The sequence below is a fragment of the Euphorbia lathyris genome, chromosome 9 (assembly GCF_963576675.1).
Source record: "Euphorbia lathyris chromosome 9, ddEupLath1.1, whole genome shotgun sequence".
Classification (NCBI taxonomy): Eukaryota; Viridiplantae; Streptophyta; class Magnoliopsida; order Malpighiales; family Euphorbiaceae; genus Euphorbia; species Euphorbia lathyris.
Genome location: NC_088918.1, coordinates 42,027,845 through 42,099,933, shown reverse-complemented (window position 1 = coordinate 42,099,933; position 72,089 = coordinate 42,027,845). Strand labels below are relative to the sequence as shown.

Below are 72,089 nucleotides of genomic sequence, written 5' to 3'. Positions count from 1 at the left end.
TCCCATATTCTTTGTCTATTGCATTTCTGTTACTTGTGTGTTTACTTCTAGAAGTAGTGCTTTCTAGTAAAGCTATTGTGGACTCTCATTTAGTTTAGTCATTTTGAATAAATGCAAAGTAATATCCCAATAATTTTACGTGATAGATAATAACCCATATATAAAAATGTTCACACCTCACATATCTCTCTAAACCTTTTTAATTTACTGTTCCAGTATAGTTCTCAGTTGTCACTAGTTGTTAGGAAGTAGGTGAACATTCAATGTGATAAATGGTTTTTTTTTCTTTCCCATTTATCTTGCAGTAACATTTAGCCGTATGGATCCAGAAGGAAAACTTATTATGGGTTTCAGGAAAGCATCAAACTCCATGTCAATGCAGGTAAAATTTGGAGTTAGTTTCTATTTAGTAGAATTGACAGTACGATATTGATACATAAATGATAAAAAAAACAGGAAATGCAACCATCTTCCCTTGCTAATGGTGTTCATTCAAGTGAAAGTTTCTTTTCGGGTGCTTTTGAGAACCTACCAATAATAAGTGGTTACTCTGGCCTGCTTCAGTCACTGAAGGGAAGCGCTGATGCACATTTAAGTCCACTATCCAAACATGTGGATCCAGCAACTGGTGATATCAGCTGGCATAAATCCGAGAAGCATGAGGAGAGGATGAGGGAGAACTTGCTTTTACCATCCTTGCTTATTCCAGAGAGAAAAAAAGCACGAAATATTGGGTCAAAAAGTAAGAGGCTTTTAATTGATAGCCTAGATGCCTTGGAGCTTAAATTGACATGGGAAGAGGCACAGGATCTGCTTCGCCCACCACCTAGCATCAAGCCTAGCATTGTCACTATTGAGGAGCATGATTTTGAAGAATATGAAGTGAGTAATCCTGTAGGCGTTTTAATTGTCTTGCATTTATACATGTTGATATTGAGATGTAAACATATCATAAATATATCATATAATGCTGGTATTGCGTGAGGTATCTGAGTCCTGGTTCTGATAAAAAAAAAGTGTCAACAGATCTTAAATATATTATGCTTTATGCTTTATGAGAGAAACATGTACCAATATCAGGAATTGCATGGAATATCAATCTAGTACATCATCATTCATTCATTCAATCCATTTGAAGGGTTTCAGAATGAAATATCGACAATGCTTGATGTATAAATCATTGATTGACTCTCTTTTTCCAGCAATACAATCTCACACCAAGATGATGCATTTAGAAACCCTGTCAGGATGGTTAATTCCAAGACTGATCTCTTGAAACGTTTTAAAAGCTAATATTATTATTTAAGGAAGCTAACATTTGTATACATTTTCTCTCATGTAGGAACCTCCAGTTTTTGGGAAGAGAAGTATATTCTTGGTTCGTTCAGCTGGGTAAGAATAATCGATTTGCAGATTTTTTAAATTTTTTATGTTCATAATTTTACTGACGAAAATGCTATAAACTTAGAAAGTTATGCAACTGTCCTTGTACAAGAATCTGGCTCCCTGGATTATAATGTATGTACTGAGAACTAAGTTGATGCAAGAAAACCACCCTTCTTTTATAATTTCCTTAAAATAATATTTTTTTACCTAACATTCTTTATTTTGTCTTAGATTTTTCTTTTAGGGATGCATTTTTCATGTTCTTCCTATGCTTTTGCTGCTTGGTATGTATTGGACACATTGGTAATATAAAGAAAGGGGGAACAAAAGATCAGAAGCTAAATTCAAGCGATAAGATAACGCCTTAGACGAAATAATAATGATAGTATTTGTGAAAGAAATCTTGAACTTTGTCTTCTTGCAGTCTGCTAGTAACAGTTGCTTAAGTTTCTTGATGAAATTGATCTTGTAAGCGCATATTTTCCCAATGACAAATGCCAACAGGATCAACAAAGTAGATACTTGTTTATATCGATCTAGTGCTACTTAAATGCTAGTATGTATAATAAAAATGCAGATGAAATACTGCTTTTTTTTTTTTTTTTGCAGATGTCAGATTTCTTCTTATTAGTGCTGGAGTGAATATGTAGTCATTCCGCTGAGAGTTTATAATTATTCAATATTAATTTGCTAACTTATCATCAGGGGACAAGAGCAATGGGCTCAATGTGATATCTGTTCTAAGTGGAGACGGCTGCCAGTTGATGTTCTTCTTCCACCAAAATGGACATGTGCAGACAATGCTTGGGATCGGACCAGGCAAGTAACATTAGTTAACCTTCCAACTTCATTTCAGTGTGTTCTTATTATGAGAAACTCGAACAGCCCCAAATCTATCCAGTAACATAATTTTGTATCTTCAGGTCTTCATGTTCTGCTCCTGATGAATTGAACCCAATCGAATTGGAAACTCTCCTCAGACTTGATAGGGGTATGAATTATGATACACTATGTATTCAGATGGAAGATTGTGTTGCCATTGCGATGTAGGCTTGTATAATAAAGGGCATTACTTACTAAATAAAGCTCTTTTACCTGCATGAGCAGCTACAATTAAAAGAATCCAATTTTAGACTGCATGCCCTATTGTGGCTGTCAAGAATTATGATTGTCAGAAGAGGTCGCAAATTAGTGCAAAAAAAGTTGATGCCCAAGGGAAAAAATCTGAATGTCTTCAAGTTGGATTTGTGCAATTTGGCCTTTTTAAATGTTACATTTTTCTGCTACTTGTGGCCTCTTGTATGCTTCAATATAAACAATACTGCAATATGCGGTACTTTGTTATGGTTGTTCAATCTGGCTGGCAGTTCATTTTTGTTTATCTGATAGTAGATGCATATGCATGATCAATATGTGGTGTAATTAATATAAAACAAGAGAGTAAGCATATTTTGATGATTGTGCGAGGATATTTGTTATATCTCATATTTGTTGTTCTTTTAGGCTGTATTCAAGGCTATTTTTTTATGTTTCCTCTTTCTAACACCATGGTGGCCTTTGTGATAGATTTCAAAAAGCGGAGAATAAGTATCCATAGGCCAGCCTTGGAGAATGAATCTTCTGGCCTTGATGCATTGGCTAATGCTGCAATCCTTGGAGATGAAAGCGATCCAGCAGTTGCCACCACAACCAAACACCCGAGGCATCGTCCTGGTTGCTCCTGCATCGTGTGCATTCAGCCCCCAAGCGGTAAGGGGAAGCATAACCCTACATGCACATGTAATGTCTGCATGACGGTCAAACGTCGGTTTAAGACCCTGATGATGCGCAAGAAGAAGCGACAATCAGAGAGAGAAGCAGAGATTGCCCAGAGGAATCAGCACATGTCAGGTCCAAGAGAGGAAACCGAAGTAGAGAGTAGCTCTAAGCATATATCAACACCTCAGGATCCTTTAGAAAATGAAGCCAGGGCAGTAAATGAATTAGAATCCAAGAGCCAAAGCAATAATCTGTCAAACAAAATGGTTGATACGGGGAAGGGCCACATAGACTTAAATTGTCAGCCGGACCGCGAAGAAGAATCGCAAGTGAGGTTATCCCATATGAGCATGATGAGTCTTGTGCAAGCAGCAAGCCAACCATTGGAAACGTATTTAAAGCAGAATGGACTTAGCAGCTTGGTAACGGAGCAGCAAGGAAGTTCGGGGACAGATGTGGGAGCCCAAGGTGGAGAGAATGAAGGACGAGCAACTGAGGATTGTCAATTAGTTTCAGGTGTTGAAGAAGATGATAGTGGAGGGGAAGAAAAATATGAAGCTGGAGCAGAGCAAAGCCAAAATGATCCTGCATGAGGTCTGCATTTATTTTCAATCATGTTTGCTGTTTGTGTATAGTTAGTTTACAAAGATCAAGGTCTTTTTCCAGTGGGGATGGGGCTGCATTTTTGTTTCTTTTTCTAGTTTGAGCTGAGTGCATGTCTTTATTCATTTTATAGTGTGAATAATAATACAAACATGAATATTTAGCTCAAGGGGAAATTCCCGTGGATACATCATATCATATATATATGTAAGGAAATATTTCGACTGTAGAGAACAACACTGAAAAAACGTTACCTAAGTCGATTTGGTGTCTTTAAATTTATACTTGAGTGAAAAACCATCTGGTATGGACACTTATTGCTACCCCTTTTATTCTTTTCACTAAAGATTAAGAAGTATTAATTAGTTCTGAATTCAAATTTGCCTTGTTTTGGAATTTGAAAATTTCACGGCATTAATAATTATAGAATGAAAACTTCTCAAAAAAAAAAAAAAAAGGAAATAATGGAAAACAAAAGTAAAATTGGAAAATAATAAAAATAATAATAAATGTTAATGGAAATCTAAAACGGCTCATAACAGAATAACAAATTAAGGGTCAGTTTGGTATTGTTGTGGCCAACATAACACTATTATGAAAGAAAGTGCCATGGGAAACGTATTGCATGGTAAAAGTTTTAAAAGTAAATATATATTATATTATATATTGAAAGTTATGACTATTTTTGTACTAATTTTTTTTTTTTAATATCGGTGTTCTTGATAAGTTGTAAAAGCTACCTAGAAATTGTAGCTTTTCGTGAAAGCAACTTTATGAGGAAAAACCTTTTTGCATTTATTAAACACGACTTTTAGCTGAGAAAGCTAATTTTAGAGTTTAGAAAAACCATATCAAACGCGCCATTAGAAAGAAGAGAGTAACCCGTACAAGGCTCTGCGGACTGACGGGTATCAAGCTGATTTTTATCAGAAACTTTGGAGCCACTTGCACCATTAGTTCACCTCAGACATTCTTTTAGCTCTCCGTGCTAGTTTGGTTGGTAGTAGATGAAACGATACCTTAATCATGCTCATCCCTAAAGTTTCAAATCTTGAGCAAATCACCAAATTAAGGCCAATTAGTCTTGCAATGTGCTCTACAAAGTTGTCACCAAGTGTGTAGTGAAGTTTGAAGCCGTTCCTTGATACTATCATCAGTCCGGCTCAAAGCAGCTTTATCCTGTGCCTCCAAATTTCTGACAATGTTATTATTATGCATGAAATGAAGGAAAAGCAAGGGCGTAAAGGTTTAATGGCTATTAAACTTGATCTGGAAAAGACTTATGATCGTCTCAGTTGGAGCTTCCTTTAGGACACTCTCTGTTTGTTTGGACGGGATGCTCAATTGGTAAATCTGATTATGAATTGTGTTTTTGCATCTTCCATGTCTCTGCTCTAGAACGGGGAAAAGCTTCCTTATTTTAAAGCCATTTTGAAGGATTTGTCAGGGGGATCCCCTCTCCCCAACCTCTTTGTTCTTTGCCTTGAGAGGCTCAGTCATCTTATTGAGGATGCCGTTCGAGGTGAGCAGTGGAAACCTATTCGACTCTCAAGAAATGGCCCTCACCTTTCTCATATATTTTTTTTTTTTTTTTTTTTGCGGATGATATCGTTTTAACGGGGGAGGTGAATGTGACTCCAGCTCGGTCATTAAGCAAGTGTTGGATAGTTTTTATGCTAGCTCGGGTCAACGTGTTAGTGAAGCAAGATGTTGCTTAATGTTGATTCTCATTGGGTTAATATTTTGAAAGCAAAGTACTGTCAAGGGCGGAATAATATTGATATGTTCGATATGATGAATGCAAGTTCACACACTTGGAAGAGCATCATTTATGGGGATGATACTTGGTTCTATTATAATTTTCTTCCCACCTTTTCTCTTTTTAGTCTCGCTTCTATTATAATTTTCCCTAACGTGATTGAGGCTGATACTTGGTTCTGGCCCGAGTCTCTTAATGGGGATTATACGATCAATTCTGGGTACTAGTTGTAGCAAAATGGGCTGATTACAGTAGAGATGAATGCAGCTCATTTTTGGGGTGCTGTTTGGAGGATTACAATGCCAGAAAGAGTGCATTGTTTTGTTTGGTTAACTGCGCATGATGCCGTTATGTGCAATAATTCAATGGACGAGAACTGTGACCTTTGCAACAACACCTCTGTGATTGCTCAGCTGCCCGTGAGATTCGGCGGGAGCTGGTTCCTTTCAAATTTCATCAGGTTTTTTTTAACTATGAGTTTCTCTAATTGGTGTGCGGCTATTTTGTTGGCTCGTTTTTGTCATCCTATTTGTGATTGAAATGTCATCTTTGCTATTTGTATTTGGTGACTTTGAAAATGGGGTTTTTAATAACATCTTTAAGGGGCGAAGTAAGATGTCTCTTATTCTTCACCGTGCGTCTCAATGTGTTAAAAAAATTCATGATCCTAATTTGAGCACTGGTTCATTGTCCACGGTCTAGGTGAATTGGAAACCTCCCGATGAGGGATGAATAAAACTTGATACTGATGGGACCTTTAAGGGAAACCCAAGGTTCTCCTTATCCGGGGGCATTCTCCATAACTCTAATGGTGGGCAGGGCCGGCCCTAGGGCCCATGATCGGAGGGGGCCCAAAAAAAATTAGAATTATAAATAAATACCTTATTTTTTAAGTATGATAAATAAATTCAAAGTAGCATAATGATATTACCTTATTCTCTAACTAAAGAGGGCATGTGTATGATTCCCACCTTTGTAATTTTTTTAATATATAAACAGTTAAGTGTAAGAAGACAAGTTTCATTTTATTACCTCATTTAAAAAAAAAAAAATTCATTTTATTACCTTAATTTGATTAAATTTGAAACTTAAAAATTAATTTATGTAATGGCATTAATAAAAATCAATTTAATATTTAATATTTCTTACCGGAGCCCTAAATTGTAAATTTTTTAAAGGGACCCTTACTGTTTATTTTGCCTAGGGCCCCTAAATTATCAGGATCGGCCCTGATGGTGGGTATTGTGTGTTAGTGTACGCCCTATTTCCAAGATGTTGTAATCTGATTATTATTAATATAATGACATTAATATTTCGTTTACATTTTAGCTTCTGTAGTGTATTAATTGAAAGAGTATCTGAGTATAGTGATATGCACATGTTTGGAGGGTCGAGGACCTGGACAAGTGAAACCATATGGAAACAAGATACTATACAAGAGCATCCCTTGTCTGTTGTCATCGTGAGAACGATGATAAACAAAAGGCTAGTATGTGTCTTGGTAGTGATGGTGTTTCACTGGTCACAGAGATGGAGTGTCAAACCAAGAACACATAAGCTTACAGGATGGTAAGCACTGGATTGATCCGCTTATGAGAACATCACATGGTCAAGTGTCATAGATGATTCTCATGTAACGCTTATAGTGGATTCCTTAGACTTGAAATCACTGTGGAACCTAGATGAGACACAGTATACTTTTGTCATCGCTTGACGGGCCAGTAACTTGGTGCCAAGTATGGGTTAGCCAGGTATATTATAAATCATACTAAGGGACCATGACTGGAGTTAACGGATTACTACTCTCCTAACCCGAGAGAGGATATCACAAGCCACTTGATAGGTGAGACTGAGAAGTGTAAGGCCGTACCCAAATGAGACAGTTTGGTAACTGTTCAGTTGAAGCTTATCGGTTTAGTAGGATCAATGACCGTATTAGCATATAAAGAGGGTGACAAGGATCGTGCCTCTTGCTAATTAGATATCCATTAGTAAAGGAACACAATAAGGTTGCTATTAGGTTCTCGTAACCAAACGAGTAGGGGCAGCAACATGGAGGAGATTATCCGAAAACCATGGGTATCTGAACCGATGAGAATGGGGAATAACCGAAAAAGATGGGGATGTGGATAGGGACGGGGGGCATTTTTTCCCCGAAGCCTAAATGGGAATGGGGATGAGAATTGCTATGTCCGTCCCATAGGGATTCCAACCCCGTCCCTATATAAATCTCTGTGGGGATCCTTGAATAAACTTCTTAATTTTAAAATAAAAAAAAATTATAGGTATACATATACCATATATATTTTAAAATAAAAAAGTTTGATTATTAATATTAAACATATGCTTACTTGCACATGAATACATTGTAAAAAAAATTTACAACATTGAAAACTAAGTGGAATGTTTAGATGAACATATATTCAGATAATTAAAAATCAACAGCTCAAATATTAAGAAAATGTATTTTCTAAAAAAGTAAATAAGTGGAAAAACGGAGGCTATGGAGTATATATGTTTATACATTGTGTTGAAGCAACACATGCTCAGAAAATTGCTGAAATAAAACTGGTGGTTAACCTGGTAATTAAACAATTTTATCAAATAGAGAGGGATGCGAACCTACTTCTATAAAAAAAAAAAAAAAAAAAAGAGGAAGAGCAAAATTTATACTACATGATGTTGAAGCTTACATCCCGTTACATGTGGGGATCCGTGGTGAAAAAAATCCCTGAATTATTTAATGAAAATTTCCCGAAAATCCCTATAAACATTGGGGACAGAGTGAGAAATACATTTCCATCTCCGTCCCGCACTTTTGCCACCCCTACAAACGAGTTATACTATTTAATCCCTGGACGATCCAAATGATTGGCTAATGCATTTTGATTTATGGGACGCTAGATGGAATTGGACCCATTACCAGTTTTGAATAGATCTACAAGATCACACACTAAAGGAAATAAGATTGAATCAATACAGGAAGTTCGGAAGTAAATAAAACAGTTATATTTATTCTGAATATAAATAAATATAAATTTCTGCAATAGGTTATGGCTAATTTAATTGAATTAAAGTGTCAGGCCAAACCCGTTCCAATTGGACTGGATTAAAGGATCGCACAATCGATGTAAATTAATATTAAATATTACTTCATAAATTAATTTTAGCACATAGTTTTATATATGTAAGGTTAATTTTTTTTATTATTATGTTAATTTAATTTTGTATTATGAATATACAATTAGGGTAAATTACACCATTGGTGCCTCAACTATACCCTAGTTCACATTTTGGTACCTGGATTACATTTTGTTCCAAAACTATATCCCATACTTGGACGACTGGACACTTATGTGCGTGCGACCGGGAAGTGACCGGTCAACGCTTCTTTGACCCATGTGACAATTATAAATGGGTCCCTTATCACATGAAAAGACAAAAATACCCTTAAAAATATTCTCTCCCTAAAAAACCAAATTAATTCTAATTAAATCCTTATGTCTCTCTCTCTCTCTCTCCTTAAACTAGTTGGTTTCTCTCTCTAAATGTTGCGTTTCTCTGGTCTCTTTCTCTCTTTCGCCATTTTTGTCTAAAAGCAACCCCAGAATCCGCAGAACCCTAATTCTTAGAAGAACATTAAAGATGGCTGTAGGTGCCGCGGCCTCGCCCGGGCGGACCGGGGGTGGACACCGTTGACGACAGATGCTGTGATTGGCGCCAAAAACAACCAATCGCGGAATCAAGCTGCTCGGTAGGACCGGAGCCTCGAGTATGGAAGCGTCGCCACCCATGAATGGGAAAATGAACACCGATCCCTTGCGGGAGACCAGTGAGGGTTCATGAAACTTAGGTACGAGCCGAGAAGGCTAGCTCCTTTCCGGAGAAAGGCTACTAGGCACCCCGACATCGCCCGGTTATGAACCACCGGCCTCCTACTTAGCGTGTTAAGCGATAACGGACTAATCACATATTTCTTTAAGTTTAAAATTCATTTGAAACCTTTTCTTTCTCGCTTTGAAAACCGTTTTAAGCATGTTATTAAAAGCCATTTTAGTAAAGAATCACCCATTTTGCATAAATTTAAAATACATATAGGAGAGAGAGGGGGAGAAGAAAGAATTGATTTATTCACAGTGTGATTTTATGCTTTAGACTATACGCTAACTCTAAGATAATCTCATTCCCCAAAAACGAGTTTATTTACATGGTTCGTACCTTAATCGCCGTTGGAGCGATTTAGGTACGTTTCAAAACCCCGTTAATTAATATGATATCGACTCGAATCGCCGTTGGAACGATTCGAGTGTTTGAAAGTGTGATATAAAAAGCTTTAACAAGAAAACGTGATTAAGCATACAAGTCCATTTATTTTTGTACAAGATCATTTAAATAGGAAAACGATTCAAAACTCTATTATTTACAATTTAGGAAACGGTTTTAATTACAAGGTTCGCTTAATCCGCCGTTGGGACAACACGTGATATTTTTGGAAACGGTTTAAAAATGATAAAAACAAAAACATTATTTACACTTTAGGAATATCTAGAAAAGCTTTAATTTAAACAAACAACTTGAAATCTCTTTTTGTGGTTTATTTCTTTTTCACTCAATTAGCCCTTACTTGAACATAATTACAATAATTAACAAATCAAGACCAAATTTACCCAACCAAATATATTTGAAATATATACATATATGCAAAAATAGAATAAAAATACATATATATACATAGTTTTTTTTTCTAAAAATAAGGATATATCTATAAATAAAAACAAGTATGAAATACTATATGATATAATAGAGAAAATGAAAAGAATACTAAATATAATACCTTTTTATTCTAATTCAAAATATGTGAAAACAATGAACAAAGTTCATAAATGTAAAGAATAACATTTAGTTCTAAATAGTTTTAAGAATTAAATATATAGAACATAACTTTCACTCTAAATAAGAGCTAATATAACTTAAATGTGCCAAAACTATATATATATACAAATATAATACTTTACAAAACTAAGTCAAAACGAATTAAGTTCTAAATATGAAATAAATAGCTATATAATACATAATTAATAGTTATAGGGCCCAAAAATAATTTTTATAAATATATTACATAGTTATATACATATATATACAAGTAGAAATATAAAAAAGTTGAGAAAAGAGGGTTAAAAGGGGGATTTTCGGATTCCAGCAGATTACCGACAGAAAATCCGTCACTAATGTTACTGACAGAAAAGGCAGAATTACAGAATTAGTCCCCCCAGTTTCCAGATTTATTCAAAAGCTTTAGATTAGGTCTATTCTATCATTTTAGGTCTCCGAACTACCAAAATTGGATCATAGTCTATAACGGAGACTCCTAAAACGATGTTTTATTTCAAAACGTTATTTAGAAATATTTTCAAAACTTATAATTACAACGTTTTTTAATCCTGAACTACCTTTGAATCGGATCATGGTTCGTATTGGGATGTTAAAACGAGGTTTTTATTTCAAAACAAAACCAAACGTTTATTTGGGGCATGACGGAATTTAAATAAATACGGGAAAATAAATAAATGTGATAAATAAATAACTAACTAAATAAATAAAACTATCACCTAAATAAATAGAATAAATAAATAAAATGAATAAATAAAGGAAATAAATAAAACGAGTCTAGTCCTCGAATAATACCTCAAGATCGGTATTGACAGCTGAAGTCGGTTGATTCCACGAATCGTGATTTTTCGGTGTTTTTGGTAAAATATTTAACTTTGGAAAATTTGGATTTTTTAGGAAAAAAATATTTTTCCCAAAAAATTCACTTTCTCTCTCTAAAAATTTCCTTAGAGTGAGAAGCTCTCCCAAAAAAAGTCATCCCCTTTGCATGGGCATCCGTGCCTTTTATAGGCACGGATCCCAAAATATTTTGGGCGTAGCCCGACGGGTGTCGGGCTACGCCCAAAAAATTTTGGGCTACGCCCAAAATGGTTGGGCGAACGCCCAACTTTTGTTGGGCGTAGGCCCAACTTCTGTTGGGCGTTCGCCCAGCGCCGTTGGGCGCACGCGCCCAGCTGCCGCGGGGCGTGCGCCCCGCGCTGCTGGGCGCGCGTCCAACTGCCGTCGGACGCGCGTCGGCTGCCGCTAGGCGCTCGCTCCATGTCGCTGAGCGCTCGCAACCCCTACAGACCCCCTCGTGATTTTATTTTATTATTATTTTTTTTAAACTATCGGAACCAGCCGTTTCAACCGTCTTGTTATGGGTTTTCGTCACAGGTCCTCCGACTCGGTGTCTACAATGGCGGTGTCATATAGCTTTAGAAGTTTGATTTGCCATTGTGGATCACAAGCACCTTGTATAACTTCCTGGAGCAATGCGAACCCTGGATGGAGGTATTTCAATTGTAGAAATTTCGGGGTAAGAGTTTTGCGATATATTTCTCTATCTCTCTTTCCTTCTCTTTCTCTATCTTTCTATCTCTGTACAAAAGTCTAATTTTAATTTCACGTTCGCCTTTTATTTTGAACTACTTTTGAAGAAACCGAACGCCTGTAACTTCTTTGAGTGGCTTGACCCTCCAATGAACGAAAGAGAAAAGTCGATTATCCTTGGGCTTCTGAGAAAGCTGAATCGAATTGAAAGATAATGTGAGACATTGGAATCAATGCAGATGGTACGTGACAAGGAAAGGGAGCGAGAAAGAGAATGTGAAAGGGAAATGCAGAAGTTGCTGGGGAATGAAAGAACAAGGGTTAATGATAGAAGATGCAAATGTATTTGCAAGTTTATTGTTTGCCTTGAGTTGGTTTTATGGGTTGTGTATCTGTTGTCTTAATTTTCATGTATTTTGGTTTTATGGGTTGTTTTAATTTGTTGTTATGTAGTGAAAATAGATTGTTTATTTATGTATGAAGTTATGTAGTTGGTTAATTTGTTGTTGCGTATGAATTTGGTTTTGATTAATTTGATGAAATGAAGTAACTTCTGATATTATTCCTTATTTGTTGTTGTAAATGCTTCACGTTTTTTGTGCAAATTGTGCAAAAGTGAACACATATTCACACAAAACAGGGCAAACTGACCTAATTCATTAGAAGACAGGGCAAGCTGACCAAACTTGAATACGTTTTTACCTAATGTATATGCACCAATCTCGAATAAATCATGTGACAAAAAATGTTTAACTTACAGTTTTGCATATAACCAAAAAAATTGACCAAACACAGGGCAAACAGAGCAAAAAATTGAATAACATCTGCTTCAAACTATAACAAAAAAATGGAACAAATTCTGCATATATTTTTGCATTTTACAGATTCAAAAACTTGTGCAATTTACAGATTCACACAATCTAGCACAGATTCACATAATATCCAAAAAAATAAATAACAAAATGTGCACTTCTCACATGTATTCCAAAAAAACACATTAAATCAATTCATCTCCATGGTTGGCTTTGACTTGTTGCTGCATCACTTTTAGTATAAGGTCTTTTAGTTGCATTTGATATAGAAATCCTAGTCTGAGGTCTGTTGGGTGCATTCTGTCTTGGTGCAACATATGGTGTAGAACTATTGGCTTGACTAGGATGGTCTGATCGTTGAGTAACATTTCTGGGTGCATTCTGTGTTGGTGCACCAGATTGGCTTGAACCCTGGATGAATATAGTATGTTATATTAGTATATGCAATTACATCCACCATCCAACATAACGTATAAATGTAAGCCTAACTTACATCCATCATCCAATGCACGGTTTGCGGAGGAGCAAGTGGCACATATGCATTTGTTGTTGTAGATCGAGTAGTTTCTGTTTGTGTAGTTCTCTTCCTCTTCAATTGCACAGTGAATAAAATGAAATAAGCAATTATGTAATTTAAAAAAAATAAAGTAATACAATTGAAAAAACATACATTTGGAGCATTTGGAGCCTTACATGTCCTCTTGTTGTGAGAAGTACTCCCATAGTTACCACAACTCATATTCTGAATCATTGTCCCCAATTTCAAAATCCATAGTACGATCAACTCTACTACTACCCACATACACCTTAGTACCATAAGGTCTAGCTCTTGTTCTAGGCCTCCCTATCCTTGCATTATCAACCCCTTCAATTAAGTCTTCATATCATCCTCCAACACATAATTAGGATCTACGAAGTCATCCTCATTATCCTGATTCACATGTGCTTCATTAGCATTCCCTTCATTCACATCCCATTCATTCTCATTCCCTTCATTCACATCCCCTTCATTCATAGCTGCTTCATTAACATGTCCTTCATACGGGTTCTCATTGAATTCAATTCCATGTTCAGTTACAGCTTCACAGAACGTGGGAAACATGTGCTCACCCTCAGTATCCTCGCCTTCATTATCAACACCTCCAGCTTCAACATCATCCCCACCTCCAGCCTCAACATCATCACCACCTACATTCTGCTCCACAGAATTCTGAGTCCCCTTAAATCCATAGTCTAAACATTATATACTCCCTCCCATCTTAGACTTACCATTTTCCTTCGTCTTATTGAATTTCACAATTTCATTCCTTTCCCCATTCTCTTTTATCACCACACTACTTTTGGAAACATCCAAAGCATCTTCAATGTCTTCCACAATCAGTGTCTTCACGTATATGTCTATTTCTCCACAATCAGCTCCAGCCAATCCCATGTGGTAGACATCCACGTCACTACCTAGGGGCTTAAGGTACTCTTTGGTAAATGGATCTGCATAACTCTTCCAAAAATACTGAAGAGTTCCATTACATTCCAAGCTTATCAATTTTACATCTATTGCCACTAGGGATAACCTATCCCTATGGAAATTTGGCCATATAAAAGTGTTATCGTCCACGTAATCATGCCCCTTCAACCTTCCATTGTAGTGGATGATTACATCAAAATACCCATTTTCTGGGTCTACAATTACATACAAAAATAAACCGTATTAAAACGACAGTTTTCATTCACATACAGAAAAACAGAGCATTATCAAAAAACAATGATTTTCATTCAAATACAGTAAAACATAGCATGCAAGTAAAACAATAATTTTTACTTATATGGGAATTCCATCTTTTCTTCAAGAGTCGCAAACTATAGGTCGTTGCATTTGAAATCACGTAACGAGTGAGAATCGCAAAGTCAAAAAACAAAAATAAACCAATACACAACCAGAACATGAGATTGGAAAAAATAAACTGAAGAAGCAGACTGGAAAAAATAAACTGAAACAGAAGAAAGCTAGGTTAGAAACAAAAACGGTGAGACAACCATGCATACCTCTTTCAATCCAAACTTTCGGAAATGGTTTTCTTCGTCGTACGTTTCAGACCTCCTCGTCAATGGTTACTTTGTAATATTCAACAGAAATTTCAACTAGGTTCCATCATGTTTGCAGAAATATCAAATGAGTTTCATCGTGTTTGAGTTGTCTCAAATGAAAGAATTTCGAAGGAAAGAGAGAAGGAGAGACTGTTGGAATAGATTGCGAAAGTATATAGAAAGATGTTTGGATTGGACATGAGAGAGAGTGTGTTCGAAATGCGTGCGTATTATGGAGGGAAATGAATAAGGGTAATTAGGTCTTTTAACGTTTTGGGTATTATGTGGATCCGCTATTTTTAAGTTAGTATGATCAAACAGACGTTGACCGGTCATAAACCGGAGAAACGCACATAATTGTCAAGTAATCCATACTTGGGGTATATTTTTGGAACGAAATGTAATCTAGGTACTAAAGTGTGAACTGAAGTATATTTCGGGTACCATTAGTGTAATTTATTCAAAAATTGAAAGAAGACAAAGAAGTTTAAAAGCTTTAGAAAAACTTCTATTAAAATGAGAGTAAAAATATTATGCTTTAATACCATGAGTATTAAAGCACAAATGTAAAATATAATAAAGTCTTATTAATTATATGAGACTGTATAAGTATTTATACTAACACTAACAATATCTAATTACCATTTTACCCTTTAAATTTCTACATTAATACTTAATAGATTGCAGAATTATAGAGTAGGATATGTTGGAATTGGAAAATGGAGTAACAGTAGTACATACTGGTGTCAGAAGAAAGAAACTTTATATTATATAGATAGAGAAAGTTAAAGATTGTGAGATCCCCGCAATTAACATGGCATTGGATACAAGAGATAAAGTTGATTAACATTTTATCTACCCTTCTGTTGCTCTCTCTGTATTATGTGATCTTTTATCATTTCTTTCTCAAACTTTTTATTACTTTATTGTATCAAACAGAGAAAAATAAAAAGAAAAAAGAGGACCATTTATCTGATTGATAATCCTACCTCCCTGGACCGTTTCTCATTTTTCAGATTCCGTTTTCCATTTAAGTACACATTCACTCTCTAACATTTTTAATTATTACATTTTTTTTTCTTTTTATCCATTACAATATATACATTAACTATGAATATCAAAAATCAGCTACAAATTTATAGCCTGATCTTCTTGTATTTGAAATTAGGTTTTAACATTTTCTCAGATATTTAATAAATTTAATTTTAACAGCCTTTACTATTCGCAATTAATTAATTGTAATTTAATGTAATATAAGGTGGCTGGTGAGCACAAGTTGGTTATCACCTAAATCTAGTCACTAAGAAATTCTCGTCTTTTTCATCCAGTTTTTAGTGTTTTTTTTTTAAAAATTTTTAGCTGAAAGATAATCTCATTTTTTTGTTTTGTTTTGTTTTTTCTTGAATCAATTTTTAATTGATCTATTATAGTAAATTTGATAGTTTCTTCTTTATTTGTAGTTTTTTTTTCTCCATTTATGGATGGTTGTCGTCTATCTTCCTATATCATTGTTCTCATGTTTTTCTTTATCAAAGAATAAAAGAGTTTTGTCTATCATCACATAATCCGATTCATTAAAAAACCATGAACTCATTTCTAAAGAAAAAACCTACGAAGTCGATTATGGATGAAATGTGTTTATCGCCATTATGCCAAAAATGATTTCAAACACTACTATTGTTGCTCTATCACGATCTATAGTATTGAAAATATAAATTCAAGTTTCTCTATTTTTTTTTTGGTAAGAAGGGAAGAAAAAAAAAACAAACAAAAACCTAACCCCGGATCAGTCTAGGAAGACTGACCCCAATCCTATCCTCAAGAAAAGAAGGTAACAGAAAAGGAGGAGGAACGGAAAGGGTAGAAACACCTAACATCCCCCCATGCCCAGCAGCTGCCAAGCGATCCGCCACGCGGTTTTGCTCCCTATAAATATGGGAGAAGGTAAGAGAATCGAAGGCAGGACGAAGCCTCAAGATGGCTTTAATGAGATTCTGACTCTTAAGACAAACAGTCTGTCTATCCGAAATCCTGTTGATAGCCTCCAAATTGTCAGACTCCACCGAAAGTCTTTTAACACCTATGCGAATGGCGAGTTTAATGCCAGACAAGATCCCCCAGAGCTCCACAGTAAAGGAGGAGCCCGTACCTAAGTTATGGGTAAACCCAGCCAGCCAGGCGCCACCAGCATCCCGAAGAACTCCACCAGCAGCAATTCTGCCATTACTAAGGCAGGAGCCATCCGTATTCAACTTGACAACCCCTTCCCTGGGCTTCCTCCAACCAACTAACTGGACCTCTTTAACCGGGGAGGGGTGAACCAAGGGCTCTCCTTCAAAACTCTTTGTAATAACAGAGAGTTTTTTCGAGAAGTAAAACCGGAGGTCAGGAATAAAGACAGTCTTCTCAGCAAATAACTCTTCATTCCTCCATTTCCACATTTGGTGACAAATAATAGCGAAGAGAATAGCCCCGTGCTCCATACTGGCCAACAAATTCCCATTAACGCCTTCAGAGAACCAGTCAATATCAGAGAACCCCATAAAGGAAGGAAGGATGTGGTGAGGAAGGACCCCTTCCCAAACCTTTCTACTATTCGGGCAATCCCTCAAAGCATGGCACAAGGTTTCCACATGGCCGCTGCATCTGCTACAGGCACCAGATACAGCCAAGTGCCTTCTGTGTCTATCTGCATTCGTGAGGAGCCTGTCTTTGACTCCCAGCCATAGGAAACTCCTAATGCGGTAGGGGACTTTGAGGGCCCAAATGGACTTCCAAATTTCCAAGGGAGGATCAGCCCTATTAGGGGTAAAAGCTTCATAGGCCGATTTGCAAGAATAAGAACCATTATTAGTCAAGTTTCTCTATTATATTTCTAGATTGTATTTTTTTTTTGAAAAAAAGACTAGATTGTAATTTTTTAATTACTTATGTTGAGATGTACCATTTTTCCTATAAATGAAATAATTATATTTTTCAATTTTTTTTATTTAATATATTTCATGTGTTTCCTAATAGATGTCATTTTAGGATTATCAATTTGTTATGTTTTATACAACATTTTATATTACCAACGCCATTTTGATAAGTTTTTTCAAAAATTTCCTTATTTATTTATTTAGATAAAAAAACAAAGTAATCATAGAAAACATCTTAAACATGATAGAGGCTATGCTCACTTTGTTTTTGACAAAGTAAGCCTTACTTGGTATGTTTTTACCATTGGATGAATTTTACATCCCATCATCCAATGGTGAAAAAAACCAAGTAACACTTACTTTGTCATTAACAAAGTAAGTATAGAAGACACCCTTAAACATAATATTTAAAAAGTATTAAAAAGTCGGATATTGATTGTTTTAATTATCAGATTAATATTATTATTTGCATAAATGTTTTTTTTAATAGAAAAAACCATAAATGTTAAAAAGCATAAAATTTGAAGAGATAATATCCTTGTAATAATTTTTTTGAGAGAAATAATAATATTTACCCACTAGTTAAAAGTAAAAGACAAACCAAAAGAAAATTGAAGCATTCTTGTTTGTCCTCTTTCTCTTTGTTATTCTTCTTCTTCAAGAGTAAGAGTAAGAGTAGAATGCAATACCGGCGACTGCTTGAAACAGAGGCGCCAGGAAATGGAAGCAGAAGTCGGGGAGGTTCATACATTAGCGAGACCAATTTCGACACAAACATGGTTATCATATTGGCTGTCTTGCTGTGTGCTCTGATCGGAGCTTTGGGATTGAATTCCATAGTCCGTTGCTGTAGCCGGAGATTGCCCATGGAGACGGCAGAGCAAGCTGCAGGTTCGGAGAGAGGGCTGAAGAAACGTGATTTGAAGCAGATTCCGGTGGGCAGTTATGGAAACGGAGTAAATATATCGGGAACAGAATGCGCAATATGCTTAGGGGAATTTGTTAATGGAGAAAAAGTACGTGTTCTTCCAAAATGCAAGCATGGATTTCATGTGAGATGTATTGATACATGGCTTTTATCACACTCTTCTTGCCCCAATTGCCGCCATTCCCTCTCTAATTCTAATTCTCATGCTGTCTAGCTTCTACTTTTTTTTTTTATTTATTTATTATGGATTCTCAATTAATCATTACTTTAATGTTTTAGTGTTACTGTGCATATACTTCAACATTTTATCTACTATAATTTTAATTCTACCATAATCTTTTTTTTTTTTTTTTTTTATAAATTACCATAATTGATTTAAAAAATGTGTTTCATCTTTACAAACCTTAAATCAAGTAATACGATTTGTGGGGGTTTTTTCCTTAATTATCTTCAGTCGTTATTAAATTAATTTCAACAAAACCAAATTATTTTGCGCAAGCGGGAGAAAAAGATTTAGAATTTTCTTTTTTAAGTTTTCAGTGCTTAATTTCTGAAAATTTCTAATAATAACGACTGTATTTTTGTGATTAATAAATGATATATCACTAACGAGAGTAACATATGTTAATAACTACGACTTAATTTACAGTCGTTAATAATGTAGTTTTTAACGAGAGTGATTTTTTACCCATGTTAAAAAGTATTTTTAACAAGGGTATCACATGTGCCTTCGTTAAATTTGATCATTATATAACCAATTTCTTGTATTGTAATGCGGGCGTGTCAGAAAAGCTAGTTCTCGAAAGGTAAAATAGTAATTGAAATAAATAAATGTGCCTACTGACTTGATCTCTAATTAAACGATTGGACGAGAGGTACAAGGACTGAAAATAAAAATAACATTTCTCTTGGATTCCTGATGTCGCTTGACAGGTCAATCGGAAAATAATTCTTTAAAATATGGTACTGAAAATAAAAGCAATAAAACCAACACAAAAATATAAAATTTTAATTTTTCTTTCATGATTTCTATTATTTCTTTTTCTTTTTCTTTTTCGATAATAATCTTTGATATTATTTCTTATTTTTTATCATATTTTTATTTTGTTGAGAGATAAATTTAATTAAATAAAAATAACTGTAGATTAAAATCATAACATATACTAAAAATATAAAAAATTAAATTACCCCCAACAACACTATATTAAGAGGGTGTTTGTTTCAGTTTTTCGGAAGAGCGTTTAGCGTTTCATTCCGAACCGTAGGAAATATAGCGTTTGGTTAGGTTTATATAACCGCAGCGTTTAGCATTTTCTCTGGAAACTGCAGCGGTTTGGTTGGAGCGTTTCACGAAAAGCTCATATTTGGAGCTTTTCATAAACAGCTGTTTGCAGTTAGTTGTTATTGACAAAATTATCATTCTTATTTCCACAAAATATGTTTATTCTTTAACATTATTTATATTTCTACAACATAATTACCGGAAAACAAGATTTTGTTGCGTTCAATAAATTTTTTATTTTTTATATAAATTATTTTTATTAATTTGTGTAATACAAGTTTTATTTTATAATAGGATAAGGTGCAAAAATACCCCAATATTATCTTTTGTACAAGTTGGACAAAAAATTTCCGATATTTCATCGAATTTATAAATATTAATTTTCAATTTTATTATTAAATCACAAAAAAAAATATGAAATATCTTTTTTAGAACTACTGGTACGTGCAATTGGTGTATAATAAGAAATAAAATATCTATGTTTTCTAATAATATCTGAAATTGACCCAACTTGCCAATTTTAGAGGTAAAATTGCTCTTAACTGCCAGCGTTATGGGTAAAATTGCATAATTTTAGACATTAAGAGTAAAATTATTTCTAGTTGTAAACGTTATGTGTATTTTTTCACATTTTTCCTTTTATAATTTCATCGTTGATTAATTTAAAACATGTCCATTTTAGACATTTTAAATTCAAACAGCAATAGTTCAATATAATTTTACCAAACACTAGTAATTAAACAGTTAATAACAAACAGCTAACAGCTTACTGCAACTGCAAACAGCTAACAGCAACCGCAACAACTATTAACTAACAGCTGAACCAAACAGGCCCTAAATTTTGAGAGATATATACAACAACAACAACAACAACAACAAAGCCTTAGTCCCGAAATGATTCGGGGTCGGCTAACATGAACCATCATATAAAACCGTGAAAATCAAGTCGTGTCAGCGACACAGATTCGCTCCCTCCACTCCGTCCTATCCACTACCATATTTTCCTCAATTCCCAATAAACTCATATCACTCTCGATCACCCTCCTCCAAGTTTGCTTAGGTCTTCCCCTACCCCTCACCACTACATCCCTTTGCCACTCTTCGGTTCTCCTAACCGGCGCATCAAGCGCTCTACGTCTCACATGGCCAAACCACCTTAGTCGGTTTTCTCTCATTTTATTCTCAATAGATGTGACCCCTACTTTTGTCCTAATTATTTCATTACGCACCCGGCCCTTTCTCGTGTGACCACACATCCATCTCAACATACGCATCTCCGCCACCGACATCTTATGGATGTGGCAGTGTTTCACTGCCCAACACTCCGTACCATATAACAATGCTGGTCTAATTGCCGTCCGGTAGAATTTTCCCTTCAATCTATTAGGCATGCCGGGATCACAAAGGAAACCCGTAGCACTCTTCCACTTCGACCAACCAGCTTTAATCCTATGAGCAACATCTCCATCTACTTCTCCATCCGTTTGGATAATAGATCCTAAATACCGGAAGCAATCCGAGGCCTGAACAACTCTCCCATCTAGGGTGATTGTCCCTACCTCCCTACTCCTACGGCCGCTAAACTTACACTCCAAATATTCTGTCTTACTTCGACTCAACTTAAAGCCTCTAGATTCTAGAGTTTGCCTCCATAGTTCCAACTTCATCTCCACTCCTTCTTTCGTCTCATCAACCAACACAATATCATCTGCAAACAGCATGCACCATGGTATACCATCTTGAAGTGAACTTGTTAGTTCATCCATAACGATGGCAAAAAGAAATGGGCTTAGTGCGGAACCTTGATGCACTCCAATCGTAATAGGAAACTCTTCAGTCTTCCCAACACTAGTACGTACACTCGTGCATACTCCCTCATACATGTCCTTTATGATGTCAATATATTTCCGCGAAATGCCTTTCCTTGTCAAGGCCCACCAAAGTACTTCCCTTGGTACCTTATCATATGCTTTCTCCAAGTCAATGAAAACCATATGCAAGTCTTTCTTCTTATTTCGATAGTGCTCCATTAATTGTCTCATTAGATGGATGGCTTCCATAGTTGATCTTCCCGGCATAAAGCCAAACTGGTTTTCCGAGATCTTCACCGTCCTCCTTAGCCTTTGTTCAATCACTCGCTCCCAAAGTTTCATAGTGTGACTCATTAATTTGATTCCCCGATAGTTGGCACAATCTTGGACATCGCCTTTGTTCTTATACAAAGGGATTAAGGTACTTTTCCTCCATTCTGATGGCATCTTATTGTTTCTCCAAATTTTGTTGAAGAACGTCGTCAACCATTCGATTCCTCTTTCTCCCAAACATCTCCAAATCTCAATAGGGATGCCATCAGGTCCTACTGCTTTCTTCAACTTCATCTTACTTAATGTCATTTTGACTTCACCCTTTTGAATTCTCCGCAGGCATTCATGATTTATCATATCGTGATGGATACTTATATCTCCAACATCTTGTTGGCGATCTCCATTAAATAAGTCATCAAAATAGGACCTCCATCGTTCCTTGATATCCTTATCTCCAACTAGGACTTTCTGGTCCACATCCTTCACACATTTAACTTTTCCGAGATCTCGCGTCTTCCTATCTCTCATCCGAGCAATTCTATATATGTCTCTTTCCCCTTCTTTCGTATCCAATCTTGTATACAGATCCCGATTCACCTTTGCTCTAGCATCTCGTATGACCTTCTTTACTTCCCTTTTAGCCTCTTTGTATTTTTCGTAGTTCTCGTCACTCCTACATTTCCCCAATAGTTTATAGGATTCTCTCTTACTCTTTACTGCTTGTCGTACTTCTTCTGTCCACCAAGATGTGTCCTTACCCGGTGGCATGCTACCTTTAGATTCCCCTAGAACTTCCTTCGCTACTTCCCTTATACTATGCTCCATCTTATTCCATATCGAATCTATATCTGAATCCATATTGCAAGTCCAAATATCTTTTTTGGTCATCTCATCCACAAATTTTTGTTGATTCTCCCCTTGCAATTTCCACCACTTAATCTTAGTCTCTACTTGAGGTGTTTGTTTTCTTATACATTTCCTACTTCGAAAATCTAGCACCACTACTCTATGTTGGGTTGTCGTACTCTCACCAGGGATCACCTTACAATCAATATAACTCTTTCTCCAAGCACTCCTTACTAAGAAGAAGTCAATTTGGCTCGCATTACCGCCACTCCGATAAGTCACTAAGTGGGATGTTCTCTTCATAAACCATGTGTTCATGATACTCAAGTCATAGGCTGATGCGAATTCCAAAATATCATTTCCTGCTTCATTCTTATCTCCAAAGCCATACCCTCCATGAACACTCTCAAACCCATCTCGCCTAGAACCCACGTGTCCATTGAGATCACCCCCTAGTACCATTTTTTCATCCCTAGGAACCTGTTGCACCACTTCCTCTAAGTCATCCCAAAAAGCTTGTCTTATAGACACATCTAATCCTATTTGTGGCGCATATGCACTAATGACATTCACAACCTCATCCCCTATCACTAGCTTAACACTCATAATTCTATCGCTCTTCCTAGACACCGCTACTACCTCATCAATATACTCCCTATCAATAAGAATACCTACTCCATTTCTACCCTTATCCTTTCCTGAGTACCAAAGCTTATAACCCCAAGGAGCTATCTCTCTAGCCTTGGCTCCAACCCACTTGGTTTCTTGTAGGCATAATATATTTATTCTCCTCCTCTTCATAACATCTACAATTTCAGCTAATCTTCCTGTCAAAGAACCTATGTTCCATGTCCCAAAGCGTAACCTACTACCCTTACCCCTACCCCTACCATTACCGTGGACTAGCTTATTTACCCGCAACCCTTGCATATTTGACACCACCCCCGGGTCCAGGGGTGGCGCGCCGCTTCGGGGCGACGACCTAGCAACCCTTGCACATTTATCACTACACCCGGGTCTAGGAAGTGCAGCGCGTCGCTGAGTAGGGAATGCCCCAACGGTATTTATATTATGGTTCATGTCATAAGATGTGGCTAAGTTTTACGCTGGCCGCCACAAACCTACCGCAACCCTCCTCCTTTGTCCGGGCTTGGGACCGGCTGTAAAGGCCACCAAGTGACCCTCACAGGCGGAGTTAATTTTGAGAGATATATGTAAAAATAAATAAATATTATGGTTTCAAGCATTTACTATCTCTCTCAAGTAGCAGACCAGTCTAGAAATTGAAAATATATGTCACTATCTCTCTCAATTTTTTGTCAAGAAACCAGAAGATAAAGAAATCTCAGGTTTGCAAACAATTTCTGCCGGAAGAAAAAAATACTGATTATTCACTCATTGAATTAACCGGGATTAGAATTAGTAAGAGTTACCAGTGTTAGTTGGGTGTTAAAAGTGATTAGGATTAGTATGACACATGTCATAAAAGGAGTGGCGACAGCCAAGAGGACGGCAAGTCCGGGGGCAACAGATTTTCTCCCTTTAAAAGTTAAGGTTTTATTTATTTAAGAGTTACAGTTTTATTTATTTAAGAGGAATATAGAAACTGCTATAATTTTGTTTACAATGTTTTTCATGGAGATAAATTTGATTTTTTTTTAGTGAAAATGTTTGTTTGTGCACAAATTTTTAAATTATAAAACATATTTATACTGAAACTCTCATGATTTTTCTTTTCTGCTTTACCCTAAATTTTACTGTTAGACGAGTTGCATTCATATGAGTTGGGATTTTAAACAAGTAAAACTCTTCTAAATCAGGCTTAAATGATTTAATTATGTATTTAAATTTTAATGATAAATTGAAAAAAGGAGAAAAAAATAAATAGAAGAAAGCTTATTATTATTATTATTATTATTATTATTATAGTTGGATGGTAAGAAACCATGTGGAAGACATAAAATAAGAATTGCAAAAGAGTAATATTTTGGGTTAGTTACAGGTTAGTCAGGATTTGGATAAGTATTTACAAGAAACCAGTAGTATAAAAAGTATTTCTTTATATGTTAAGTTTTTGAAAAAAAAAATTGGTTATATCATCAAAGGTTGCAACTGCTGAGATTTTAAATTATTATTTGGAAATAATTTAAAGATGGGATTAAGGCTAAAACTAACGTGTAAATTTCAAATTTTGAATGCATTTGAGATAAAAAAACTGCCATTCTTCTATTTCTAAAATCATAGAAAAAGAATCGATCTGCAAAAAGGAAATATCATGAGTTAATTAGGAAATATCATGGTTTTCTACTTTCCATTTCCATTTTTATCTCTTTTCTTCTCTGGTTTTCTTATTGTTGTTTTTACTCAGGGCAATTTCATCTTCTAATTTTGTGAAATTCAAAGTAACTGTTTCTTGTTTCCACAAACTCAAGACCGGTTTTACATACAACAAAGGTAAAGAAGTAGTTTGTTTTCAAATATCTCTTCATTCTTCCAATTTCGTGTTTTGTTTATCATTCACATTTTCTATTGCAGAACCAGCACAAACAGAGCAAGATGTATTTTGGTATGTGGTTCACTCTTTGATTTTAACTGTAGGCTGTTGAAATTCAAGGTATTTTCCCTATTTGATGCTTTTTTGGCTATTTTATGATTTTCCTAATGTTTTTTGCTTCTGCAAGATCAAACATATTTCTTAAATGAACTCCTCTTTAAACGATGATTTTACTGTCAATAAGCAATTAAAACACAGCTGTTGAAGTTTGGTTTTCCTTTTTATTGTTCATCAACTTGCTTTTTGTTTTTTTAATCTGTTCCCTTTAAAAACTTAACTCTGTTCACATGTTTTTAAATTGAATAAACCAGCAAACGTTCAATGTCTAATTTTTACCTTTAATTTTTCTATGAAGCTGTCTGCAAATATCAGATTCTTTATATCTACACTGCTTTTTTCTTTTTCATTTCAATAATTGCTTCAAGTATTGTGTTAATGAAATAGGAGGAATGACTTCTTACAGTACGGTTAGTTTTGTTTAATTAAAGTGAGTTTCTTCAGAATTATGGAAATCAGCTTTCACTAATATTATTCCTGAAAAACTATCATTATACCATTTTTTAAAAGTCTAACACGAGCTTCAATAAAAATTTAAAAACACTGTCATTTAACACATATCTTAATTATGTCGGTTAATTTTAGTTTTTAGATGAATAAATTAATGAATTTTCATGGTTCATGTTGTCTTCTCCGTTCTCTTTTTTTTACATTATTAAAACTTTTAAATAGTTTTCATACTTTCATCATCACTTACGATGGTTAAAAAAACACTGTTGCATTTAAATATGAATTTGTTTATTCTGCTAAATGATCCTAACCTACAATAGCCTCCTAAATTGGATGTTTTCACAATTTATTTATGGTTTTTTGGTTTTTTTAATTTACATTGTGTTTTCAAAGTACTAAACTTCATGTTATACCAATTTTAACTACTACCATATTTTTAAATACTGTGTGCTTCTGATTTTTAATGGTTTCGTGTTTTCAATTTGCTATTTAAAAACATTTATGCTGATAACTTGATTGCAGATATGGGCAAACAAGGTTTATCATTTCTACAAAATTCACCTATCAGTAAGAAAAGAGTCAGAATGAAACAGAAACGAATTTCAGGGGCTTTTTAAAAAATTCACAAAACTAATGCTACTCCAATCTCTAAAGCAACAGATATCAGGGATATATTAAGTGACATTTCACCTAATAAGTCGAATATGATGGAACGAAAGCAATGGTATCCGAGGAGGAAAGAAGAATTGAGGGTCAGCACTTCTTTAAGCTTTCAATTAATTTTCATTTTTTTAAAACATTGATATAAGAATCGTAATTTACTTAATTTTTAATACAGGAATGGGATTTTCTTATTAAACCAGAGCATTTCTATTCATGCTGCCTCACAACTACAATGACAGTTGATGCTATTTATGAAATTAAACAAGCATTAACCACCAAGCAATTGACTATGTTTGCTGATACTTGTTTTGGTCATTTTCTACACTTAGATGTTTTAGCTGTTCAACCTTAGGTTTTACATGCTTTATTGTTAAGAGAGGTCAATCAGTATAATGATCATGATATGTGGTTTAATATTTGTGGCAATAGGTTAAGATTTGGGATTGAAGAATTTGCAGTAGTGACTGGCTTAAAATGTCCGGGACATGTTGATAATTTTCTAGCTTCCACTGAACCTCACATTTTAAGGGTTAAGTATTTTAACGGTTTAGACAAGGTCACAAAGCTATCTGTGCGTGAGTGCTTAAAAACAAAAAGATGGGATTGTGACGAGGATGCTGTGAAAATTGCGTTCCTGTTTTTTTTGCACCATTTTTTGTTATCTAACCATCCAAATCAAAGCATTCCTGATATTCATTTTAATATAATAGAGAGCCATAGATGGAATGATTTTCCATGGGGAAAGGTTGCTTTTGATTACACGCTTAAGTCTATGAAGGAGAAATATACGGGTAGGTCCAATAGGAGTGGTTCCATTCATCCTGGTTTCCCAACCAAGTGCAACATTATCGGTTGTCCAATAGTGCTGCAGGTTTGGTTCTATGAATGTTGTGGTGCCGTGGATGGTAAATTTGCAAAAAAAAAAAAATGGTAGAGCAGTACCACGAATTCTAAACTGGAATACTATTGGAAAACCAACCATGAAGCAATTACGCAGAGATATATTTTGTCTTCCATCTCATCTGGTAAGAGGCATTTTTGTCAAATTTAATAACATATTATTATATAATTTTTTTGTATTATTTAATAAAATTTATATTACTTATGATTAATTCATTTTTTATTTTTTGTCTTTATAGTTAAAAATGAAAAACATTTCTGCTAGTATTCTGGAAAAAGAAATGCTTCACCTTGATGGCATGTTTAATAAAGGGAAGGATATAGATGATTTTCATGAGCGTGCTTTTCACCCCATCAAGGATGAATGCTCTTTTGGAAAAATGTCTAGTGGTGATAGTAGTCGAAGTCTATCAAGTAGCTTAAATGAGGATGAAACAACCCAAAAGATCATGTGAATACGATCAAGCATTCTTCCATCAGTATATGTGATACGATCAAAACGGGCGATCGACCCCGCACTCTTCGAGCGAGTGCTAGCTCCAAGAACTTAGAAGATTGAAGAGAAGAAACTAGATTCTTATTTATCAAAAGCGTAATTCAAAACATAAAACAATCCAACTATTTATACTAGTTTGTCCAGACAATAAAAGAATCCTAACCAAAACAGAATAGCTAATCCTAACTTAAGAATAATCCTAATTAAAGAAGAATTGCACAATTTAAGGAAAGTAGTCCTAGTCGAGCACAAAGTCTTTTTACCACGCCGGGACCCGTTTTGCACGAATAGGCCGACTCCCAACAGACCCGGACCCAGCAGTCGGTGTAACACTCCCCTCTCCTTCAAAACTGACCTTGTCCGCAAGGTGGCACTCCGGATAAGCCACGCGAAAGTCATCCAGCCATTCCCAAGTAGCATTTTCAGGGGGGCTATGAGACCAAGTAACCAAAATCTGTTGCGCCAATTGACCATCCCGGAGAACTTGACGACCATCACAAACTGCCAAAGGTTGCTCTTTGGGTCGACCTTGCTCTAATTCCACTGGCAACGCAGCCGGTACCGGAGTAGACACTCCATGAAATTTCTTCAACAAAGACACATGAAACACAGGATGTATGCGACTTGAACTGGGAAGTTCCAGTCGATAAGCCACCTCCCCAACTCGTTCCAATACTCGAAAGGGACCATAATACCTCTTAGATAGCTTGTTAGATAGACGCGAAGCAACTGAAATTTGTCGGTAAGGCCGTAATTTAACTAACACCAGATCTCCAACAGAAAATTCAACCTCTCTCTTTTTCCGATTGGCAAGCATTTCCATACGTTGCTGCGACTCGCATAAATTTTCCTTCAATCGACGCAACAAAGCATTACGCTCAATTAAAAGCTCATCAACCGCAGCAATGCGAGAAGAGCCGCGGGCATACAGAATCAGTGTCAGTGGTAACCGGCCATATAAAGCTTGAAAGGGCGACATTTTTATACTGCTATGGAAGTCGGTATTGTAACAATATTCAGCCCAACTCATAAAAGATGACCACATTGTCGGTCGTTCAAACACCATTGCGCGCAAATACTGCTCGAGCCCCCTGTTCACCACTTCAGTTTGCCCGTCAGTCTGAGGGTGATATGCTGTACTATGCTTCAGTTGCGTACCACTGAGTTTAAACAAATGCTGCCAAAACTTACTTAGGAAAATAGCATCTCGATCAGAAACGCTCGTTTTAGGGAATCCATGGTGCTTAACAACAATATCCAGAAATAGTGCAGCCACCGTTTGAGCAGAATAATTCGAGGGTAGAACGCCAAAATGAGCATATTTAGTCAAGCGGTCCACCACCACAAGAATAACCGTATAACCCTTGGACGAAGGAAGTCCGGTGATAAAATCCATAGTAACCTCCTCCAAACAGCCTCCGGTATAGGTAATGGTTGCAAGAGACCACCCGGTGCTTGAGTCGAATATTTTGTTTGCTGACAAACCGAGCAATGCCGAACGAACTCCTCCACTGAACTGCGCATACCCTTCCAATAAAATAGGGCTGAAATTCCCACCATCATTTTCTTAATGCCACAATGTCCCGAGTGAGGAGTAGAATGAAATTCACGAAGCAATTGTGCCTTAAGGTTTGAATGCTCACCGATGACATAACGATTTTTGTACAACAAAATCCCACCCCGACGATGAAATCCCGGGATCACTTCACCCTGCTCCAATCGGTCTCCCAGAACCCGCAATCCCTCTAAAGCTACATTCTCGTCTTTCAATTCTTGCAAAATTCCCAATATTGGCGCACTTAAAGCCATGAAAGCAGTCCGTACTATCTCCTCCTCTTCATGCATTCGGGACAATGCATCAGCTGCGCGGTTTGACTCACCTGATTTGTACTCGATTTCAAAATCGAACCCCAATAGCTTACGCACATAGAGCTGTTGTATTGGAGTTTGAATCACTTGTGTCATTAATTCACGGATGCTCTTCTGATCGGTGCGGATGACAAACCTTCATCCCAGCAGGTACTGGCGCCACTTGTAGATAGCCTCCACAATGGCAAATAATTCCCTCTGATAAGTTGACGCAGCCCGCATCCGAGGTCCCAATCACTTACCGAAGTAACAAAGTGGATGCCCATTCTGAAGCAACACAGCCCCTATTCCTACAGCAGAAGCATCCGATTCAATCACGAAAACTACTTCAAAGTCAGGCAAACGCAATACTGGAGCGCTGGATAGCAGATGTTTGAGTTTATTAAATGTAGCCTCCTCGTTTGGACCCCAATTGAACCCTTCTTTTTGTAATAAATCAGTTAGAGGTGCAGCTATAGTGGCATAGCTTTTAATAAACCTCCGATAATAACCTGCTAAGCCCAAGAATCCTCGAACTTGTTTTTGGTTTACGGGGCATGGCCATGCCATTACTGCCTCAATCTTCTTCGGATCCACTGCTACTCCTTGTCCCGAGATAGTGTGCCCCAAATATTCAAGCGACGCGGCTCCAAAGGCGCATTTAGACAGCTTAATATAGAAATTATTAGCTTGCAAGCATTGAAAGATCAGCTGTAGATGTTGAACATGATCTGACATTGAGACACTATAGATTAGTATGTCATCAAAAAAAACAATCACAAATTTCTGCAAATAAGGAGAGAGAAGGCGGTTCATGGTTGCTTGAAACGTCGAAGGAGCGTTAGTTAGACCAAACGGCATAACTAAGAACTCATAGTGGCCTTGGTGTGTCCGGAAGGCAATTTTGTAAATGTCTCGTTCGTGGACTCGTATCTGATGATATCCGGTGAGTAAATCTAGCTTGCTGAACACCTTTGCTCCCCCGAGTTCATCAAACATCTCATCTGCAGTCGGAATCGGAAATTTATCCTTAACCGTGACTGCATTTAAAGCTCTATAATCAACACAAAAATGATAATCGCCATCCTTCTTCTTTACTAATAGAACCGGCGAAGAGAATGGGCTTTGACTAAATCGAATCAGGCCTTGATCCATCATCTCGGCTACCAATCTCTCCATCTCTCCCTTTTGGTAATGAGGGTATCGGTAGGGCCGTACGTTTACTGGTTTTGTTCCGGGCAAGAGATGAATTCGATGATCTACGATATGGTGAGGCGGTAAGGTAGAAGGCTGTTGAAACAGCTGCTCAAATTGCTTAAGCAATTCATCAATAGCAGGTTCTGACTTATGGGTTCCAATTGCCTTTAATTTGTCGGATACACCATCCATATGCGTGGCGTGCACTTCATAAATGCCATAGATCTCATCGGTATCTATGAGTGCTTGCATTTGATGACAGCTTATCTTTCGCATTTTAACCGTATGATCCCCTTTCAACATGTGCCTCTTTCCCTGTATCTCGAACTCCATAGTCTGTTTAGCATAATCATGTGTTACCTTGCCCAAGTTTTGTAGCCACTGAACCCCTAGAACAATGTCAGGACCTTTGATTGGTATTACAAACAGTTCCAACTCGAATTTAATTCCCTGCATAGTGACTTCCGCGCACGGACAGCTATGCTCACACAACAACGAATCCCCATTCCCGATGTACACCTTGAACGCCCGAGTTGTTTTCGTCGCTAACCCCAATTTCTCCACCACTCCGGGTTGCACAAAGTTATGAGTACTCCCACTATCAATCAAAATTCTCACCTCCGTATCACCAAGCTTTCCCTTCAACTGCAGAGACCGCGGACTGCCGTGGCTCACGAGTGAATTTAATATGGACACATCCCCGCTTTCTACGACATCCAACTCGTCATCACCCCCTAGTTCCTCACCTTCCTCTTCTTCCTCCGCTGTTTTCATCATTAGTAAAAATCGCCCTGAGCACTTGTGTCCCCGGACAAATTTTTGGTCACAATTAAAGCACATGCCTTTACTCATCCGATCTTGCCTCTCTGCTGGGGAAATCCATTTAATAGGAAGTGGGTTTGGTTTAGTAGTAGTCAGAGGCGTGGGAAGCAACGGTGAATTCGGTTTAATGAGATTTACAGAAGTTGCTTGTATCCCCCCTGTGTTTGCCATTGACATCTTATTGGTTTGCACCTGAGTTTCTGTTGAGGTGTTCCCCATTCGGTTTTTGTTGTTGTGGCGCACAGTAGCCCAAGTATCTTCGAGCCTAGCTTCATAAATTCGAGCTAACGCGAATGCCTCGCTTAAAGTGTCTGGCTTGGCAATCAATAATTCTCGTTGCAATGTCGGCTTCAACCCCGAGGTGTAAAAAGAAATTAGCAACGACTCAGATAGTCCAGTTACACGGTTCATCAGTCGTTCAAATTCCGATTGATATTCGGACACAGTACCCCGTTGGATCAGTTTAGAGAGTGCCCCATGTGGATCTTCAAATTTGGACGGGCCGAACCTGCTCCGAACGTTCTCCAAGAAATTATCCCAAGTTGTAATCAAATTATTGCGCCTCATCCACCGAAACCATTCAGCTGCAACGCCATCCATATTAAATCCAATGATGCGCAGTTTTTGTTCCGCTGTTGTTCCATGTAACGCAAAGTACTCTTCCATTGCAAAAATCCATATCTCGGGATCGATACCATTGAAGCGAGGTATATCGAGCCGCATGGACCTTGGAAGATTTCCCCCTTCGGTAGAACCTCCAAAGCTTCCTCCTCCAGGTAAGGAGTTGTTTCGATTTCTGGTGTTCTGGAATTCGGTAACCAATCCATCAAATTTATGCGATAGGGCATCAATTTGTTGTTTCATGAGTAAGCGCAGGGCTTCAGTTTCGGACTTAGGAGTTTCTGTCATTGCGAAAGAAAATCTCTCTCAATGAAAGCACCAGTTTGATACGATCAAAACGGACGATCGACCCCGCACTCTTCGAGTGAGTGCTAGCTCCAAGAACTTAGAAGATTGAAGAGAAGAAACTAGATTCTTATTTATCAAAAGCGTAATTCAAAACATAAAACAATCCAACTATTTATACTAGTTTGTCCAGATAATAAAAGAATCCTAACCAAAACAGAATAGCTAATCCTAACTTAAGAATAATCCTAATTAAAGAAGAATTGCACAATTTAAGGAAAGTAGTCCTAGTCGAGCACAAAGTCTTTTTGCCACACCGGGACCCGTTTTGCATGAATAGGCCGACTCCCAACAGACCCGGACCCAGCAGTCGGTGTAACAATATGGCAGAAATCAGGACGGAGTTACAAAGCATTCGAAAAGACTATGCTTCAATGGATATGAATAAGGTATGACATTTGTTGTTTTAAATTAGTAAAAGGTAATATGAATCACAGTATTTATTCATGGTTTTTTTCATTGACAACTTTTACATATGAAATAGTATAGTGATAATATAGAAATGAAATATTTTTCAATTTCTCAAGCAATCATGGCATCATTTTTTTAAAATAATGTGTCATGAAAATTCAAATCGATTACCATTAGATATTAACATTTATCAATCATAATTTAATTAATGATTTGCTTGTAGATATTCAAAACACATAAAAATGGTACGAATCAATAATAGTGTTTAGTAATAAAACAAATAAATATCCAGATTCAAATAGGTTTGTGAAAAAAACAGAACATAAAGCTTAGAAGATAGTGTGAAAAATTAAAAACATAGTACTATACAAAAAAAATCAGCAGCAAAAAACATTAGGAAAATCATAAAATAGCAAAAAAAAACATCAAACAGGGAAAATACATTGAATTTCAACAGTCTGCAGCTAAAATCAAAGAGTGAACAACATACCAAAATATGTCTTGCTCTGTTTGTGCTGCTTCTGTAATAAAAAATGTGAATGAGAAACAAATCACGAAATTACAAGAATGAAGAGACACTTGAAAACAAACTACTTCTTTACCTTTGATGTATGTAAAACTGATCTTGAGTTTGTGGATGGTATTCTTTCCAAACATCAAGAGTAAATAAAAAGGAAAATATTATACCGTGAATCATATTACCTTTATTAAATTTACAAACAGTTACTTTGAATTTTACAAAATTATAAGATGAAATTTCCCTGAATAAGAAGGGAACTATTATATCACGATTCATATTACCATTATTAAATTTATAAAGTATGCTCATATAGCTAATAATGGATAAAAATACATTCATTACTTTTTTTCTATTTGTATGAATAGGTTTTAAAGGACACATTTAATGTACAAAGATGTGGTTCGTCCAAGCACGCTGGAAATTTGGAAAATGAAGATGTTACAGAAATGGACAACCAATGCGAAAGTGAACAAAACAATCATCCTTTACCAATGATAGGGAGAAACAAATGAAAGAATATTGTGGAAACAAACAGGGAGGTTAGTCAATTCAATGAAATCGATATCTTTTTACAAATATATAATCATTTGGTATTTTTTTTTATAATCCCCATAATAAATATCAGCTATTAGTGTTACCATATAATACTATGTTTTCAATTAGGATTCCCCTGGGAAATTCATCGATGATTTAAATCCGAGTCAATTAGATGCATTGGAAGGGTCGGCATACAAATCCATCAGTTATAAACAAAAACAGGTGGCTAGATTTAATTTTTGTTATTCCAACTATTGTAAATACTTTAACTATTAAAAATTTATTTTTTAAAATTTCAATTACAGGGAAATATACGTTTATCAGAAGATGTACCATCATTTGATATTGGTCTAACACCATGTGTTAGACAAAATATGCAAATAGAAGAAGCAAACAATATTTCTCCCAATTTACCAAATACGGTTTGTGATAGTCTTTCTGATAAGATGGTTTCAACTTCAAAATCGGTGAAAGGAATGTCTCCATTACACCTTTTCGCTAGATTCAATATTGAAGATCCTCAAATCGATATTTTTGAACGGTGGTTGATGTTAGGAGTAAACAACTCGAAAATGTAAGTAAAAATATCACCTTTAACTCTTGTTTTCCAAATTTGTTTGAATTTTAATTTTTTTTATAAATTGCAAAACCAGGGGGAAGATTTACTTGAAAGATCATGATATGATAGGGACATCACTTGATTTTTCTATTGATTTAGTGCGGGATAAAATTTGGCTGTATGACCTTCGAACAATGGGACGTTGTATCTCTGAAACGGTATGCATATAAAGTATTTAATAAATTCTTTTAAAAACGATAATATTTATAGTATTTTTTTTGGATTAACTCTGATTAATGTGTAAAACTAATTTTTTATTTTTTATTGTTTTTTTATAGTGTATATTCTAATTTATAATCTTTTTGAAAAATTACTATTTGTTCAGCATGTCAATGTATGTTCTATTACTTGAGGAAGAAAGTGTGCACAACTACAAATGTTATGTTTGATCAACAAATGCAGTCATTATATGAACGATATATGGCAAGTAATCGAGATGATTTTATTTTGAAAAATGACAGAGATATATTTCCTATTGTTCTTGGCCATTTCATGGATTGTAGTACATCTTGGCTTAAAGTGGATCATGTTTTGTTTCCCATTTTCTTGGGAAAAAGAAGAAATCATTGGGTTTTAGCTCGTCTGTCATTTCAAGATAGGAAGATTTATTTATACAACTCTTTAAGAACTCCATTGATGTCCCGCGAAGCAAGATCAACACTCCAAGCATACTGCGAAATCCTTCCTTTCTTTATTGAGCTTTCTGGTTTTTATTCAATTCGGACAGATATTGATTTTAATTCTGGTCCCTATATTGGAACTAGTAACCGAGACTTTTATATTGTTGAGGAGATTCATAGTCTACCATTTCATGATAACAAGTAAGTGCTCTATCTATAATTACACTCTGATACTATTATTGTTTTTAAATTTAATTTCAATTTAATTTAATGTTTTTCTGATTTAATGTTAATCTGATATTTTTACCATGATTTTAATACAGAGAAAGTGGTATACTGATGACAGTTTTCTCGGAGCATTTCATTGAAAATACGAAGATTCCAAGCAAACTATCAGTCGATCTTCATCGGAAACGGTATTCGTTTTTCTTATATCAACATGGAATTAAGAAAGCAAAGGAGTGAATTGACAATGATATTGAATTAAGCGCATCAAATTCATCATGAACTACAACAGCTATTTAAGTTATATATTGGAAAGTGATTATTGAACTAGAAATATAACTTTTGTTGAAGTTCGTAGGGAAAAATGTCACTCTTTTAGTTTTTTTTTTTTTGGAAAATTTGTTCTTAAACATTGATTTCCTTCTGTCCATTTGTAATTCAAGTTTTTTGAACTGAAATGAAATGCAGTTACAAAACAAATGTTTCCAAGGTTTACTTTTTATTTATTTCACTTATTTGTTTCATTTTGGAATTGAATATCATACTATTCACCATCTTCTGGATTCAGTATGAGCTTCTCTGTATTTTATGAGTTTGGTATATTTGTCTGTCGTGTTTGGCTTTAGTTGCTTCTTTAAAATCTGTAGACATATACCTATTGTACAAGTGACATTTTTTTTTGGTTTCTTGTCAGCTATTACATGTTTGTTTTTGCAATGGAAATGATGCCCTATTCAGATGTTGATCCTATTTTTTTTTGAAAAAATAAAAGGGGTATCTTCTAGTGTTATTGATGGAAAATTAGTTAATAATCATTGATTTCCTTCTGTTTTTTTTAATTCATGATTTTTGTTCTGAAATGAAAACCAGTTTAAAAATTCATGCTTCTGTGTTCTCTCTTCATTTTTCACTGATTTGTTTCTTTTTGAAAAAGAAAAACATACTGTTCAACAAATTCTGGTTTCAGTATCAGATATGATGTATTTTTCAGGGTCTGGTACACTAACACATTTATAGCATTTTGGAAATGAATATGACATTGTTCTACATATATTTTGGCTTTATTATGAGATATTATGTATTTTTTTATGTGTGGTACAGTTGTGTGTCATGTTTTGGATTTAGTTGGTACTATAAATTTTACAAAAACGACTTGTTATATCATTGGTTTTTAAGTTGATCTTTTACACATATTAGTTGTTTTGTTTTTCCAATGCAAATGATGCAGTACTTTGATTTTGATGATTATTTAACTATTTGATGATCCTATTGAATTAGGTAAATTGTAATGTTGCTGCTTCACTTTATCAACGTCTATATTGGCTTGCTATCTACATGAAAAATTGTGGGAATTAATTGAAATTCTGCCTATTGAACATTGGTTGGTCATTGTTAACATGTGAATTAGTATTGATATAGGTGCTGCTAGATCTCCTGCTGTAGTCAATCAGTCAATTTTTTCTATTAATCTCTAGGCATCTAGGAGCATTCAAATCACTGAAAGTCCATCATATTCAATGCTAAGGTATTTGTTTATAATATTCAGATCACTGATTGTGTTAGATCTTAATTTATTTAAGCAAAAGATGGCTTCTTGACTGAACAATATTATTGGCAACATTTCAATTCGATGTTGAATCTGCTGTTTTGAACCAAACCTCAACTTTGAAGATCACAACTTGGAATATCTTTGAGATTTCTGCATCATTGTCATTTTTGCATTTCTATTAAAGCATATCTTTTGTGGTTTTCTTATTTATATAGATTGCCACATATGTAGTATTGTAAATATGACATTTGAGCTTTAATATGTGGTATGTAGTTTATAGTTTATAACATTGTAGAAACAAATTTTACTTTTATGTTTTATCTCCTCTATTATTTGGAGTCTCTAAAGGTGAAATGGTGAGCTAATATCATCCAATTATCCTTTTTGGATTTGTTTGATAAGTTGGATTTCAGATACTCTTTTTTATATTATGAGAAAAGTATTGAACTTTGTCAATTGAAATTAATGCTTCAATAATATGTTTGATCCAATAGATAGATCCTCTGAAGTTGCTGATAGAACAAAGAGTTAAAGAGCAAAAATACCCCTAAGGAGCAAATTTATACCTAACGTCTAAAATGGTGCGATTTTACCCCAGGGGTAAAATTTCACCATTTTAGACGTTAGGTGAAATTTGCTCCTGACCCAAAAACTTCAGGTGTATTTTTGCACCGTAAAATAATTTTATCATAGTGTGCAATTGTTAAAATAATTTTCCATAGTCTGCAATTGTTGTGCTTCAACTATGAGTTTCTTTCAATATTGATAAACTGCAAAATGAACTGATCATTCATTTAACAATACCAGTAAAATTAGAAAGAAAAAAATTATAATCACTCTCCATTTTTTCTATGTGATGTCAGAAACAACTTGAGCAAAATTACATATTTTGAAAAATGACCTTAGTGTATGAAATACTGAGTCCTAACTTGAATGTTTGTCCTTTTAATTGTTATTGCAATCATCTCGAAGGAGAACTATTCAAAGATCTGATCACCAACATAAGTGCAGTTACATTATGTTACCCTTCATGGAATAAAAAAACATTACGCAGGGATATCATAATTGCAGCTTTCAGCATGTCCTATGAACCAGAAGAGACAAAGAAAGTCTACCACTCGTATTGTCCTTATATGAAAGTAACCAAAACACTCAAATCACCACATTTTAAATTAAATTCTCATCTTTACCCACAAACAAAGTCATGTTTTAATGGAGATGAGTAGAAACTGACCATTAAAAAAAAGCAAGCTTCACAATCAAGTTCTAATCTAAGTCTATCAGGAAAAAATAAATAAATCCATGCTAAGAGGAAATTGGTGAAGAAAAGGAAAATGTAAGCCATACATATGTAGGAATGTGTATACCGTTCCTTTAATCAGATCCTGTTTTTTTAAGACTGTTGTTGCTGATTTCATATATTAGAACATCGATGAGCCTGAATCGGAAACATATTTGCTCAAGGACATGCCACTTATCAAGCAAAAAACCTGCAGGCTCTTCTTTTGCACGTATGAATCTGTAGGTAAAAGAGTCTTTGTAACATACTAAATTAACTTGCTTAATGAACTGCTAACTTGTTTTATTCTAGAATTATAGAAAACAGTAAATTGTGTAACTACATATCACATAACTTCTCCTCTTCAAAGCTTCCACATATATACCAAATGAGTACTCGACCGAACCCCGGTGAGCAAGCTGTTAGAACAAGTGGACTGAAATTTAAGACTTTCAAAGATGAAGACACAAAGATATCTATATGGTATCTTGAAGGACATCATTAGTTTTACTCTTTCCATGTTCTGATGTATCAGAAAGTTATATATGATGGTGCACATGCACATTTAGCAAACAAATAAGATTGATCAAATCAACATGACAATGACAAAGCTAATTTAACATTATAATATAACAAACAAAAACAGAATGTACATTTTGAGGCTCTCAAATATACTTCCATTAACACACCTAGGATAAGCAACATAGAAGAATCGACAAATTGAAATCTTACCAGATGGCCCCAATTCACATTCAGTTTTAACTTTGACCAGTTTTTTTTTAAAACCTCATTCCCAATAAGCTTTAGCCATCAAAAACATCATTGTCATTTTCATATTATCATTGCTTTCCCTACACTTTTAGAATATTTTGAATCCTCTTCAGCAATTTGCATATTAGAAATACTTTTTGCTGCCCTCTATGCAACAAATGCAACCTGTATCCAGATAGAACATAATAACAGATAAACATACAAAGCAAATGATACCAAGTTATATAAATAAGCAAGTGCAGATTTCATGATTGTCTAGGAAAGTTTTTTTTTGGCATTACCTATCCTAAATTAGAATGCACTATTGCAATTTCACATATCTCCCACATTAAATTGCTACATAAAAACTTACTTGTGCAACTTGCTAGTTTTGATAGAACTATCAGCTGTTAAAGCTACCAGATGCATAAAGAGAACAAAATCTTAATAAAAAAACATAAGACTATAATACTGAATTAATACAACAACAAAATTCAATTGAAATAATAATTCAAATGAGGTAGATTAATGTATTTAATTTCCACGGTTATAATTACCAAATAAATTAAAGTTAAAAAAGGGAAAACACTACAAAGAACACAGTTTATTTTTACCATTACAGCAAAACAAATTTGCAATACAGTAATGATTAATATGATTGACTTATATGCGTGTTTCTTCTTTTTTGGTGACATATATCAAATACAAACAATAAACTCGCCATAAACTCATTCAATTTCTGAATACTTAAGATATATTTAATAAATTAAAAAAGGAATTACAATTGTTACTGTTTTGTTAACTACGAAACAACATAGTTTTGCAAAAACAATTCCTGAAAAACAACTAATAATTACAAAGAAATGCTTGTTTTGCAGCATTAGAACAAGTTTTCCTATTATGTCCTTTTTTCCCACATCTTGAACACCTATTCTGTGTTTTTGATTCCCACGCAGATCTAAACCTTCTCTTTTTTGGACGACTAGCCTTGTTCCTAGCAAATGGAGGAAACACAATAACATCTTTCACAATCGGTGGTATATCCCAACTTTCTTGCTTTGGTACTGGAAATATGCTGCAATCATATGTAGATAGCATGGCTTCTTTTGTAAAATATTGTGAACAAAACTGATATGGATCCATATGTTTAAAACATGCAACAGCTAACGCATGGGCACATGGAATTTCATCAATTTGAAAATGGTTGCATGAACAACTATTAGAACCCATATCAACCACGAAGTCATCTTTACCAAAGCTAACTTTAAACACCCGTTCATTGGATTCTTTGACCTGTGTATAAATCAAATATAACAATTTTTTATAAAACATGCTAATATTAAAACATTTTGTGTTAAAATCTAATTAAACTATATCAAATTATATAAATTAATATTTATATAGAAAAAATAATAAATAAAATATATACATACTAGATGTAGTAAAAGTCGTAAAATTACCTTGAATTTTTCAGCAACAATATAATTCTGCTTTAACGCTTCTTCATGTCTTCTTGTTAACTTCGTGAATGTAGATTGAGCAATTGTTCTATTCTTTACAAACCATTCTTGTGTCAAATCTCTTAACTGTTCTATCAGTAGTTCACGAGTTACTCTATTTACAGCATTCATTGATTCAACAATATTTGATGTCAAATTGTAACTCCTGTTAGCAAATTGATAACATCTTGCCCATTTCTGATAACCAATATTGGATAAATAAGACCTAATTTCTTTGTCAATATTATCCAATTGTGCCATGTTATTTTCAAATTCAGCAAATGTATAAGAATTGGCAACTCGCTCAAAATACATTCCAACTTTTTTTGGATCTTTTCGGAATCTTGTCTTTAAGTTACATCTTAAGTGATAAGTGCAAGCATAATGATCTGTTTCTGGGTACACTTTCACCAACCCTTTTGCAATACTATCATGCCAATCGGATACAAAGGACATTCCATTTCTAGTACCATATGTTTCTCTAAATTTGGTGAAAAACCATTCCCAAGATAAATCATTTTCAGAATCCACAACACTAAATGCCAAAGGGAAAATTGCACCTACATCAATCAGTTTTAAATTATAATTTGTACATAATTAACTACCCTTATTTCTTAAATAATAGATAACATGATTAATAAACTGTTATAGATATTTTTCATATAGTCAAGTGAATTTAAAAATAACAAATTAAAATATAAATATAGAGATTTAAATAGTACCAGAAGCATCTTGAGTGCAAGTTGTTATCAATGTTCCACCATGTGCTGCTTTTAAGAACGTACCATCTACAACTACTGTTGGCCAACAGTATCTCCAACCTTTAATTGATGCATTAAATGCAACAAACAGATATAAAAACGCATTAGATGCTTCCTTTTCCAGGATTAGTTTGTTGGAGCATATGTAAGTATTGTGGTAACAATGAATATGAATCGCATGATTTTCCACGAATCAATTCAAGTGCTTTTTCCTTAGAATTCCATGCCTTTTGATAGCTGACATTTACTCCATATTCAAGCCTCATATCTTCAATTATATCTGCAGGAGAGTAGTGCGTCTTCGGTTGCACGTATTTCAACTTTATCACATCACCAATAAATTTACGTGTAGCTTGCCTTTTACCTGAAAAACGAATTTTCAAACAGCAAGAATGGTTATTCTCTAATTTTCTAATCTTAAATGCGCTTGATTTGCCACATCTGCTCGCTCTGAATATCCAACAACAAGTATTGTCAATACATTTCAAGAAAAAAGTGTTGTTGACTAGATCTTTCGGTTCTAAATTGAAACCGTTCTTCAATTGCATAAAAGCTAATGGCACTTTGTAGTGTTGACTTGTCAATAAAAATTTGCCCTTCAGTAAAATTATTGAAATGCTTGTCTGTAATTAGCGAGGAAGAACCAAGCAATTGAAAATCAGATTCGTCAACAACTGATTTATCTAAATCCTCCATTATTTCGTGGGTTAATTGATGGACATAATCAATGAAATCCAAAGGTGTTTCTTGTGTTGGTTCTATTCTTAAAACTGTCTTTTCCACATTTGATATGGGAAAATGTTGATATATGCTCAAGTCCAACTTATGTATCTCTTCGGTACTTATACATAACGGATATTTCATTACATTTTCAACTCCATTCCTCATTTGTAAATAAAATGACAGATTCATGTCATTTGATATACTCATTGGGGGTTGATCTTCACTTAGCTGTGTTAAATAAATATTGCATAAAGATTTAGTTTAAACTACTAATTAAACCAAAAACTAATAGAATTAAATACTCATAAAATTCTTAAAATAAAAACTCAAAATAACAAATGCAAATTATATCAAACCTGGTATTTTATCTTCAATGTTGTTTTATCCATGTTAATCTTCAAATGAGTTGATAAAATGCTAATTAGCATTTCAAACCCACATTGCTCTGGCATTACCAGTCCATCGCTTTCAAAATTAACAAACTTGTTTTCCGTTGTCCAATTTCCATTAAAATGGATCAGTAACGGAAATGTTGTCATGATATCACCTAACAGAATATGACAATAAGTTAAAACTATTTGAATGTTTAGACCATGAATAAATTGATTAAATTATCATATACATCAAAACTTGAATAGTCATTTGAACAATAATCAACATTTGAATTAGTTTCTAAATGCAAAATCACCAAACTTATTGCATTAAATGTACCATATTATTAGTTGAATACTTGCTGGATTTTTATTATTTGATGTTGTTTTAACTTTGATTATGCCATCATTCAAATTGCATTTGAAAGATAGCATAATTCAAGTTTCTTGGATGGTATAAAGCAAATTATGTTTGTCTAGTGCAGCTTTTGTTCTATATTTGCAAAATAAACTTGATCCGCATATTTGTGATTAAAGAGAAAATTATGGTTACTGTGAGTCTATTACTTATTGACTTTATTTGAATTAGTGCAGCTTTTCCTTTTCTATATAGAGGTTTCCATCTAAACACTAAAATTAACCGACATAATTAAGATATGTGTTAAATGACAGTGTTTTTAAATTTTTATTGAAGCTCATGTTAGACTTTTAAAAAATGGTATAATGATAGTTTTTCAGGAATAATATTAGTGAAAGCTGATTTCCATAATTCTGAAGAAACTCACTTTAATTAAACAAAACTAACCGTACTGTAAGAAGTCATTCCTCCTATTTCATTAACACAATACTTGAAGCAATTATTGAAATGAAAAAGAAAAAAGCAGTGTAGATATAAAGAATCTGATATTTGCAGACAGCTTCATAGAAAAATTAAAGGTAAAAATTAGACATTGAACGTTTGCTGGTTTATTCAATTTAAAAACATGTGAACAGAGTTAAGTTTTTAAAGGGAACAGATTAAAAAAACAAAAAGCAAGTTGATGAACAATAAAAAGGAAAACCAAACTTCAACAGCTGTGTTTTAATTGCTTATTGACAGTAAAATCATCGTTTAAAGAGGAGTTCATTTAAGAAATATGTTTGATCTTGCAGAAGCAAAAAACATTAGGAAAATCATAAAATAGCCAAAAAAGCATCAAATAGGGAAAATACCTTGAATTTCAACAGCCTACAGTTAAAATCAAAGAGTGAACCACATACCAAAATACATCTTGCTCTGTTTGTGCTGGTTCTGCAATAGAAAATGTGAATGATAAACAAAACACGAAATTGGAAGAATGAAGAGATATTTGAAAACAAACTACTTCTTTACCTTTGTTGTATGTAAAACCGGTCTTGAGTTTGTGGAAACAAGAAACAGTTACTTTGAATTTCACAAAATTAGAAGATGAAATTGCCCTGAGTAAAAACAACAATAAGAAAACCAGAGAAGAAAAGAGATAAAAATGGAAATGGAAAGTAGAAAACCATGATATTTCCTAATTAACTCATGATATTTCCTTTTTGCAGATCGATTCTTTTTCTATGATTTTAGAAATAGAAGAATGGCAGTTTTTTTATCTCAAATGCATTCAAAATTTGAAATTTACACGTTAGTTTTAGCCTTAATCCCATCTTTAAATTATTTCCAAATAATAATTTAAAATCTCAGCAGTTGCAACCTTTGATGATATAACCAATTTTTTTTTTCAAAAACTTAACATATAAAGAAATACTTTTTATACTACTGGTTTCTTGTAAATACTTATCCAAATCCTGACTAACCTGTAACTAACCCAAAATATTACTCTTTTGCAATTCTTATTTTATGTCTTCCACATGGTTTCTTACCATCCAACTATAATAATAATAATAATAATAATAATAATAAGCTTTCTTCTATTTATTTTTTTCTCCTTTTTTCAATTTATCATTAAAATTTAAATACATAATTAAATCATTTAAGCCTGATTTAGAAGAGTTTTACTTGTTTAAAATCCCAACTCATATGAATGCAACTCGTCTAACAGTAAAATTTAGGGTAAAGCAGAAAAGAAAAATCATGAGAGTTTCAGTATAAATATGTTTTATAATTTAAAAATTTGTGCACAAACAAACATTTTCACTAAAAAAAAATCAAATTTATCTCCATGAAAAACATTGTAAACAAAATTATAGCAGTTTCTATATTCCTCTTAAATAAATAAAACTGTAACTCTTAAATAAATAAAACCTTAACTTTTAAAGGGAGAAAATCTGTTGCCCCCGGACTTGCCGTCCTCTTGGCTGTCGCCACTCCTTTTATGACATGTGTCATACTAATCCTAATCACTTTTAACACCCAACTAACACTGGTAACTCTTACTAATTCTAATCCCGGTTAATTCAATGAGTGAATAATCAGTATTTTTTTCTTCCGGCAGAAATTGTTTGCAAACCTGAGATTTCTTTATCTTCTGGTTTCTTGACAAAAAATTGAGAGAGATAGTGACATATATTTTCAATTTCTAGACTGGTCTGCTACTTGAGAGAGATAGTAAATGCTTGAAACCACAATATTTATTTATTTTTACATATATCTCTCAAAATTAACTCCGCCTGTGAGGGTCACTTGGTGGCCTTTACAGCCGGTCCCAAGCCCGGACAAAGGAGGAGGGTTGCGGTAGGTTTGTGGCGGCCAGCGTAAAACTTAGCCACATCTTATGACATGAACCATAATATAAATACCGTTGGGGCGTTCCCTACTCAGCGACGCGCTGCACTTCCTAGACCCGGGTGTAGTGATAAATGTGCAAGGGTTGCTAGGTCGTCGCCCCGAAGCGGCGCGCCACCCCTGGACCCGGGGGTGGTGTCAAATATGCAAGGGTTGCGGGTAAATAAGCTAGTCCACGGTAATGGTAGGGGTAGGGGTAAGGGTAGTAGGTTACGCTTTGGGACATGGAACATAGGTTCTTTGACAGGAAGATTAGCTGAAATTGTAGATGTTATGAAGAGGAGGAGAATAAATATATTATGCCTACAAGAAACCAAGTGGGTTGGAGCCAAGGCTAGAGAGATAGCTCCTTGGGGTTATAAGCTTTGGTACTCAGGAAAGGATAAGGGTAGAAATGGAGTAGGTATTCTTATTGATAGGGAGTATATTGATGAGGTAGTAGCGGTGTCTAGGAAGAGCGATAGAATTATGAGTGTTAAGCTAGTGATAGGGGATGAGGTTGTGAATGTCATTAGTGCATATGCGCCACAAATAGGATTAGATGTGTCTATAAGACAAGCTTTTTGGGATGACTTAGAGGAAGTGGTGCAACAGGTTCCTAGGGATGAAAAAATGGTACTAGGGGGTGATCTCAATGGACACGTGGGTTCTAGGCGAGATGGGTTTGAGAGTGTTCATGGAGGGTATGGCTTTGGAGATAAGAATGAAGCAGGAAATGATATTTTGGGAGGAGGTTACTATGGATTTTATCACCGGACTTCCTTCGTCCAAGGGTTATACGGTTATTCTTGTGGTGGTGGACCGCTTGACTAAATATGCTCATTTTGGCGTTCTACCCTCGAATTATTCTGCTCAAACGGTGGCTGCACTATTTCTGGATATTGTTGTTAAGCACCATGGATTCCCTAAAACGAGCGTTTCTGATCGAGATGCTATTTTCCTAAGTAAGTTTTGGCAGCATTTGTTTAAACTCAGTGGTACGCAACTGAAGCATAGTACAGCATATCACCCTCAGACTGACGGGCAAACTGAAGTGGTGAACAGGGGGCTCGAGCAGTATTTGCGCGCAATGGTGTTTGAACGACCGACAATGTGGTCATCTTTTATGAGTTGGGCTGAATATTGTTACAATACCGACTTCCATAGCAGTATAAAAATGTCGCCCTTTCAAGCTTTATATGGCCGGTTACCACTGACACTGATTCTGTATGCCCGCGGCTCTTCTCGCATTGCTGCGGTTGATGAGCTTTTAATTGAGCGTAATGCTTTGTTGCGTCGATTGAAGGAAAATTTATGCGAGTCGCAGCAACGTATGGAAATGCTTGCCAATCGGAAAAAGAGAGAGGTTGAATTTTCTGTTGGAGATCTGGTGTTAGTTAAATTACGGCCTTACCGACAAATTTCAGTTGCTTCGCGTCTATCTAACAAGCTATCTAAGAGGTATTATGGTCCCTTTCGAGTATTGGAACGAGTTGGGGAGGTGGCTTATCGACTGGAACTTCCCAGTTCAAGTCGCATACATCCTGTGTTTCATGTGTCTTTGTTGAAGAAATTTCATGGAGTGTCTACTCCGGTACCGGCTGCGTTGCCAGTGGAATTAGAGCAAGGTCGACCCAAAGAGCAACCTTTGGCAGTTTGTGATGGTCGTCAAGTTCTCCGGGATGGTCAATTGGCGCAACAGATTTTGGTTACTTGGTCTCATAGCCCCCCTGAAAATGCTACTTGGGAATGGCTGGATGACTTTCGCGTGGCTTATCCGGAGTGCCACCTTGCGGACAAGGTCAGTTTTGAAGGAGAGGGGAGTGTTACACCGACTGCTGGGTCCGGGTCTGTTGGGAGTCGGCCTATTCGTGCAAAACGGGTCCCGGCGTGGTAAAAAGACTTTGTGCTCGACTAGGACTACTTTCCTTAAATTGTGCAATTCTTCTTTAATTAGGATTATTCTTAAGTTAGGATTAGCTATTCTGTTTTGGTTAGGATTCTTTTATTGTCTGGACAAACTAGTATAAATAGTTGGATTGTTTTATGTTTTGAATTACGCTTTTGATAAATAAGAATCTAGTTTCTTCTCTTCAATCTTCTAAGTTCTTGGAGCTAGCACTCGCTCGAAGAGTGCGGGGTCGATCGCCCGTTTTGATCGTATCACATATACTGATGGAAGAATGCTTGATCGTATTCACATGATCTTTTGGGTTGTTTCATCCTCATTTAAGCTACTTGATAGACTTCGACTACTATCACCACTAGACATTTTTCCAAAAGAGCATTCATCCTTGATGGGGTGAAAAGCACGCTCATGAAAATCATCTATATCCTTCCCTTTATTAAACATGCCATCAAGGTGAAGCATTTCTTTTTCCAGAATACTAGCAGAAATGTTTTTCATTTTTAACTATAAAGACAAAAAATAAAAAATGAATTAATCATAAGTAATATAAATTTTATTAAATAATACAAAAAAATTATATAATAATATGTTATTAAATTTGACAAAAATGCCTCTTACCAGATGAGATGGAAGACAAAATATATCTCTGCGTAATTGCTTCATGGTTGGTTTTCCAATAGTATTCCAGTTTAGAATTCGTGGTACTGCTCTACCATTTTTTTTTTTTTGCAAATTTACCATCCACGGCACCACAACATTCATAGAACCAAACCTACAGCACTATTGGACAACCGATAATGTTGCACTTGTTTGGGAAACCAGGATGAATGGAACCACTCCTATTGGACCTACCCGTATATTTCTCCTTCATAGACTTAAGCGTGTAATCAAAAGCAACCTTTCCCCATGGAAAATCATTCCATCTATGGCTCTCTATTATATTAAAATGAATATCAGGAATGCTTTGATTTGGATGGTTAGATAACAAAAAATGGTGCAAAAAAAACAGGAACGCAATTTTCACAGCATCCTCGTCACAATCCCATCTTTTTGTTTTTAAGCACTCACGCACAGATAGCTTTGTGACCTTGTCTAAACCGTTAAAATACTTAACCCTTAAAATGTGAGGTTCAGTGGAAGCTAGAAAATTATCAACATGTCCCAGACATTTTAAGCCAGTCACTACTGCAAATTCTTCAATCCCAAATCTTAACCTATTGCCACAAATATTAAACCACATATCATGATCATTATACTGATTGACCTCTCTTAACAATAAAGCATGTAAAACCTAAGGTTGAACAGCTAAAACATCTAAGTGTAGAAAATGACCAAAACAAGTATCAGCAAACATAGTCAATTGCTTGGTGGTTAATGCTTGTTTAATTTCATAAATAGCATCAACTGTCATTGTAGTTGTGAGGCAGCATGAATAGAAATGCTCTGGTTTAATAAGAAAATCCCATTCCTGTATTAAAAATTAAGTAAATTACGATTCTTATATCAATGTTTTAAAAAAATGAAAATTAATTGAAAGCTTAAAGAAGTGCTGACCCTCAATTCTTCTTTCCTCCTCGGATACCATTGCTTTCGTTCCATCATATTCGACTTATTAGGTGAAATGTCACTTAATATATCCCTGATATCTGTTGCTTTAGAGATTGGAGTAGCATTAGTTTTGTGAATTTTTTAAAAAGCCCCTGAAATTCGTTTCTGTTTCATTCTGACTCTTTTCTTACTGATAGGTGAATTTTGTAGAAATGATAAACCTTGTTTGCCCATATCTGCAATCAAGTTATCAGCATAAATGTTTTTAAATAGCAAATTGAAAACACGAAACCATTAAAAATCAGAAGCACACAGTATTTAAAAATATGGTAGTAGTTAAAATTGGTATAACATGAAGTTTAGTACTTTGAAAACACAATGTAAATTAAAAAAACCAAAAAACCATAAATAAATTGTGAAAACATCCAATTTAGGAGGCTATTGTAGGTTAGGATCATTTAGCAGAATAAACAAATTCATATTTAAATGCAACAGTGTTTTTTTAACCATCGTAAGTGATGATGAAAGTATGAAAACTATTTAAAAGTTTTAATAATGTAAAAAAAAGAGAACGGAGAAGACAACATGAACCATGAAAATTCATTAATTTATTCATCTAAAAACTAAAATTAACCGACATAATTAAGATATGTGTTAAATGACAGTGTTTTTAAATTTTTATTGAAGCTCGTGTTAGACTTTTAAAAAATGGTATAATGATAGTTTTTCAGGAATAATATTAGTGAAAGCTGATTTCCATAATTCTGAAGAAACTCACTTTAATTAAACAAAACTAACCGTACTGTAAGAAGTCATTCCTCCTATTTCATTAACACAATACTTGAAGCAATTATTGAAATGAAAAAGAAAAAAGCAGTGTAGATATAAAGAATCTGATATTTGCAGACAGCTTCATAGAAAAATTAAAGGTAAAAATTAGACATTGAACGTTTGCTGGTTTATTCAATTTAAAAACATGTGAACAGAGTTAAGTTTTTAAAGGGAACAGATTAAAAAAACAAAAAGCAAGTTGATGAACAATAAAAAGGAAAACCAAACTTCAACAGCTGTGTTTTAATTGCTTATTGACAGTAAAATCATCGTTTAAAGAGGAGTTCATTTAAGAAATATGTTTGATCTTGCAGAAGCAAAAAACATTAGGAAAATCATAAAATAGCCAAAAAAGCATCAAATAGGGAAAATACCTTGAATTTCAACAGCCTACAGTTAAAATCAAAGAGTGAACCACATACCAAAATACATCTTGCTCTGTTTGTGCTGGTTCTGCAATAGAAAATGTGAATGATAAACAAAACACGAAATTGGAAGAATGAAGAGATATTTGAAAACAAACTACTTCTTTACCTTTGTTGTATGTAAAACCGGTCTTGAGTTTGTGGAAACAAGAAACAGTTACTTTGAATTTCACAAAATTAGAAGATGAAATTGCCCTGAGTAAAAACAACAATAAGAAAACCAGAGAAGAAAAGAGATAAAAATGGAAATGGAAAGTAGAAAACCATGATATTTCCTAATTAACTCATCAAGAATTGTTACCAGTTGCAACAAAGACCAGAAAAATGCAGAACAAAAAATTATGGAAGAAGAAGTAAACGTTATGCAGAAGAACACGAGCCAAACAAGAAGGGTAGTGGGACCGTTATTTCTATTTGAATTTCCAAAATAGAAAAAATTAAATTAATAATTTAATTCCAAAAATAACTGAAATGTGACAAAAACAGAAATAAAAAATGACAGAATGACAAAATACAAGAAAAAACAGAAAATGATAAAAACAGAAAAATGAGTCATTAAACTGTAAAATAATTTTTAAAAGTGTTTTTATATGTAATTTCCTCTAATATTTTTGTGGAGTAAATTGAGGTGTGCCGGTGTAAAACAAATAATGCATGGCAGAGGTGAGTAAGGCCCCGTTTGTTTGGGGAAAAATATTGTGTTCTGGAAAATTTTATGCAGAGAAAATATTGTGCAGGAAAATAAAATATTTTTCTGTGTTTGGTAACAACACTGGAAAATATTTTACGGTGTTTTGCTACAACACTGAAAAATATTTTCCAACCACTAAAAACTTGAAAAAACACAAAAAAAAATGTGAAATTTTGTTAAAAACACAAAAAGTAAAAAAAAAATATTAAAAACATGAAAAACATGAAAAAGGTGAAAAACCATGAAAATGTGAAAAAAATTAATGTTAAAAACCCGAAAAACGTTTTTTCACATTTTTGGCATTTTTTCTACGTTTTCTCATGTTATTAACGTTCTTGTGTTTTTTTTTTGCATTTTGTTACTTTTTCGTGTTATTCACGTTTTTGTGTTTTTTAAATTTTCGTGTTTTGTTTGCATTTTTCGTCTTTTCATGTTTATCGCGTTTTTCACTTATTGTCACGTTTTTGTGTATTAGCATTTTTCGCGTTTTCGTATTTTTCATATTTTCTCACATTTTCGTGTTTTTGTATTTTTCATGTTTTTGTATAATTCGTGTTTTCTCACTTTTTCGCGTTGTTCATGTTTTGTGCTTTTTCAAGTGTTTGCTTTTTTTTGCGTTTTTATGTTTTTCACATTTGTTCACATTTTCATTTTTTGCTGGGTTTTTTTTCATATTCTCGTGTTTTGTAACGTTTTCACGTTATTCATGTTTTTTCGTGTTTCATATTTTTGTATTTTTATATTTTTAACGTTTTTCTCATTTTTTCTAGACGCATATGTTTTGGGGAAAATGCTTTACCCTTTTGAAAAGGGTAAAACATTTTCCCTTATTTCTTCCTTCATTTTCCATTGACTTGCTACTTATTTTCCTTTGACTTATTTTCCTGCCCAAACAAACGGTGGAAAATTGGAAAAATATTTTCTTGCAGAATATTTTCCCCCAAACAAACAGGGCCTAAGAGAGTGTTTGTTTACCTACTTTTTACCTCTGGTTTGCCTTTTCATTTTGAAAGGCAGCGTTTTAGGTGTTTGGTTAGACTCTTTCTGTTTGCCTTTTACCGTTGAAAATCAGTTTTTTACAAAAGCAGAGAATCTCTGCTTTTTTGAAAAGCAGCATTTTCCAAAGGCAACAGCAAACAGGAACAGTAACCAGCAAAATGGAACATCAAACAGCAAGTAGCCAAACAGACCCTAAATCTTATTATTATTTGATTGCGTTTTATATACAATCATGTTTTGTAGGATAGAGGTAACAATTTGGTATTTTGGATCAAAATTGTGTTATCATATGTGTATGTATATATATATGGCATAAATATTAGAAAAATCATTTTTATGTCAATCTTATAATTATCTATGTAAATCGTGTTTTCGTATAAAGAATTGCTATCTCCTACACACGTTTGGATCTAGTCTAATTATCAAGTTGACTCTTTTAGTTGCTCATTGACATGCGGTACGTGACTTTTTGGGTGCACTACGATACCAACGTTAGTAACCAATCAGAATAAAGAAACAACAATTTAACATAATGAAGGGAGAAAAAAAAATAGATATTACCTATTTATAAGCTATTATGAGTACAAAAGTACAATTCTACCCATGGTTTGGGCAACGGGTCGGTTTCTACTATGGGTTTGTGTGCTTCTCATTTAACAATGGGCCTCTTAGAGTTGGATGGGCTTTTAAAAGCAAATTGGACCTCTGTTTGGACCTTTTTTTTTTTGTGAAAGAACCTCTGTTTGGACTTAGTCCAAAATAGATAGGGAAATTTATATAGAAATCCACTTTCAAAAACTATTTACAACTATGTCAAGTTATAATTCTGAACTATGTCAAACTATAATAAAATCATTATTTTTAAAGATTAAAGTTTATAAATTTGGGATCTAGAATATATTGTCAAGAATTTGGGATTTATGAATTGGGGTTTAAACTTTTTAAATTAGGTGTAAAAACATATTTTGTTTAGCATATATAGAAAAAATAACATATTAAGAATTAAGTTTCATGATATGATTTAATTATAATTTTGTAGTTAATTGTGATATTCATGTAAAAAGCCCAAATAGATATCCCCTTTTTACTCTCATTTTGAACATTAATATGAAGAAGCAGTGAATGCTTTTTATCTTTTGCTCTTATTTCAAGGTATGTGGATCGATGCATGTGTAACGATTCGATGTGAAAATGGCAGTTACTTATAGTAGTGAAAAGGTATATAGATTTGTGTTGAGTCACAAAAAATCTTTTTACATATAGCAGTTCTTAAGTATAAGGTGCAAGGACTATATTTCATCCGCATTCGAACCTTAGAGTAAAACAAACTTATCAAGTTCAAATTAGTTTCGCCTTATAATTCTTTTGTGTGGTGTTTTACTTATTTCAATTCTGTCCCATTTAACCTTACTCCTAAAGTTCTAAAGTTTTCTCTCCTATCCTTTTTTCAGGGAGATATCCAAGCTTTCTTCCCCTAGACATTTATTGGACTTATGATTCTAGCGGGGAAGGCGAAAATCCTTTTATCAAAAAACCAAAGAAATTAGAATATCATAATATTAACTACAAATAAGTAATGACTATGTAATATATTTTATCCAAATATTTACTATAAAATGTAAAACTATTGCAATATCTGAAATTGATTTGGGAGGTTCAATTTTATTGTGGTTGCAGAAAAGTGGTGAATTTTGTGCCTATTAGAAAATGATAATATTTAGATTATTGAAGCAAAATGAGAGTAAAAGTGAACTTCTCCAATAACTTTGACATTGCGAAACAAATTAAGGAAAAATACCTAATTAATTAACGATTTAATTCAAATCCACCGGCTTCTGCAACGGCTAGTTAATGTGGCCATGTATATAAATATACCTGCGGCTTCATGAAGTCTGGGTTGTGCTTACAATGTTAGCAGCAAAGCAACAATCATGGAAAATCAACATCAAGTGCAGAGCTAACAAATTCTATTTCAAATTCAAATTCAAATTCAATTTCAACTTTCTCAAATTTTCTCTGTTTCTGAAGCTTCACCAATTTCTTCTTCACCTTAACACAGAATCCCTAAAACAACCAATCCAACCCCAATCTAAATTCCGCAAATTTAAGATCTGGCGTGCAGGGAAAACCTCAGTTCTTCGAGACCCACAAAGGAAACATGTTCAAAATTCAAAATATGAGGTACTTGCGGATTAATTATTTAATTGAATCTATTGTTGAAATCGTTAATTAGTGAGGTTATTAACCAATAGGAGCCAAAATTGTTCGGTGGAAGTCTTGCATCTTTATCAAAATCTGTGACCGGGAAAGATGAAAAGAGGATTATGATTAATGGATTATTGTTGTTGGTGGAAAGGTGTTTGAATAAATGTGTAAACGGGAAAGCTAGAAAGAGTGTTTTGATAATGATAGTGCTGTCAACACTGTTAATCCCTTTGGGCGAGTTGATTAATCAGAAGGTGTGGTAGTATGTCGCCTCGTCTGGGTTCTTATATGTGATCTCTCAGGTATTTTCCATGTGATATGATTTGATTAGATTCGATTCTCCAACCAAATTAGCTTATCATGGTTTTTTCTTTTGTTAGTTAATAATTTCAACATTTTGTCCAACTGCAAGTGTGAATTGGAGGAACAAGTAAGTTGTTTATTGAGAGCATGAGCAATGTGTTTTAAATCTCATGGACTACCAAATTCCTCTGCTCATCTCTATTGGTCGTATCAGTTCAACAAACATATGGGAAACAATTCTACTCCATCATTATAATTGAATGGTTACTCTATGTCTATGTAAATGGGAATATTGCAAATACATGCCCATTGCTTGTCCTTCTTTTCTTTTTTTATTATACCTGTGCTATTCACATGGACCATCGTTTTGATCATTCACCGATAGATCTAGATTCATTTAAAATGTTTTGAATCTACCCCTTAGGATTTTAATGAGCTTAGAATGATCAAATTCATTTAGTCATTAGGGTACCTGTGAACACTCTGCTTTTATACAAATTGCTAATGACAAATCATACCGATACGAATTACTGTCGAACTAGTTGGTTTTGATTTTAACCCAACAAAAGAGTTTCTTCTAAAGTCTAGCTTGAAGTAGTTAATCCCACATAAAAGGTTTCAACGTTGCTCTCTAATGGAGGCTTTGGTAATAATTTCATAAAAGTTGGTCCATCCTTACAAACAAAAGGCTTAAATAGCTATTCCCAAATAATAAAGCAAAAGACTAAAATAACCTAGCTAGGGCTATAACACAATAAAGAAAGGTAGGGATGAGATGACAAAGAGATGCCAAAATGACATTTAGGGAAATAAACCTACATGGCAAAACAGTAAAATAAGGAGTGACATAAACAGTAAATATTGGAATTCTGGCAGCTCTTGTCTCCTTTCTCCCCTTTTACATTTCTTGCTGTAAAAACAATGTGTGGCCTTCAACTCTTCGGGTTCACTCGACGTGTGGGCAGGGGCACAGGCCGAGTGAATTAACTTAGGAGCTCCCCCATTCTGGCACTCGAGCTTCACACGATGTGTGTCCTCCTGACACACCGTGTGGGGGTGGTCTTCCACCATTTCCTCATTTGTCCTTCCTCTCACACCTCGTGTGGTTGAGGGCACACGCTCTTCCTTCGCGTTGGCTCGAGATTATAGAGGAGATGTCCGCATCATTCTCCCTTTTTTGAAATATCGTGCTCCTCAACACGTGTTATCCGCCCCGTACGCCTAAGAACTTTTTTGCCAATCTTAAGCCCAATGGGACCACTCTCGACCCTCAATTGCATCCTCATGAGGCGGCGCTTCATGACAAGAACATAGAACGAATGTCTTTCCAACCAAGTTGTCATAACTCCCAATTGGAGTAAGCGAACCAAATATACAACAATGAGTTTGGAAATTACCTGATAGGAAGCTTGAATCAACAATTATTTGCTCGGGTTAGGGTCAACTTACGACCTATGGGGTAACAACAATGTAGAACTAGTGGATCCATTCCCGAAGTCAGCGGAACATGGCGTGTTTCACTCACTCCACCAAAACTAGCCTCACCTTGAAATAGGCTACCCTTTACCACTAAATCGAAGACTTGACAAATCACTGCATCCCCTTTCGGTGCCAGTTCCCAGGTTGGACAAACAATCAAGGTGGCTTTCTTTTCTCCACTAGAAGAGCCCCTCAAAGGTGTAAGAATGTACTTGACCCCATCCTTGAATATGGTGTACGGTTGTCCCATCTCGCATGTGAGGCATCCTGGTCGAATTGTCAAGGTCTCCTTAGGAGCAAATGGTACACATCCATTTCAACCACATCACGTATAACCTCATCTTTGTAAGCCCTAATGGAAATAGGAACCTTACATCGATGAGTGACATTAAGCTTCTCTTGATCTTTGATCCAACCAACTTGATACAGATTCACATGTGGTTCTGGTACCAAGCCAAATTTGCTCAATGTGGCTTTACTAAGGATGTTCTTTCGACTTCTCCTATCAACAATCACTTCACATCTCATTCCATGGATTAAACACCGAGTCCTAAATAATTGGTGTCTTGGATTATTCTCTTGTTCAGTCGACATTAGCACCCTCTTCACCACATGTTCTCTAGTTCATCCTCATCGAAAGCATTTTTGAAGGGTGTCGGTTTGAGATACGAATTGTTGTTCCGAAGTGGAGATGGAACACACCTTACTTGCTTTCCATTCCCAACAGGCATCCTCCCGGTATTAGACTCTTTGAACTCCACTAGCACTTGCAATTTGCTTCATTTCATCTATTGGCTCTAGGTGTTTCCAAGTGGAAGTATTCCCGTCTCCACCCATCTTTCTAGAGTGTTCTTGACTCTTTACGCTCAATTGGGATTCCACCTTCAATGCCAAGTTCCGAGCATCTTATACCCGGATGACCATTTGTGTGCTAATTTTGTCTTGTATATTATACCGAAAGCCCTCAAGATACCGTGAAGTCTTTTGGCTTTCGGTTTCTGACAAGTTTACCCTTGCCGAAAGTTAAGAACTTCGATGTGTATTGGTGGACACTCCTACATGGCTTTTCAGCTATAATTAGAGGTGGCAAAAGTACACACGATCCAATTACATGACTCGAAATCGACAAGCATTTTTAGTGCTTGAGTTTAGCTTAGCAAGAAATATGTCATTTTTGGATTGACACAAAACTGACACGCAAATTTTTGGGTTAGGTTATGGTTGATATGCTAACCCTAAAATGATGCGAATATTTAAAATTATTGTTATATTCTCTCGTATTTTTATGTCCCCTCATTTAGTCCCCTTAAACGGCACGACATCAATGAGGCTCTTTAAACGACATCAATGTACTCCAAAGTTTAATTGTTTTATTTAAACACACTGAAATTCATTTTCAAAGGAGGGTGTATACAAAGAAACATTCACAACGGTTTATTCCTTCAATTGAGTCTTTACCCTTAATTGAAATTATTTAAACTTGAGATTCCTACATTGGTTGGTCATGCTAAAGGTCCTAAAGACGAGATTATTTTTGAACTGGCATCCTAAAAAAAATCATGGGGGTAATGTAAACACAGTTAAGCAAATATATACATATCATCTGATTGTTCAAGATACCCCTAAAATAAACCATGTGTCAACCCCAAAATAAAATTAGAGGCATCGTATAATTCCTACAAACAAGCAATAATTCTTACATATGAGTTCACACCCAAGATATACAAAAAATATCTCACTAAGTAGCATGTGATAGTTTATTTATGGCATTCTGCCCCCAAAATAAACAAATGTAGTGTCCTCAATGCATGAGCAGGCAGATAGGTTTACCCATTGGTGAGCACGAGTTTTCAAAAGCAATTTAAGGAACAAAAAGACCATACCAGAAATGGAGAGTCCACACTATATAAGCGCATGTTCATATGTCAGGGTTGGGGGAAGAGACTTCTTCCTCCCCCTGCTTCACTGGTGTATTGTCATCTTGTTGCACACCATCACTATTCTCTAGGAATAAGGTTTTAGAAATAGAGGGAGCCAAGTGGGAGTTGCCTACTTGGTCTTTCGGTTGTTCACTTTTGTTTTGCTGTGCAACAACAAGTAGCTTCGGTGAAGCTACCTCCTCATCCTGCGCCTTATTCTTCTCAACCAAATGCATGTTGTGAACGTATGGATATGTGCCCTGCACCCATCAACTCCCCTCCCCATCTACGATCCTTCTCTTATGCTCTAGTGATGCTATTTGGATTGGCTCCATATAGCTGGGTTCTCCTGGTGCTTTCCTCTTGTTGGTATGCTTAGATTGTGACTCATCGGTTATAAGAGTCCAGGTACGTCCAGACTTCTGGCATATTGTAAGTGTTGGAGGTATTGCGACTAATTTAGCGGAAGCAATTAATTAATCGAAGTGAAAAAATATAAAATTGCTAGAGTTAATAGAACTTTGAAAGAAAGGAATTAGACTTAATGAAATTTCATTAACTTGAACAATAAACTTGTTACAATTTCAGCTACCAAACACTCAACTCTAATCCTATTTATAAGAAAATAAACCGTGTAAGAACAGTGTCTAATGTGAAACAATAATTTAAAGTTTCAGCTCTTCACATATATATGTTGACTATGGCATCTTATAATATTGGATTCACAAGTTCTGCCAACATAATTGACTCAACTTCCAATATAAAATAATTAATTATTTTTGTTTGTTTTTTAACATTAATTGTTTTCATTGGGTGTTATTATTGATGTTTTCCATCAATAATTTAATTTGTGTCGGATATATTGAAAAACTTGTCTCTTTTTTATTATTTTTTTTATTTTATTTTTTATTTTTTTATTATATGGACAATAATCAATTTCATCACTCCTTCTTGATGTATTGTCCATAGATCCCGAGTTTGGCTCGTAGAAATTCAAATTTATTTTTCGGAAGTGCCTTCGTGAAAATATCCGCAACCTGATTTTCACTGCTGCAGTGAATCAGAGTAATTTCGCCTTCATTTTCAGCTTCCCGGACAAAATGAAACTTGATCTTGATGTGCTTCGTTCTTCGGTGCTGAACTGGATTCTTACCAATGGCAATTGTAGACTTGCTGTCACAAAAAATCTTAGTCTGTTGGTGCTGTATTTCGCCCATATCCACTAAAATTCTTCTTAGCCATATCGCTTGATTAACCGCTGAACATGCTGCAATATATTCAGCTTCTGCAGTTGACTGAGCGACTGTTTCTTGCTTTTGTGAGATCCATGAAAATACTCCACTACCGAAACTGAAATTGTAACCGGATGTACTTTTCATGTCATCTTGTGAACCTGCCCAATCACTGTCTGAAAAACCAATTAATTGATAAAATTTCATTGGTTTGTACCAGATTCCAAAATCAACAGTGCCTTTGATGTATCTTAGCACTCGTTTTGCTGCAGTGAAATGAATTTGACTTGGATTCTGCATAAAACGTGATAACATGCTTGTAGCGAACATAATATCTGGTCTGGTAGATGTAAGATACAACAAGCTACCGATCAGACTTCTATATTGCCTTTCATCTGCTGGAGGTGAACCATCTTCCTTAGTCAATTTTTCATTATTGACTAGAGGTGTAGTAACTGCCTTGGAATTCTCCATCTTGAATTTTTTGAGAAGGTTGCTTGCATACTTCTTCTGACAGAGAAAAATTCCTTCAACGCTTTGAATAATTTCCATGCCAAGGAAATAATTCATCAAGCCCAAATCCGTCATCTCGAAATTTTTCTTCATCTCATTTTTGAATTCGGAGATTAAGGATGGATTGTTTCCCGTCACAATCAAATCATCAACGTAAAGTGAAACAATGATGATATTTGAATTTTTATCAGCCTTTATGTAAAGAGTATACTCACTTGGACTTTTTTTGAAGCCTTGTTCACTGAAATAGGCGTCGATTCTGCTGTACCATGCTCTTGGTGCTTGTTTGAGACCGTACAAGGCCTTTTTTAGCCTTAGTACCTTGTTTTCTTCATTCTCAATAATAAAACCCGGTGGTTGCTCGACATATATTTCTTCTTTGAGAAACCTATTCAGAAAAGCTGACTTCACATCTAGCTGATAAACTTTCCACGCCTTTTGTGCTGCTAGTGCAAGAATTGTTCGAACTGTATCTTGCCTTGAGACAGGAGCAAATGTTTCGTTGTAGTCGACTCCAAATTGTTGTGAGTATCCTTTTGCAACCAATCTCGCCTTGTGCTTTTGGATTGAGCCATCGGGATTGAATTTGGTTTTGAAAATCCACTTAACGCCAATAACGTCTTTGTGTGGTGGTTTTTCAACTAACTCCCATGTCTAATTTTTCTCGATCATCCGGATCTCCTCCTTCATTGCAAGCCTCCATTCATCATGTTGAGCTGCTTCTTCAAAACATTTTGGTTCAAGTGAAACATAATTACAAGATTCTACAATCTCGGTGTTGTCGTAGAGATCTGTTAAGAGTCTTGTCCTTCTTGGTGGAGATTCTGAATTGTTTGGATAATCATCATCATCACTTGAGTCTGAACTTGAATCTTGCTGGTGCTCCTCCTGCGGTTGATCCTGTTCTGGCTGAGTATTTTGCTAAAATGATGGAATGTCCAACAGTCTCGTTTCTTCTTTGTTCTGCTCCCAATTCCAAAAAGCTTTTTCATCAAAATTGACGTCTCTACTAATGACAATTTTTGATGTCTCCAAGTTGTATATTTTGTAGCCTTTGGATTGAGAACTGTAACCAACAAAGATTCCATTTTCAGCTTTTGCTTCTAGCTTGTGTCTTTTCTCAACTGGAACGTGCATGTAGCAGATACAACCAAACACCTTCAAATGTCCGACAGAAGGTTTGTGACCGGTCCATGCTTCAAGTGGAGTCATCTTTTGAACCGCTTTTGTGGTGTTGCAATTCTGAAGATAAACTGCTGTATAGACTGCTTCTGCCCAAAACTTGTTAGGCATATTTTTATCTTTCAACATTGATCTGCCCATCTCCATCATTGTTCTGTTCTTCCGTTCTGAAATGCCATTTTGTTGAGGAGTATATCGAGTGGTGAGTTGATGATGAACACCTTCTTCGTCACAGAACTTGTTGAGCTCTGTGGATGTGTACTCCGTGCCACGATCACTTCTGATTATCTTCAGTTTGCAGCCACTTTGATTTTCTACCAGATTTTTGAATTTCTGGAAGATCTTCAGAACCTCAGATCTGTCTTTCATGAAATAGACCCAAGTCATTCTTGAATAATCATCTATGAACAAGATGAAATATTTACTGTTGTCAAGTGAGAGAGTCCTCATTGGCCCGCAAATGTCTGTGTGTACCAATTGAAGCTTTTCCTTTGCTCTCCAAGCCTCGCCTGTAGGAAATGAATGACGACTCATTTTTCCTAATTGACAGCCATGACAAACTCCAGTGCAGTCAGAGATTGTGGGGAGATCTTTCACCATGTTCTGTTGAGAGAGTAACTTCAAACTCTGAAAATTGCTATGCCCGAACCTCTTGTGCCAAAGCCAACTGTCAGCTTCAGTTTGAGCTTTCATTGCTGCCATAGCTATACTTTCCCATTTAATAGGAAATGCTTTGTTCTCCATCTTCACACATACAACCTCTCTTTGTTGAGAATCATAAATTGCACAAGTGTTACCTTCAAAGTGCAAGGAATAACCATTTAGCATCATCTGTGGCACACTAAGCAAATTTTGGCTCAACCTAGGAACATACAAGACATCATTTATTAGTCTTGTTCCTTTCTTCGTGTTGATGGCGATCGTTCCTTTGCCTTCCGATTTTACGACAACTCCATTTCCCATCGTAATTGGAACTTGAACAGATTCATCCAGTTTGGTGAAGATGTGAGAGTCTTTAGACATATGGTTAGTGCATCCACTGTCTATTAACCACATATCTTTATTTTCTATAGCAGCTTGACAAGCAACGAACAAGTGATCTTCTTCATCTTGAGTCTCTTGACTGGCTGCAGCTTGCTGTTGTGGCTTGTTTCTGCAATCATTTTCGGTGTGACTGAATTTGTGACAATAATTGCATTTGGGTTTTCCTTTCTTCCAGCAGTTTTTCTCCAAGTGGTTTGTGAGTTGACATATGCCACAAGGAGGAAATTTCCCTTTCTTGTCTCCATCTTTGGATCTCCAATTGTTTCCCGAATTTTGGCCTCCTTTTCCTTCAGATTTATTTTTTGATCTGAAAGAAGAGGATTTATTTTTGTGTCTGGACTGCAAGGCTCCCTCAGAATGAATTTCTGCTCGTCTGGAAATTCTTTCTTCATGAGCTTGTAGAGTGCCTAGTACTTCGGTGACTGATGTCTGGGAAAGATCATTGGATTCGATAACGCTGACGACTGAATCAAATTTTTCAGTCAGTGTAATCAAGAGTTTTTGGACAACTCTTTGATCACTAATATCTTCTCCATAAGCTCGTAGCTGGTTCACAACTTCATTAACTCTTGACGAGTAGATTTTGATACCTTCGCCATCTTTCATTTTAAGGTTCTCGAAATCTCTCCGAAGAGTTTGGAGCTTGATGTTGCGAACTTTGGCAGTCCCTTGAAATTCATCTCTCAATATTTCCCAAGCTTGTTTAGCCGTGGTGGCATTCATGATTCTTGGAAAAATAGAGTCTGCAACAGCATTGTGAATTTTTGCTAGTGCATCTGCATCCTTCCGAGTCAATTCCTTTTGCTGATCTGGAACCGGCTTGGCGGTGCTGGCTGATTTTGGAGTTGGTTCTGCTTCTGCTGTTGGAGAATTTTGTGGAATTCCTTGTTCTACAATATCCCACAAATTCGAAGCACGCAGTATCGTTCTGAATTTGATGCTCCAAAAATCATAATTTTCACCGTTGAAAATTGGAACGAGTGTTGAGTTGGTGGCTGCCATGGAGAGAAATAATATTTTTGCTGGATTTGGTTATTGCGAGAAAAGGGAAATTTTTTGTTTAGCCGCTTGACCGACTAAGCTCTGATACCACTTGTTGGAGGTATTACGACTAATTTAGCGGAAGCAATTAATTAATCGAAGTGAAAAAATATAAAATTGCTAGAGTTAATAGAACTTTGAAAGAAAGGAATTAGACTTAATGAAATTTCATTAACTTGAACAATAAACTTGTTACAATTTCAGCTACCAAACACTCAACTCTAATCCTATTTATAAGAAAATAAACCGTGTAAGAACAGTGTCTAATGTGAAACAATAATTTAAAGTTTCAGCTCTTCACATATATATATGTTGACTATGGCATCTTATAATATTGGATTCACAAGTTCTGCCAACATAACTGACTCAACTTCCAATATAAAACAATTAATTATTTTTGTTTGTTTTTTAACATTAATTGTTTTCATTGCATGTTATTATTGATCTTTTCCATCAATAATTTAATTTGTGTCGGATGTATTGAAAAACTTGTCTCTTTTATTTTTTATTTTTTTTTATTATATGGACAATAATCAATTTCATCAGTAAGCTTATTCATGGCTTTGCAGTAGAAGAGCTCCACGTTGTTATTTATCATCAGAGGGCAGTGGAGAGGATTGAACACCCCTACACTCTTTGCGATTTTAGTGATGAAAAGGTCATTCTTGGGAATATCCCAGCTAGTGTCCCACATTGATCTTCTTTTTGTACAATATGCACCAGAGTACGAAAAGGTCATTCTTGGGAATATCTCTCTAGTTGAATCTTCCAAACAACGTGGAAGCCAAATACTTTTGCACAAAACGCAATGGGTGTGTGGGTAGCTGAGAGGATTTGGAATCGCTGGAGTTGTAGGACTTGCTCTTAGTTAACTTGTACTAGAAATTTTCAGCCACAAACTCTTCTAGGATGGCCACCAAATGCTTCTTGTACTCGTCTGTTTTCAACTCATCTTCATTGGCAGCTCCCAAGTGGAGATTAAAGGAGTTCAGGGACATAAACATATCCACCCCATCAAGTGGAAGTTGTATTTTATCTTGTCGTTTGGATCACTGATAGAGGTGTTGAAAGTGAAAGTATACATAAACTCCAGGATCAACTCCCTATATGTAGGCTCCACCGTGGTGTTGAAACTAGATAGATCAGCTCCTTTTAGTAATACGCGAACTTTGTCTTCGAGGCCTAGGGTTCTTAGACTCTTCCAACAAATAGCTCTAGTGGGGTGGAACTCAAATGAATCAAAAAGCTCGAACCTTGATTTTTCTTTGAGACCGATGAAGGTGGTCAATATTGTCTTGAGTCGTTCGATTTGGTCTGACGCCATGCTGTTGTCTAATAGAGTTCCCTTCTCCTTCTCGATTGATCCAGTTCGGGTTCCTCTAGGCATGGTGGAGGTGTTTAGAGTAATGATGGAGATGGAGATGGAGTTTTAGGTTGATGGTGGTAGGATTTTTGGAAATTTTTGGGTTCACTGAGATTTTGGAATTGGGTATGGTATCAAAAGTAAGTGTATTTGAAGAGGAGCATACTAAGCAGAAGGCGAAGAGTTTTGCGCGTAAATAGAGGGGAGTGGGCAGTTGATCATCATAACTGTTCTTCCCATATGGCCTTTTTACCCTTAAATTATGCGACTCTTCAGCTGCAGTGGGGGTGATTTTATCTTTCAATGACCTACATGCTGAACAGATGTGCTGCATGTTTTGATTTTATAATTTTTTTTCTCTTTTTTTTAGTTAGTTTAAACAAAATTAATTTAAACATGATTAATTTAAATAAAAGAAAACAACTAAATTGTTCTCCAATTAGTGTTTGGAGAGGACAAAGGTGTTGTTCAGCGATTTTCATGGATGCGGAAACTCTCTGCATGATTATTCTCCTGAGCCAAATACGGCTTTAGCCTTTTCCCATTTACTTTAAATCATTCATCAGCTGGATTGGAGATTTTAACTGCTCCATGGGGGAAGACTTGAGTGGTCGTAAATGGTCTAGACCACCTAGACTTAAGCTTTATAGGGAACAACTTAAGACGAGAGTTGAACAACAACACCCTTTTTCTGGCAGGAACACTTTTCCTGAATGTTTATCATGCTAACGCTTGTTTTTTTCCTTATACAAAAGTGTGTTCTCATTGAGAACAACCAGAATTCATCAAGTTCATCCAGTTGCTCTTTTCTGTGGTCACTCACTGTTTGTTCATCAAACTTTAAAAATTTTATGGCCCATAAGGCTTTGTGTTCTAATTCTACTAGCAAGTGACATGATTTACCAAAGAGTAATCGATAAGGGAACACTCCTATAGTTGTTTTGAAGGTTGTTCGATAAGCCGAAAGAGCATTATCAAGCTTATTTGCCCAATCTTTCCGAGAACAACCAACGGTTTTCTCGAGAATACGTTTTATTTCCATGTTCAAGATTTCCACCTGTCTGCTTGTTTGTTGATGGTATGGAGTGACTATCTTATTGTGACACTATACTTTCCTAGGAGTTTTTCAAATTAGGAAACCATATCCTATTGAGCATTAAATGGTAGTGCGTTTTATACGGTAGCCATAAAATAGTTCTTCATTTATAATGAACTTGATGTATAATACTATGTTTAAAGCATAAGTTTTGAGAACTCTTAATTAACATTATCAAAATGGGTTGACGGGTCACAAACGCATCGTGTCGATCTATTTTGATGACTCATTAAAGGTCAATCCTGATAGGACCTATTTATTAAATATATATTTTTTTTTTGGTATTGATATAACACGACTTGTTTATTAAATTGGCTGACACATTTAATCTGATTAACTAAATGAAAAAAGGGATAAAAAATATAGTGATTTAAAACATTTAACCCATTTAACATATTATATAGGCTTAATACATCATTTGCCCCCTGAATTTGTTCAAAAAGCTTGATTGCCCCCCTGAACTTTTAAAGTGTTCCGATAGCTCCCTGAACTTGCATGAAATGTTCAGTCAGCCCCCTAAACTTGCGTAAAATGTAATCAATTGATCACTTGGTTGTAAAAAAAAAAGTAAGTTAAATGCGGAAGATGTATTCCACGAGTCTTAAAAAAATAAAACGACCAAAATCGGAGTATACGATTCTAATATTAGAGAAGACAAGTTGTATAGTTGAGCAAGCAATAACTTCATTTTTAATCTATTTTTTTAATTCTGTAATAACATTCTAAGATGCGTGGAATACATCTTCCGCATTTAACTTACTTTTTTTACGACCGAGTGGTCAATTGATTACATTTTACGCAAGTTCAGGGGGCTAACTGAATATTTTATGCAAGTTCAGGAAGCCAATCAAGCTTTTTGAACAAATTCAGGGAGCAAATAATGTATTAAGCCTATTATATAATAAATTTAACTAAAAAGGTTATAAAACCAATGTTAATAACAGTTGTAAATAAATAAACCTAATTTGCTTCTTCAAAAAAAAATAAACCTAATTTGCAAATCTAAAAATCAAAATCCAGAAAAGCATAAAATTTAAACATGCAAACAAAATTCAAAATATTCTAACATTTAAATCACTAAATACTTTTATTAACTACGTGGTTTAAGAAAATCATCAATTAAACAAGCTACAATCTAGTAAAATAAATCAAAATTCAACTAAGTACAACAGGTTAAGCATGGTATAAACTGATTGATGAGTCAATTTGCAACCCAACCTGTTTATTTTACGAGTTAGTTAATCGTGTCGACCCATTTATGACTCAAATTTACTAAGCCTCAATCTTAATTCATTTAATTTGTGAGTTATATGAATCGTGTTATCACGTCATAGTCCATTTTGAAAGTCCTACTCTTAATTATTTCATTTTGAAATCACCTATGCCACATTTTTTTTTTTGAAAGACTTTGGGTTGTCTTTTTAGAGTAGTCATCAGATTCAAGATGTGCATATGACATTTAAAAGTGTTGAAAATAATTTTTTTTTTACCGCAAAACAACAATTTGACATTTTTTAAAAGATTTTTTTACGTGTTATGAGGGTCTTAATTTAAGTTATTAAGGTTCAAGAATAATTTGATTCTTTAATTGAATATCTTGCTTCATTTCACACGTATCAATTCAATTCAAATAGAAAAATATTGACATTTAAGTTTTTAAATGTTTTTTTTGTTGCCTGATATATTTTTTGTTTTATTATGTTTTCACAACAAAACTATTTGTCACGAATTGTTAGAATAATAACTAGTTGTAACATTTATTATTATTCTTTTTTAAGAAAAAGAACATATATTAGCCAAGAAAATCAACGTCCTTACATTTCCAACCAAAACAAAATGGAAAAAAAAGTAAAACTACTAGCATTAGAACAAGCTTGCCTCGCAACAACATGAGCAGTCTCATTCGCTAATCGAGGAATAGAAAGAACCTTAAATTTCGATATACTAGCAATAAGAATTCTAGAATCTTGGATGGTAGCTCCAAAATCGAAAATGCTAGTCTTCTTAAAGTTAACACTATTAGCTATAATCTTTGCATCAACTTCGAAAACCACATACGTAAAATTAAGCCTTAAGACCCAAATGATACCTTTCAGAGGGCTAGAGCCTTAGCACACTTCACATCCATCAATCCTTCATGAAGCGATTTATGGCAAGCAACAAAATGGCCGTTTTCATCTCAAATCATTGGGCTAGTGATGCGCCCAATGGATGTCGGTCTGAAGGAATCACTAAGGGATAAGTGTACCCCTTCGTTATCAAGTAATAAAATCTGGAGAAGTCCAGGTATCGAATCCATAGGATTTATTCCTGCAAGTATCGAGCTACTCGGTTTCTAGTGTTATCTAGGCTTTGGGGGGTTTGAGATTGAGTTTGATTAAATTAAGCTACTCCTAATTAAGTTACTCTACTCCTAAGTGATCTTTCAATAATGTAATTACCCGAAGGGATATGGAATGGTACGATAATGATGAATATAGAATGTTTAGACAACAAATTAAAAACCTAATCTAAGTCACTTGTGTTCGAGGCGATTAACCCTACTTATCCTTCTGTGGTTCCTAGTTCGTGATTCCCTTGTAAGGCTGAAACTAGCTCTAAGGCTCAGCAATTTGGGCTTAATCATCTATAAGGTCGTCAATCTTATAGGCTATGACTAGGTGAGATTCAGCTCGCAATATGTGCCAACTTAATATTTGGATTTATGAATAAGTTAAACCAATCAAACAAAACGCGAGACAAAGATTAAATAGATAAATCAATGGAACAAAACAAAAACTATATTATCATTAAAGATGAAGAAAATTGTCATGGAGATACAATGAGCCTAGGATTCATAGACTGGATCAAGAGCTAAACAAGTTATGAAAAGAGTAAGAAAATCTCTTTCAGGGAACCTGTCTACCACTACAAGCATCTTCCTAGGACTTAAGGAGGAACCTTGAATAATCCTCGGTGAGCGGAGCTTCGAATGTTCTTCAATGGAGGTTGAAGAAGATGGAGGAGGTGGAGAAGATTTTTCAAGGGGGGGGGGGGGGGGGGGGGAAAGCTAGGGTTTTTACAATGAATGAAAGATATCTAATTTACATAATGAAAGTCATATTTATAGTTGCAGTTTGAGTCTCAAATCTTGACCGAATTCCTTTCCTATTGCAGGTGGGAAGAGTGGGGTCAAAACATGGCATCGTGGGGCCGAGAATCAGTCAAAAAATTGATTCCCGCAGGCCAGCTCGATGCGAGCTGGCTACTGTTGGCCTACAAAGGCCAGTTTCGACGATCAGTGATGCCCAAATGCCCCGTGTGACTGTCGGGTGTCCCCGAGACGCGGTTTTCGCCCAAACTTGTTCTTGTTTTGACCTGCACACGCACGTAAATTCCAAATGACATTAGTTTCGAGGCTAAATTGACCCACCAATCGCTTGTTTTGAGTAAACACTCTGTTTGGTGCGACTTTTGGTGGATCATTTAGCCATAATAGATAATTGAAAGTTAACATACATGCTAGTTTGACAATATTTACCCAAAAACGACCAGAAAACGAACTTAAACCACAAAAGTAAATAAAACATATACAAAATCTAACTAACACACACACATGCATATAAATGCGAGAATTGATCGCTTATTGGTGAAAAAGTAAACTAAAACCGTCCTAAAACCGTACCTACAGATAGGGGTTTTGAGCTCTATCAGCTAGCCCCAATACTAACAACCTCAGTAAACAAACTAGCATCACTATTGCATTTAAATCAGTCTACCACTAGAGCAGTCCAATGATTAACAGAAAAAGCAACTCCAGTACTGAGAATATTAACTAAAGCTCGAAATATTACCCATTTGAGTAGATTTCCAATACTCTAAGAACCTATAAGCAGATACGACCGCATCAACTAGAGAAAAGCCCAAGCCTAACTAGAGAATACTATGTCTCTATTGCCATATAAGCCAGAGAGAACGCCACCTTACTCACTATATCAAAATTGCAAGACACACAGACTTGGAGAAACTAGTCAGCCAAACGCTCTACATCAGTTCCAAGAGGGAAATCCCATCTCCAACCACACAGCCATAAGAAATTGGCAACTCGAGAATAACTGAACGTAGCGTTCAATATCCACGGTACAAAACAAGGAGACAATGGTATTCAACATTTGGATGTATTTTATTTTTTTGAGAAAACATTTGGATATATTTTTAAGGGAAAAGGACAAAAAATAAACCTTGTGGTTACACCTGTTTTCGATCGGCACCCTTGTGGTTTAAAAATTTATAAAATGGTACCTTGAGGTTCATTCCGTTAGCAAACACATGCCAAATTGACTAACGGTGTTAAATGCCAAAGGTTCAAGAGTTAATTTGGTCCTTATATTTATTTATTTTATAAATTAACTCCTCTTATTATCTAATTATCACAAACAAACCCCAAAATAAAAAATAAAAATCAAATACACCATCTTCTCCATCTTTCTTTAATTTTTTATTTTTCTTCTTTTCTCTCTCTCTTCTCTCTCCTCTTTGTTATTTTCTATCTCTAAAATCAATTGAATCCATCTCTTTCTAAATCTAATCCTTAATTAGCAGAAGACAAGATCCTTGATAAGGAGCAGTTCGGGTCGTGGTGACGGTATATCCCTCATCACCATGGCTCTCTTAAAGAGGTAATTTCATCACACTGGTCAGCGTCTCACCTTTCCCTTCCTCCCGCTCAGCTCTTCTGTCACAAACTTAGGACGCTTCAGCCTATCTTACGAGAATGGAACCGGGTTGTATTTGGGCGGGTTGAAAATAACATTAGGCTGGCTGAGATTCGACTCAATGATGTGCAAAGCCGAATTGAGGAATTGGGTTGCTTAACTGAACTTTGTAATGATGAAATGCAAGCAAAGGAGGATATGGATATTGAGCTGTTACGACAGGAAATGCTTTATAGGGAAAAGAGTCATGTTAAATGGCTAAAAGCTGGAGACAGGAACACAGGTTTTTTTCATAGATCGGCAAGAGTCAGACAATCAAGGACTGGGATTCAGAATTTAGTGATTAATGGGCAGCCAACATCGAATATAAACACAATTGTTGATCATGTAATTGAGTATTTCTCCCCTCTGTTTACTAGCTCAAGCGAACAGGTTGGCTTTTCTACTATGAATACCGTGATTCCTTCACAAGTAACTGCGGAGGAGAACAACTTTCTAACCGCCAAACCTACTAGTGAGGAGATCCGTCGAACGATTTTTGAAATGGATTCGGATAGTGCTCCTAGCCCGGATGGTTTTAGGGGCAATTTCTACCAAGGCTTTTGGGACGTGATTGAAGAGGGTGTATGTAATCTGGTAGGTTCTTTTTTTATAATTGTTATGTCTATCCTGGATTGAATTCTAACCTTATGGCCCTTATTCCCAAATTTGCCGAAGCTGATAGAGTGGAAAACTTTAGGCCAATTGTAATGAGCAATTTTGGTTTTAAAATAATCTCAAAGATATTAGCTGACCGTCTGGCAGGAATTGCAACCAGAATTATCTCTATTAATCAATATGGGTTTCTAAAAGGTCGAAGCATTCATCAATGTATTTCCCTTGCATCGGAAGGGATTAACATATTGGATAGGAAACATTTTGGGGGTCACATGGCTTTAAAAATTGATATTAGAAAAGCCTTTGACACTATTGATTGGAATTTCCTCCTTGAGGTCCTTGATTCCTTTGGTTTCTCACTTACTTTCAGGGATTGGATTTTAAACATTATGTCTTCTTCCCGTATTTCTGTCATGGTGGATGGCATCTCGAGAGGATATTTTAGATGTTCTCGTGGTGTGAGACAAGGTTATCCCCTATCTCTCATTCTCTTTGGAATTGCTAAAGATTTCTTCACCCGGTGGTTTTTAAATCTTGAGCATGAGGGGGCTTATTCGATAATGCATTATCCTGGTGGGATTTCATTCCCTTCTTATCTGCTATTTACAGATGATATGTTGGTCTTTGGTGTTGCTTCTATGCGGAATATGCGTACACTTAAGAACCTTTTTCAATTTTACGGGAGCATTTCTGGTCAACAGGTCAGTTGGGCAAAGTCCTCTATGTTCTTTGGCAAGCAGGTGTCTAGTATCAGGGCTAACAGGCTAGCGGGTTGCCTTGGAATCCATATGGCTTAACTGCCTTTCATATATCTGGGAGTTCCTCTATTTAAGGGAGCGCCACGGGCTCGGTTTCTGTGTCAGTTAGCTGACAAATTTCTTGCTCAATTTAGTAATTGGAAAGGAAATGCACTATCTTTTGCTGGGAGATTGACTCTTATAAAATCAGCAATAACTGGTTCTCTTGTGCATTCTTTTCTTCTTTACAGATGGCCTATGGGATTACTGAAAAGACTCAACAGAAATGTGCAAAATTTTCTTTGGAGTGGCTGTACTGATAGGAGGAAATTAATTACGGTCCCTTAGCGGATTTGTTGCCATAGCATGAAAGTTGGAGGACTGGGAGTGAAGGACTTTAAGACCTTTAATCAGGCTCTACTGGGCAAGATATGTTGGGAACTAATCCAAGGGACTAGCTTTGCTATTCATATGTTGCATTCATTTCTCTCAAAATCGGGTTTACCTAAACTCTTCATTACTCCTTCGTCAATTTGGTCCTCTTGTCGAGCGACTTATGATTTGATCAGGGATAACTCGCATTGGTGGATTGGCAGATCGTCATCTTTGAATTTTTGGCCAGACAACTGGATCAAGCCGACAGTGGCCGACAGCCTTGGTATTCCTGCGCGGAATCAACACCAACTGTTTAACTATTTTGATGATTTCTGGAATGGGATCGAGTGGTATAATTTAGACCGGCTCCCTCTACATATCCAGAACCGTATTCGGTTAATTGACAGAGGGTTG

General features: G+C 35.4%; 2 protein-coding genes and 2 long non-coding RNA genes across 10 annotated transcripts in view; 3 read left to right on the top strand and 1 right to left on the bottom strand.

Moving 5' to 3' along the window:
- The window catches only part of LOC136205546 (B3 domain-containing transcription repressor VAL2), a 7,955-nt gene extending 3,947 nt beyond the window's left edge, over nucleotides 1-4,008 (top strand). For both annotated transcript variants that reach the window (XM_065996190.1, XM_065996189.1), the window contains exons 8-13: nucleotides 306-382; nucleotides 457-882; nucleotides 1,343-1,392; nucleotides 2,092-2,205; nucleotides 2,310-2,377; nucleotides 2,953-4,008. In XM_065996190.1, the coding sequence (XP_065852262.1) occupies nucleotides 306-382; nucleotides 457-882; nucleotides 1,343-1,392; nucleotides 2,092-2,205; nucleotides 2,310-2,377; nucleotides 2,953-3,737 (1,520 nt within the window). In that variant the 3' untranslated portion in view covers nucleotides 3,738-4,008. The remainder of the gene's footprint in view (nucleotides 1-305; nucleotides 383-456; nucleotides 883-1,342; nucleotides 1,393-2,091; nucleotides 2,206-2,309; nucleotides 2,378-2,952) is intronic.
- A 20,107-nt stretch (nucleotides 4,009-24,115) lies between these two features.
- On the top strand, nucleotides 24,116-27,434 carry LOC136206469 (uncharacterized). The gene is made up of 4 exons (XR_010676284.1): nucleotides 24,116-25,338; nucleotides 25,420-25,498; nucleotides 26,468-26,697; nucleotides 26,784-27,434. It is a non-coding gene; the product is annotated as an uncharacterized lncRNA (long non-coding RNA).
- A 12,621-nt stretch (nucleotides 27,435-40,055) lies between these two features.
- Nucleotides 40,056-57,844, bottom strand: LOC136207021 (uncharacterized). 6 transcript variants are annotated; one of them, XM_065998265.1, is made up of 12 exons: nucleotides 57,706-57,844; nucleotides 53,634-53,727; nucleotides 50,255-50,340; nucleotides 50,095-50,173; nucleotides 48,896-49,125; nucleotides 47,960-48,809; nucleotides 44,074-44,159; nucleotides 43,914-43,992; nucleotides 42,687-42,877; nucleotides 41,569-41,971; nucleotides 40,808-40,933; nucleotides 40,056-40,640 (listed from the first exon to the last, which is right to left on the bottom strand). In XM_065998265.1, the coding sequence occupies exons 10-12, from the start codon at nucleotides 41,575-41,577 to the stop codon at nucleotides 40,194-40,196; spliced, it is 582 nt and encodes a 193-aa protein (XP_065854337.1). In that variant the 5' UTR covers nucleotides 41,578-41,971; nucleotides 42,687-42,877; nucleotides 43,914-43,992; nucleotides 44,074-44,159; nucleotides 47,960-48,809; nucleotides 48,896-49,125; nucleotides 50,095-50,173; nucleotides 50,255-50,340; nucleotides 53,634-53,727; nucleotides 57,706-57,844; the 3' UTR covers nucleotides 40,056-40,193. The 6 variants fall into 6 exon arrangements, with proteins under 6 accessions (XP_065854337.1, XP_065854332.1, XP_065854334.1 ...); XM_065998260.1 differs by having other exon boundaries at nucleotides 40,057-40,640; nucleotides 40,808-41,406; XM_065998262.1 differs by having other exon boundaries at nucleotides 40,057-40,640; nucleotides 40,808-41,406; nucleotides 43,962-43,992.
- LOC136207023 (uncharacterized) lies at nucleotides 53,757-55,155 on the top strand. Its single transcript, XR_010676541.1, has 3 exons — nucleotides 53,757-54,016; nucleotides 54,088-54,342; nucleotides 54,421-55,155. It is a non-coding gene; the product is annotated as an uncharacterized lncRNA (long non-coding RNA).
- Nucleotides 57,845-72,089: the final 14,245 nt, after the last annotated feature.

Coding starts and splice junctions, on each gene's coding strand:
- LOC136207021 (XM_065998260.1), bottom strand. CDS start 41,302: ATGTCCTTTGTATCCGATTGGCATGATAGTATTGCAAAAGGGTTGGTG. Junction 40,641..40,807: donor TTGTTGCTGAAAAATTCAAG/GTAATTTTACGA, acceptor ATTTATACACAG/GTCAAAGAATCCAATGAACG.